The sequence below is a fragment of the Vulpes vulpes genome, unplaced genomic scaffold (genome assembly GCF_048418805.1).
Source record: "Vulpes vulpes isolate BD-2025 unplaced genomic scaffold, VulVul3 Bu000000631, whole genome shotgun sequence".
Taxonomy (NCBI): domain Eukaryota; kingdom Metazoa; phylum Chordata; class Mammalia; order Carnivora; family Canidae; genus Vulpes; species Vulpes vulpes.
In genome coordinates this window covers 18,124-90,212 of record NW_027325738.1, presented here as the reverse complement: position 1 = coordinate 90,212, position 72,089 = coordinate 18,124, and the positions used below count along the sequence as shown (strand labels likewise).

Sequence of the window (72,089 nt, the reverse complement as noted above, 5' to 3'; positions counted from 1 at the left end):
ACTTTCTCTGTAAAGAGACAGAAAGTAAGTATTTTTGGCTTTGCAGAGCGTAAGTCTCTGTTACAATGACTCAGCTCTGCCACTGTAACATAAAAGCAGCCTTGGACAATACAAAAAACGGGGCACGGCTGTGTTCCAATAAAATATTATTTACAAAAACAGGTACATGGATGGATTTAGCCCGAGGGTCATCGTTTGCCAACTTTGGAATTAAATGAATTAATGAATATGCAGATTGCCTTGGAACCACTTGGTTTTGACTCAAACTCTCTTTTCTGGGAAAGCAGACTTTCTCTGCACACAAATTCTTCATAATTTCCTGAAGTAAAGCCCAGACCAAAAGATGCTCCAAGTGGAGATAGGACAAGATCTGTTTCTTTTCTCATTGAGCATAATATGAATGTTATTGTTTGCATGCGGTGTCACTTGATAATACCGGCAGCTCTCATAGGTTATTAAAGATGGAATTTACTATTATGTATATTGAAAATAAGAAAAACTTCCTGATGTTCTAGATCATGATACATTGAAGCAAATACCCCATGATTTCTCAATGTTCCCATGAAAACTGAAAGCAAAGATAATAGAATAAATGGGGTGAGTTCAAGCCTGGTTCAACTATGTGTACCACAGTCATGATTAAGGCTTCTCTGAGGTCCTTTGGGGGTGGAAGTGACTGCGAATAACTGGATATTTGGAGAAGTTGGGCATCCTACAGAAGGTTCAAATATTGGTTCAAATACTAACTTTGACCCTTGTTAGCAGTGGGTCAAATTACTTAACTCCACAAATTACTTAACTCCTTAGGCCCTCAATTTCAATATCTATAAAATTAGCATAATAATACCCATATTCCCAGATATTCTTAGGGATCACAGGAGACAAGGCCTTGAGGACAGTTTAGGAAACATTACTGAGCATCTGTGTGAGCTGGGGATGGTGCTGGGTGAGTCCCATGTCTTGTCTCTTGTGCTCCTTCATGGCGCTTACCACTGTTCGATACTGTCTTGTACATTTATGTTTGTTTCTTATTGCCTACCCCTGTTCCCCTCTAAAATGTAAAATCTATGAGGGCAGGGACCACCCCACTTTCTGAACAAAGATGGAGCAGACTTCAGGCTCCGGGTCTTTGTCAGGCAGCACCATCCAGCTAGAATTTAATGACATTTGGTTGCATTTACATTTCTTTTTCCCACTTAGAAGAAATGATACTGAATTTCTATTTATGGGTCTAATAAAGGTGCCCTTTGAAATTAATTTTTTGATAAATAATTCCAAATATGTGCATGAATTCATTTAGGCTTATTTTTTTAAGTTAGTTAATTTAAAGAAAAGTATTGGGTAAATGATAGTAAAAATGTAATGCTGATATGACCAAAAAGATATATATCTATTTCTCAAATAGCTTAAGTTGAGGGCTTGCTGGAGCATAGGATCCTCAGGTTTTTTCCTAGGATCTTCATGCTATGATCTGGTGCTTTTGTTTTTTTTTTGTTTGTTTGTTTTTTTTTTTTGTTTTTTTTTTATCTGGTGCTTTTGTAAGGATTGACCTTATCATGACAAAATGAGTTATAGATACACTTTTGCCTTGGGAGACCAGGTTTTGAGCAGAAGGAAAAGCAGCCTGTGAGTAGCTCCATGGGCATATCCTCCCTACCCCAGAGGGAAAGCCTCCAAGCTCTTGTTTTCTTACTTTCCCATTGTCTAATTTTGTTCAGCAAGTTTCTGGTTAGACACCAAACATCTTGGAGCCAGACACTATGCAAATCAAAACAAAACCATAAAAGTGAGTCTTGAGGAAGAATGCAAGTGGAAACGAGAAGCAAGTCTGTCAAGATTTCTTCACTTTACAAGTATCAGATCCCAGGCATGGGGACATCGGAAGGCAGGATTGCATCCTAACTCGAGGTGACCCAAGGTTTCTTCATGTCTCCTCCTTCTCCTGCTTCCCTTTCCCAAGCCATTTTCCCTTTCTTTTTTGCTTAAAGGAAGAAATTCAATGCATACACTGATGAAATCCTTGGGTCTTATTCAGTTCATTTTCAATTACACCAGAGTGGGGTGGCTGGGGTAAGAAGACATGTTAGCTTCCTCAGCACTTTCTTGTTTTCAGGGAATCTCCTGAGTCATGATGGAAGCCGTCCTGCCAGCCATGAGAGGATGTCCTCATGAGAGGATGGTCTCCTATATCAGTACTTCTCGAACTTTAATGAGAATATAAATCACTTGAGGATCTTCTGATTCAGGGGACTAGGGGCACACTGGAGGGCTGGGGTTGCTAACAAGCTCCAGCAAGGCGGACCCGTGGACTGCATAAGAAAGTTATATCATTCCTGGTGGCATGTCACAGCACTTGCTAAGCATCTACCTACACCATGCTCTGGCCTACTGCTGGACTGACATTCATTTTCAGATGAGAACCACTCTCCTAGGTCCTGGGAAAAACATGAAGGTGAATAAGATTTTATTTTTGCCCTCAATAAGCCCACCGAAACATGTCTAAGATCAAAGCCAAAGACACAAAATAGCACTATAATTATTGCGCGAAAAAGCCCTCATAATGAGGGCATGAGACATATACCAAATCCATGATAATCAATTCTTTCTTTCCTTCCTTCTTTCTTTCTCTTTCTCTTGCTCTCTCTCTCTCTCTCACACACACACTCTCTCATGTTCTCATTCTTAGAAATTAAAGTTGAATTTTGCCTTTATAGCACTTACTTGGACCATTTAGATGGAGGGTAGAGGCGAGGTAGCAAACCTTTTAGATAGATCTTGAAGGGCAGGAATGTAAAGCATTGAAAGTTTTTAAAATTTTAAATTACTCTAGAAAACCTCCTTTCTAAGCTCCCCAGAGGAGGACTCTCCTACTGTGCTTTGCTACTGAATTTGATCACATCTTGCGTCCTGTCCTCAATATTCCTCTTGCATATATGTGTGTAAGGCCTAATGTTAAGCCCACTATTATGTGCTGCATTGACATCTAGAGCAAAAAGGAGGGCTTTGAGTGCTTAAGTGCAAGGTCCCTCCTGTCTTTGCTCCTGTGAATAAGGTTCCCTGCCAAAGGTTCCCTCCTTACCCAAGGACCAGTTACAGTTCCCTTTTTGAGTAGTGGGTTCTGTTTCCTCTGAGCTCACAGAATTATTGAAACAAGCCAATTACATCCTCCCATGGGAAATGGGGGTCACCTCACCCTCTTGATACTATAAAGCCTACCTCACAGCCTCTGATGGTTTACACTGTTCCCAAGTGCAACCCCTGTGTGGTCTTGCAAGGTTATGGGTGTCCTCCTACTCCAGGCTGTGAGTATATATGCTTAATTAAACTCCTATCAGTCTCATCTGTCCAGTTTTAGGTGCTTTGTGTTCAACCATTCCCACAACCCTAGGACAGGAATCCTTCTCTCACTAATGAGGTGATTAAGACACAATTAAAACGATATGTGATTTGTCTTTGAGTGGAATTTTAGTTTGATGTGTGTGCTGAATGACATGCAGGTGTAGTTTGCTGCACAGAACATGGATTTCAGACAGCTCTGAGGTTCTCTTTATTACCATCATTACCTTGCAGGCATTCATGCATGGGCTTATGCTAACTCCCAGATGCCTTGGTATTTAAAACCGTTTTGATTGGGTGTTGAATTTCTATTTCAGTAATCCTTTCGCTTATACTAATACTGTTCATTTTCTAACACAACATTGGAAACATTTTAACTACTCATATATATTACAATTTATTCTGAAATCAATTTGGATTGTGTTAAACTCAATACCATAATCATTACTAAAATGCAAACACTGTAGAAGAATGTTCACAGCAGCATTATTTGTAATAGTCCCAAACTGGAATATCCATCAAGACACAATGTCTCAATTCAAATGCCCATCAAGAATAGAATGAATAGTGACATCTGGGTGGCTCAGTGGTTGAGCATCTGCCTTCAGCTCAGGGTGTGGTCCCGGAGTCCCAGGATCGAGTCCCACATTGGGCTCCCCTAGAGGAACCTGCTTCTCCCTCTGCCTGTATCTCTACCTTTCTCTCTGTGTCTCTTATGAATAAATAAATAAGATTTAAAAAAAAATAGAATGAATAAATAAATCTAAGTATATTTATACAGTAGAATACTATTCAGAAATGAATATAAACAAACAAAATAAAGCCAAATGCAACCACTTGGATAAATCTCTCAAAACATAGTATGGAGCTAAAGAAGCCAGACACCAGAGAACACATATGTGTAATTACATTATATAAAACTTAAAAATAGTCAAACTAATCCATGGTATTAGAAGTTATAAAAGTGGCTAACTTTGGGGAAAAGGAGGTAATAATTAGGAGGAGAAAGGAGAGCTTATGGGGATGTATTTAATGTTCAATTTCTTGGGGCACCTGGGTAGCTCAGTTAAGTGTCCAACTCTTGATTTTGACTCAGGTCATGATCTCAAGGTTGTGAGATGGAGCCCATCAACGGGCTCTGTGCTGAGTGTGGAATCTACTTAAGTTTCTCTCCCTCCCCCCCCTCCCACTGCCCCTTCCCTCCACTCATGCTTACTCTCTATCTCTATAAAAAATAAGAAATAAATAATGTTCAATTTCTTCGCCTGGGTCACAGTTTAGTGGATATGTGTACTTTGTAATAATTAATTGTTCTGCACATCACTTTCTCTTTTTTCAATATATATGTATATTTACTGTTTGCAGTAAAAAAAATATTTTCATCCATTTAACACCTATTAGGTGCTTACTATATGCTTAATATGAAGATGAGGTTTCTGTGCTAAGACAGGCAAAGTCTCCTGTAATATATCAAGATGAGAACTGGTCACTTAAAATTAATGCTCTGGGTAGTAACTGATAAAGCCCACGAGAGATGCATATGCAAACTGTCCTCGGAGTTCAGAGGAGGGAAGGATCTTTCCCACCTGAGGGATCAGGGGAGGTTTCATGCACTGCCACTGGGCCATGAAAATTTAGATATGTAGACAATGGCAGAAGACATTGTAGGGGGAGAAAATAATACCAATAGGATGAGTCTAAGGAGAGCAAGGAAGTCAAATGCTTTAAGTTGGTTGGAGTACAGGAATGTGGTAAGAAAAGATGGGAAATGAAAACAGAAAAGTGGTTGGAGTCGAGTCCTGAAAGTCTCTAAGTGGCAGGTTACAGAGATCAGCCTCCATCTGCAGAGGGTGGGGTTTCCCTGAAGGAGAACTGAACTTTAGGGAGGTAAGAGAGCCACAATGTGGCCATCATATCATAGGTGGGGAGGCCAGCATCAAGGAAGCCAGGTGGGGGACCATGGTAATAGTCCAGATCTGAGGTATTATATGCTTTATATGCTTGAACCCATGTGCCTACAATGTGACAGACGGGAGGGGCTCATTATGCAAAGTAGAAAATGAGTCCAATGGACTTAAGGTTTTAATCCCAGCTCTGCCACTTCACTGATGTGTAAGCTTGCTTCACTTGTCTAATTGTTAGTTTATCTGTAAAAAGGGGCAAATACAGGATATTGCTGAGATTTATGAATATAAATGAATATAAAATACCTAGTACAGGTGATCTCTGGGTGGCTCAGCGATACCTAGTACAGGTGATCTCTGGGTGGCTCAGCGGTTTAGTGCCTGCCTTTGGCCCAGGGTGTGATCCTGGAGACCCGGGATCAAGTCCCACATCAGGCTCCCTGCATGGAGCCTGCTTCTCCCTCTGTCTATGTCTCTGCTTCTCTCCGTGTCTCTCATGAATAAATAAATAAAATCTTTTAAAAAATAAAAAATAAATAAAATAAAATGCCTAGTGCACTGCTCATAATAGAAACTTGATAAATAGTTGTTATTATTATTGTTATTATTATTATTATTATTATTATTATTATTACCATCCTAGCCAGACTTCACTCAGTTTTCTTTGGGTTTAGTCTAAATTAGATTCTATTCATGGAGAAGGTGAATATCAACTTCTAAGAAAGTAATCTCCTTCAACCAACTGAAGCCCTTTCAAAATTCTTCCCAAACATAGTTTATAAAAATAAAACAAAATAAACATTTCTCTGTGTGTGTGGTTGTGTGGGTGTGCATTTATGCTTCAGTGCACATTCCTAGCATTAACCAAAAAATGACACCTTTCTAGAAATCAATGGGCATGATCAGCTCTTGAGCTGGACTGATGACTACCCTTCAAGTCCAAATACAGCTTCAAGGTCATGAGTCACACCAACCACTGCTCCTGACGGGTAAAGATGTTTTTTCATGAGGACATTTTTATTTATTTATTTAACATCAGACACCACTCTGTCTGACTCAAAATGTGGTTAGCTTCTGTAACAAAATCCATGTAAATAGGTCTCCCATGAGCCATTGCAAAAATCCTCAGTAACTTCATGCATAATGGAAGCTTATGTAAGTGTGTGTTGCCTTAGGCGGGTGCCTTTGCAGAGCTCCTGGGGGTTTCTGCTGTGATTTTTGTGTTCTCTCTCCTTCAGATGTTTGGGTTCTCTGAGCTGTCATCCCACAGAGATGATTTCAATCCTGGATTGAAAAGCCAATCCAAAAAAAAAAGGCAGAAAGTGAACATTTATTTTTCCCTTCAGAATTAATTTGTCTGACATGAAATTGACAAAACTGTTGTCAAGAAAATAGACTTAGTTTCACCAGAAAATGAAGAGTTGTCTGTGCTTTAAAAGGTATCTTACGAAAATAGAAACTTCGGTCTAAAGGGTTAATTTCCACGACTTCTCTCCCGGTTACTGGATTTTATCTTTTTACATTTAAAATTTGCTATCCATATTTATGATAATTGAACAGACCCAACTGAGTTTTGATGTAGCTTCAATTTGGGCTAGTTTGGTCTATTATGTCTCCTCTGCAGAAGCCATTTATCTGATAACCTTATCAAACCAGAGTACAGAGAATAAGTGTCCCCCATCACTATAAACACAATTCTAACCAGCTTGGATATCTGCATTCCCACATTAGAGAAGATTAGAAGTGAGAGGGAAGCTAGAATTAGACACATTGACAATTATCAGCAATGATGGTTGACAACCTGCCAGAGAGGGAAATAATAAGAAATATCTAAAGCACACACATAAAAACACAAAACCAGCAGTTTCGAGTCATTAAATGTAGGGTCATATCAACAGCCACTGACCCCCAAATTGTGTTGACAAATGTTTCAAGTAGTTATCATACATACATCACGAAGTCGTTGTACATTTAAAAGTGCTTTCCACTCAACATCATTTAAATTGATTCCCATTGCTTACAGGGATAATCTTTAGACATTTAAATTTTGTACTGAGGTGTACAGAATTTATTCTACAGTGAAAGAGCTAAAAGAAATGTTACCTTATATTTATAAAAATGGCAGCGTCAGCTCAATTAGTTTAAAAAATAAAAACTTGCTGTAAGAACTGTTAAAGAATCTTCCCTTCTAGGTCAATTCCCAAAGTACATCCAAATACTGCATTTCTACAACGGCTCAATGGAAGTGTTTATTGGAACATTGCTTCATAAGATATATTTTAGGGAAAAACGTGGCCATGAAGGTTTAAGTCTTATTCACAATGTATATTAGCTATACTAAAGTTTCTGAGTACAGAAACATTCTAATTTTGTCAAACCCTTTCTTTCCTGGACTTATTTGACCAATGAATATTTTTCAATGTGAAAAGTGTTTCTACTTCACAGTATTCGTCTTCTATCCATCTTCTATCAACGGCACTTGTGGAAATATCAGTCTCTAGGAATGGTTCCCACATCAGTTGAGGCATCCAGTGGAAAAGAGATGATACATTCAAAAGAATTTAACTAAAGTGAGTTTAATGAAGGGACTATTCTGAGAGGAGTGGTCAGAAGTAGGAGAGCCAGGCAGCCCGGGTGGCTCAGTGGTTTAGCGTTGCCTTCGGCCCAGGGCCTGATTCTGGAGACCCGGGATTGAGTCCCATGTCCGGCTCCCTGCATGGAACCTGCTTCTCCCTCTGCCTGTGTCTCTGCCTCTCTCTCTGTCTCTGTGTCTCTCATAAATAAATAAAATCTTTAAAAAGAAAAAAAAAAGAAGTAGGAGAGCCAACAAGAATGCAGATGTTAGTGGGGAGAAGCTGTCATCATCCCTCGGCCTGAAGACCCAAGAGGAAGACACAGTCTACCAAAGCATGGCGATGATTGGAGTGGTGGAAGAAGAGCCACCCTGAATGGTTGTGCTCAGTGGTTGCTTCCTGGTGAGTGTTGAACAATCTGTTCTTCCGGGAGAAAGAAAAGCCTGAATATGTAATAGTTGCTGATTTTCAAGGAGTAAATCCTCCCATTATGGCTGATTTCATGCCACCACTGTGAAGTTGTGCACATGGAGTTGGGAAGAGATGAAGTGGCCTACCTTTCTCTAGGACTGGCATCATACATGATAGCAAAATTAAATACAGAAAACTATTTAGGGAGTGATTGGTTGTGCATTTATTTTATTCAATGTATTTACTTGTAATTTTATATACTTTATTTTTAAACACTGGCTATGTTTTGCAACTACCTTCATAAAATAAAAACTTAACAAGCCAGCAACAGCAAACTATTGGTTGTAATAATATAGGAGGGATCCTGGGAAAAAAGATACCATGCCCTCCAATCTCTAACCAGGGAGCCAAGAAAACTCTACACCCATGGCAGCATGCAGTCTTTGTGAGTCAGTCTCCCAAGTTGAAGATCAAGCAGTAAAAGGCAGAGAATGGATCTGAAGGATGGTGGCAGGTGGAGAATAACCCAGAGGAGTTCCTAAATGTATATGTTTGGGACTAGCGGTTAGGCTGGTTGTGTGAGGAGCCCCCTCAAAGTACCTTTACATGTACATGCCAGAGCAAAAGTCAGTGGAACTCTATATATTTTTTCTTTCTTTTTTTTAATTTAAATTCAATTTGCCAACATATAGTATAACACCCAGTGGCCATCCTATCCAGTGCCCTCCTCAGTGTCCTTCACCCAGTTACCCTATCCCCTCACCCCCCTCCCCTTCCGCAACCCTTTGTTTGAAATCTATATATATATATATTTTTTTAATTTTTATTTATTTATGATAGTCACAGAGAGAGAGAGAGAGAGAGGCAGAGACACAGGCAGAGGGAGAAGCAGGCTCCATGCACCGGGAGCCCGACGTGGGATTCGATCCTGGGTCTCCAGGATCGCGCCCTGGGCCAAAGGCAGGCGCCAAACCGCTGCGCCACCCAGGGATCCCCTATATATATTTTTAATGCTCCTTAGGTGATTCTAATATACACCTGGATTTGGAGTAAGGTATTACATGAATGTGACTCTCAGGTATTAATGATGCCACAATGCACTGTTTTTCTCTTTATTTGAGTTCAACTGTTCTTACTATCTGATTTGTTCCCTTGAGAAAACATCTTCCTAGATTATCTCACCACATCAGGGATAGTTTAGGATTCTGGGTGAATCAAGTGGGAGTAATACTACGGCCAGAGACTCAAAGACTGGAGTAAGGACTGAGAAGAGCCACACAGGGGATCAGGGCCCCCCCTAAAGAGTGAGAGTAGAGTACAGTGTTTCCCCTGAGTTGAAGAGGCAGAAAGATCAGAATTTGGGGTGAATGAAGATGCTGGAATCTGCAGGACAGTTGTCTTCAGCCGCTCAGGTTGTCATAACAAATTGCCATAGCCAGGGTGGTTTAAATAACAGGAATTTATTTCTCATAGTTCTCAGAGCTGAGAAGCACAAGATCTAGGAGCCAGTCAATTCACTTCCCCCTCCTCTTTCTTCCTTCCTGGCTTGTAGACAGCTACCGGCTTCACTGTGTCTTCATATGGTGAATAGAGAAAGTGCTCTGGTTTCCTTCTCTCTGTAAGGACACTAATCTCATCCTGGGGGTCCACCCTCATGACCTCATCAAAGCCTAATTACCTCCCAAAGGCCCCACCTCCAATTCCATCATTCTGGGGGGAAAGACTTCAACATATGAATTTTAGGGGGACATAATCATTCAGCCCATAATAGGAGGGCAACAGAAAAGAGACAGCTGTGCACAGAGGTAATCCAGATGTTCTGTGAGTTTTGCCCATGAGTCCTCAACTAGTGTATACATGCATAGGGCAGGGCCAACCAAGCTTCCCCCTTGGAATGAAGTCCAAGCTCTATATTCCATCTTCCCCCTGTCATGGGTCTTCCGCATATTCTTCATGTAGCTGGATTCTTTTTAGCCTTCAAGCTTCATCTTAAAGTCACATTCTCAAACAGGCCTTCCTTGAACATATACTATCTATACATATTCACTGGGTTTCCGTTTTTAATTTTTAAAAACTTGTTTTTATTTCTTAGTTTCCAAAAAACACAGACACACAAAAAACTGCAGAAAGTACATGTATTACTTCATGGTAAAGATCTTCATAAACTACCCACATCAAGAGACAGAACTTTGACAGCCATTTCAGAACACCTTCCATTGACCCCATACCTGGAAAGTTTTCACTCTTCCTAACGTAACTGACTTTTATAAAAATTATTTCCATGCATTTATCTATAGTTGTATCACTTAAGTGTATACCCCTAAGCATTATACTTTTGTCTGCTTTTTAAAATTTATTCGCTATGTCTTTTAATTCTCCTTACCTACAATCTCTTTTTTATTCTAATACTTAAAACTTAAAAAAGGGGAATAATTTGAATGTAACAAAGTACATAGATTTTTTTTAAAAGATTTTATTTACTTGAGCGAGAGCAAGAGAGTGAGATAGTGAGAGAGCACAAACAGGAGGAAGAGAGAGAAGCAGCAGGCTCTCCACTGAGCAGGGAGCCTGATGGGGGGCTCGATCCCAGGACACTGGGATCATGACCTGAGCCAAAGGCAGACGCTTAACTAACTGAGCCACCCATGCGCCCCTACATGAGTTTAAAATGTATAGTTCAATGAATTTTGAAAAATGTATACATCCATGCAGACACCATGCCAATGAAGGTATAGCCTATCTGCATTGCTATTATGTAAATGTATGTGTCCCTCCCTCCCCAAATTCCTATGTTGAGGTGATGGTATTCAGAGGTAGGACTGGTGGAGGTAATGGGGTCATGAGAACAGAGCCACCATGAAATGGATTAGTGCCCTTATAAAAGAGGCCCCAGAGGGCTTGCTTGCCACTTCCACCATGTGAGGACATAGACAGAAGGTGCTGTCTATGAGGAAATGGGCTCTCACCAAACACTGAATTTGCCAGCGTCATGATCTTACATTTCTCAGCCTCCAGAACCATGAGAAATAAATGTTTGTTGCTTATAAGCTACCCAATTTATGACAGTTTTGGTTATAGATGACTTTAGTTTCTTTACATTTTTTTTATTTTTTTCATTCATTCACACTCACCATATTGTTTTCATAATCAGAAACAAGCTGATTGTACAAATAAAGATCCTGTAAGGGAAATTTGTATTTAGCTAGAATCCGCAAAAGTAGAATGAGGGAGCCATTTTAGCCCATTTTTCAATGAGCAAAGATTTCATTTCTAGGCTCCTGACATTACTTTGGTCCAGAGAAGGCTACATAAGGAAGTTGTTAATATTTATGAAAACATTGTAGAATAGTAAAACAAACATGTAATGAAGCCCTATAGATTTATAGAGGTGAGAGCTCCCATATCATAAGTATTAAGTTCCTGCAGCACCCATTGCCTGGCACATAGTAGATTTTTAATTAATATTTGTTGAATGCATGAACAGACATGTGAAGACCATGATGAAATAATATGATATTGTGCAAAGGTTCTATGCACACCAGAGTAATTAAAGAAATGTTGACATGAACACCAACAAGACAATACATCTTAGAAGACACCTTGGTCTTGGAAAATGAGGGAACAGGACCAAAGAAAGGCCCTGGAGAGAGGTGAGAACATGAGCTAAATCTCTGAAGATTAACAGAAAATCCATGAGTTAAACAAGGAAAGAGATAGCCTTCCAAGTAAAAGAAACAACATATGAAAAAGAATACATGTGGGATAAGTATACTACATTCTGAGACATGCAAGGCATTGAGAAGGGCTGGTTTAGAGGGCTGACCCATACGCAGGTAGTTGTCCAATATGCAGTAGTCCAAGCTCGAGAAGTCTGGAAGGAAATAAAAACCACCAAACACAATGTGAAACATCTGAGTTTACTGCTTGCTTGGCAAAGCAGAGACCCAACACTCAGGGGATAAGTTCAGCCCCTCCCCCAATGGGAAGAACTAGATATGGAGTGAATAGAAGGAAGAACACCAGATAAGGCACAGATCTGAGCTCCAGATCTCTTTGGCTCCAAGGTGGACTGTAAATTTTTCACAAACGAGCACGCATGTTGCTGATGCTGTTAAGATGGGTTTTAAATGCTCTAGGATGAGTTGGGTGAGACGCAGGAGGGCATGGGGTTATTTCATAGACCACCTTGCTCAAGTTTGCAGGATTTCTTTAAATAAAAGAAAGCAGGAAGAAGCTCATTAGGGATTCTGTGGCATGCTAAGAAATTTCACCTCTCTTTCACCTCATTACTCACCAGCCTTCTAGTTGGCTTCTCTTGCTTCAGCCCTGCATCCCCACAGCCCTGCATTCTCTACACCTTGTAAACCAAAGTTTGATTGTGTCCACTCAATGGATATTTCTCAAAGACCCATTAAATGCAAGCCACTCTTTGATTCCCCTGTTTAAAGTTCTTGTTACTTATAAAGTCCAAGGTCCTTGCTGGGACATGGAAGGCTGTCTAAGATCTGATACCATTTTCCTTTCCTGTGATGTCCGTCATCACTCTCCCGATTAAATCATCTTCCAAAAGCCAGTCGTGCTTTGAAGTTTGGTTATTTTTAGCTGAGTTGTCCATAAGGCCATATGTCTTTGGGTATGTTTCTTAGCCCCTCAAAGTCTCAGCTTCCCCATCTATCATATAAAGTAATAATGGTGTCTATCTTCTAGGATTGACTTACAGATCAAAAGTAATCTTGCTCATAAATTACTTAGCCCTGAGCTTGACATATAGGTGAGGTTCTGTGAGGACAGATGGAGAAATTCAAATGTCTGCCTGTCCCCCCAACTTTTCCCCAGTAATGTTGAATGGCTTGATGCCACTTCAAAACCTATATTCTTCAAATACTTGTTCAAGATTCATTTGGAGGGTGCCTGGGTGGCTCAGTCAGTTAAGTGTCTGCCTTCAGCTCAGATCATGATCCTGGGGTCCTGGGATCGAGCCCCACCCACATCAGGCTCCCTGCTCTGTGGAGTCTGCTTCTCTATCTCCCTCTGCGCCTTCCTCTGCTTGTCCTCTCTCTCTCTCTCTCTCTCTTTCTGTTAAATAAATAAATAAATAAAATCTTTTTAAAAATATTCATTTTGAGGAGAGTTGACCTGCTCAGAAGATGTCAGGTGCTCCCCTCTTGAATACATCTCTTTCATCAAAAGCTAATCAGGCCCACTCTCCTTAAAAGACAGCTTGTCATCACCAGCATTCAACTTCTCCCTGGAGTCACTCATTGCCTTCCCACTCCGCCCAGTCATCCTAGGTCCCAGTACTATATGAGTTCCTTGGCAAGGGACAAATACAGAGGAATTTACCATCAGCTTGCAGCCAAGTCAGCATTAATGTTCCAGCAAGACAAGCAAGGAGAATGGTTCTTTTTATTACTTTTCCTAGGGCAAATATCCAATGACAGCTTTCTTTTTACCATATTTGGAATATAAGAGGACAAATTCTTCCTAATTTTTAGAGAAACGCATAGAGCAAATAGAATGTGTGTTATAAAAAAACTATTATTTTGATAATAATGTATTTTCAGAACTTCAGTGTTCCTTCTCATTGTAGATATGCAGCTCATGCTGTAGAAGGTCTAGCTGAACCTTGCCAAAGAACACTAGATAGCAGTAATAGGACACTAATGGCAGAGTCAGGAATCTAAAACCCCACCTATGGACTGTTCCTGAGGATCTTCCATAAACAGCTGCCAGGCTGTCTTACACCCCAGGCCTCTACTACTCTGAGTCTCCTGTTTACTCTTCTTCCACATTCTTCCATGTTTCATCTGTATTAGATTCGTAGGGTTGCAGTAACAAACCACCAAAAACTTGCATGCTTGAAAACAACAGAAATCACCTCACCAGTTCTGGAACCTAGAAGTCCAAAATCAAGTTTCCAGCAGAGTTGGCTCCTTCTGGGGACTGGGGGGAGAGTCTGTTCTATGCAGCTCTCCTAGTTTCTGCTGGTTGCCAGAAATCCTTGGTTTTCTTGGACTTGTAGACACATCATTCCCATCTCTGCCTCTGTTGTCACATCCCATTCTCCTTGTACATCTGTGTCCATGTTTCCTTCTTCTTATAAGGACACCAATCATTGCTTTCAAGCCCACCCTAAGTCCAGTATGACTTCATCTTAACTTGATTTCATCTGCAAAGACTCTGTAAGACCATGTTCATAGATACTGGAAGTTAGGACTTGAACATATCTTTGGGGGAGTACAATTCAACTCACAATCACCTCTACTTAGCAGACACCTAGCTATCGGAAAGACTCAGCTTACTCATATCAAAACTATGACCCAAACATAATTTTTTTAAATAGCTGTGTCTCTTGGGTTCTGAAACTGTTTTTTTCCACTCATATCACTAACTTGATGGCCAAATCAGTTACTTCTTTTCCTATTTTCAATGTACTAACTTAAGAGATCTATATAGATTGAAGGGTTTTATAGATTCTGAATAGGCTCATGATCAATCTATATTCAAACTTGAGCCTCAGTAGTTCTTATTTTACCTAATGTGCCAGGGGATACATATTCAATACTGATTATAAAGGCAGCATTTTTTGAAAAATAGAAGAATAAAATATTTTATAAGTACCATATCTGTATACTTTTAGTTCTCAGTATACATATCTTTAATTTTTATATATTATGCCCAAGAATATCAACTGTTATGACAATGGGAAGCAAATAATATATTAATGGATTATATTTCTATCTTTTCTAACTATTTTATTTAGCAAGTAAAATTATTATAATTGTGTTTCCAAAAGTGAATTTTTGTGTCTTCTGTAATTGTACAAAAAGTATCTGGGATTATAATATACTTCCATGTTAAGACAGAAGGCTTTAAGCACTAACATTCTGAGATTTTAATTAAATGATTAGCTTTGGATATATATATATATATATATATATATATATATATATATATATATATTTACTATAATCTACATTTATTTATATGGAAACTCAAAGCTGGTATATTATATACACAAATTCAAAGATAATTATGTATATAATTATATAATTCAAAACTAATTATTTATATATGTATGGAGAGGGGAATGGGCAATTACTGTCAATTACTGTCAAATAGGTACGAAGTTTTAGTTTGGGATGATGAAAAAGTTCTGGAGATGTATAGTAGTGATAGTTGTGCAACAAACTGAATTATTTAATGACATTGAAATGTACACTTAAAATGGTTAAATGTTAAATTTTGTTTAAAAAAAGAAAAGACTTAGCTTAACGGTACCTCACAGAAAATACCTCTGGTCCAATCTTCCCAAGTAGAATTGACCACTCCCTTGTGTGTTCCCTCTGATGCTCTGTACAATTTTCTGCCACCTATATCCTACAGCTTTATTTGTTCGCTCAAAATATTCAATCATCAAAAAATGTTCAAGCATCAATATTAAGAGCTTCTCGCTTCCTTTCTCCCCCTTTTTGTCCTACTCCCAAAGATATGTATATTTGTGTTGGGAGCTATTTTGTGCTGGTCAAAGTAATGGGCACAGCTGACAGAATCTAAAGGAGGCAGCTAACTTGATTTACATGAGAAATGGAATGAACCACTCTCAGAGGAAGATAATACATCCAGAAGTCAAAAGGAAGATGGAAAGATTTGAAAGCCCCTTGAGATCCAACACACACATCATATCTTTTTGATTCACCAGTGAATACCACAGTCCCTGGATCATGGTACGTACTTATTGAATAATGACTAATTTTGTGATCTTTGGGAGCCACTGAAAGATTTTAGGGGTATGAAAGTGGAGACACAAGAAATTTTGTGCTTTAGAAAGATCGCTGTCGCAGAAGTCTGGAATTTATGGAGATACATCCTAAAGATCTAGAACTTCTAGAACTCAGGTTCCTTATATCTTTCACAAATGGTGACATCAGGGAAAAACCAGTGAAATCTGAACAAACAGTAGAGCTTAGTTAACAGTATTGTACCAACGTTGGTTCCTCAGTTGTGACAAAGGAGTCATAGTAGTGTAGGATGCTAACAACAAAGGAGCTGGGTAAGGGGTATAGAGGACCCTCGGTATCATCTTCACATTCTGAAATCTACAGTAATAAAAGTTTATTTTTAAAAAGTTTGGGGGAAAAAAAAGTTTGGGAAAATCAATGTTATTTACTCTGTATAAACAAAATCCCACTTTCTTGCCTTATTAAATGCTCTAAACACACTTGACACATTCTTTAACATTTGAAGAACTTATCTCAAACTCATGATCATCAGTCTGAATATCCAGGCCACTTACAGGGTTATTTAGCTACAGTGTGAAGCAGAAGCCTTGAAATTCTTGAATTTCAAAAACCAGTAAAAGTTCAGATAAAATCTAAGAATCTCTGAGTATTGTATATTATTCATTTTGTCAAATGAGAACAATAGCTTTATGGGAAAACTGCCATTCTATTGCTGCCAGTACATTATAAAAGAATGATCATTTTCACAACCCAAAATAAGAGTAAAGAAAGCCCTCTTACTTTTTTTTTTTTTTTTTTGGAAAGTCTTTTTTGCTTTAGGATTTCCTACATCTTGCCACACACGATAATATGGATGAAATTTGAGGACATTACGGTAAGTGAAAATAAGCCAGTCACAGAGGATCATGTACTACATGACTCCACTCATATGATATATTTAGAATAGCCATACCCATATAAACAGAAAGTAGAATGGTAGTTGTTAGAGTCTGGGGAGACAGAGAATGGGAATTCACTGTTCAATGAATCTAAACTATCAGTTATGCAAGATGATTAAGTTCTAGATCTTTGCTATACAACATTGTACCTATAGTTAACAATATCGTATGGCACACTTAAAATTTTTAAGAAGGTAGCTCTCATGTTAAGTGTTCTTACCACAGTAAAAAAAGAAAATGAAAAAAGAAAAGCCCTTTTATTTGAATATTTACCTTTATGAAAAGCTTCTGCATGATTCTTATTTTTCTCACTTTGCTGCAGCTTGGCCAAAACTGTTTCCTAGATATAGATCAGCATTTGGGAATCGAGGGCATAAAGAATGTGGCTAAATGTGTACTGGCCCCAGGAAATCATTGGAAGGGCTCTCTGTTTTGTTCTGTTTTCTATTCAACAAATTGCTGATGTAAGTTTATTTCCTCATGATTTAGCTCTTTGTCCTTTTTTTTTTTTTTTCCTAAAGAGATTTTTGGAGCCAGTAGAGGTGTATTTGCTATTTAGAACCTTAAAATCAGAGTTTACTGCTGGTTTTTCCCATGTGGTGGTTGTAAAACCTTGATCCAGTTGCTTAATCTCTTTAACATTTTTTTCTCCCATAGCAAAGCGGGGATCATAATGCTGTGGGAAGCAACCTCTTAAGGGTCCCTGATCATCCATTTCCTGGTATTCATGCCCTCGTGTGATCCATTCCCCTTGAGTATGGGCTAGAACCATGTTTACTTCTAACAGACTGAGGTGAAAGATGAGATGTCACTTCTTAGCTTAGGTGACAAAGAAACTATGGCTTCCAAATTGAGGGCATTTTCTACTTTCTTGCTTAATCACTATAAGGGGAATTAGCTGTTGCAAAATGCTTTGTGGGGAGGCCATCATGGCAATACACTGAGGCTTATCTCAGCTAGGCTAGGTACTGAAGCCTCCCAAGGGTCATGTGAATGAGCTTGGAATCGGATCCACTCCTTCCTTCAGATGAGACCACAGGCCAGACCAGCCTTAGAACTGGAGCCTCCTGAGAGACCTTGACCCAGAGGTACCCAGCTAAGCCATACCCAGGGTACGGACCCACAGGAATTGTAAGATCCTGAGTATTGTTGTTTTAAGCTGCTAAATCTTAGTGTAATTTGTATATGGCAGTAGATACTAATACAAATGCCTACCTCGTAAAAATTGTTGCAAAGAATAATTGGGAAAATGTGCTTAATTAGATTATATATGCTAATGAGCTAAAACGCATAAAACAGGAAGCACAAAATCCCTAGCTCCCAAAAGACAGCCTTGAAATGTTAGTTCCCTCCTCCGTTCTCCTCTAAAATGAGAACAATCATACCTGCTCTATTGTGAAATGTTTTGAAAGCTGTAACGCACTATAGAATTATAATACATGTAATATTGTAAGCTATTATTGTAATAGGGAAGAAAACATTGTTACTTTAAAAGCTGTTTGCAGTTTACCTTGGCCCAGAAGGAAGGCAAAATTCTTCTTATGAAGAAACTAGCTCTTTTGTCAAGGAGGGAAAAAATCTAACTCAGCAGGTATGATTATGAAAAAGAAAGGAATCCAGTGGGAGCTGGAATTCAAAACAGGAGGTGAACGCTGGTGGTGCAAGACCTCTGAGAAACTCTGGTAATCATGGAGAAGGTGTGGTTTGGTGACATGGGGCTACCTACTATTTAATGTATATATTCAAAGAAACCAAGTTCCTAGAAAGGTAGAAAGCCTGGAAGCACATGGACAGGAAATACATAGATCACACAATATGTACAGGACTGAAATTTGTCCCCAGAATAAAGCTTTGAATTATTTGAGGACAGACTCTAAAATGAAAGGGTAAATTATTATGTAAACACTCAAGGAACATGCTCTTTCCTGAAACATGGAGTACAATAGGTTTGTTATAAAAAATGTTTACTAGCTTTCTTTTTATTTGTTCTGATTTATCTTGATTACTCTTATTGATCATTAATTAATCAATCTTACGAATCTCATCAATTTAAGGGATACAAAGGAGGTGTGTTATTTACTAATCAAGGACCTGAGTCCACGGTAAGTAAAAATTTCCCAAACTTGTATTATTTTTAATAAACCTTTGTGATTCCTTGGGTGTTTTTCTTTTTCTTCTTTTGATGTGATTTTTTTAAAAAAAAGAAAAGAAACAGAATACTAAGAATCCGGGCAGTTCAGAGAATGAGACATTCATATACCCAGCTTTGGTGTTTGCCTACAGACAGGGCTGTGTCTCTCTTTTATTTATATGTTTCACAAGCCTCCGGACAGAGTCTACGCTGCTTGGGGGCTGCATTGAAGTTCTTTCATGATCTGCCTTCTGAGCATCTCTCCAACTTCACTTCCCACCCAGTCCTTACCTGTCTTGCAACATACTCTGACACCAAACTGCCCACGTTCCAGAACTCACCCTGCTTTTTCAGACTTCTCTGCCTACAATCCACCACCTCCATCATTTGGAAGAACCCAACTCAAAGGTCACCTACACCAGGAAGCATCTTCCATCCCCCACTAGTCCCTTCCCTCAGCCCCTTCTGTCCTGGGCATCTGTTTCCAAAACTAACTGCATGTATGGCTGACAGTGTGGGCTGCCTGGAGCCATCACTCACTAGTTGTGTAACCTTGGCCAAGTTTTTCACTCTTCTATCTCCCAGATTCTTCATTTGTACAATGAGGGCAGGAATAGCACTTGTAATAATAGGTTTATCGTATGGATTAAATGGTTGATACTTACAAAGCATTTAAAACAGTGCTTGGCGTATAGTAAGTGCTCAATAAATGTTATTGTAATTATGAATTTGCTCTTCTTTGTTTGCTTATGTGATTCTGAGTGCCTTTGCCTTAAAGACACCACAACGCCTAGCATATGATAGAGCTAATGAAAATTGTGTGTGTGCATAATTTTTTAAATCAGAATCTTCTGTGGCTATGGATTCCTTAGTGAATTCTTTAATAATCCCCAGATGTTACAAATATGAGCCAAATTTAATTTTTTAGATCCCATGAGCAGCTACTGATAATGATAATAAAATCCTATTTTTGTTTAAAAACAAGCTCCAAAACACAATGCTCCCAGTCCATGGTACTCTATATTTTCCTTCATGGAAACAAAACATCAAATTTAATTTGCATTTGCATCAAGAAGTTTTTAAAAAAGGATTTTCATTAAGAGCAGAATATGGCATTTAGGGAGGATAATTAAATGCATCTGAAACCCAGGAGATAAAAAGAGATGAAGAATTTTGTAATAAAAACAGCCTAGCTGGATCCCTTCCCCCTCCTTCTAGGTTCAAAAATTACTGTCCTTGGAAGACAGAGTGGGCTTTTCATTTAGAGCATCACTGAAGGCTTAGTATGGCTTTTGTCTTTGGGAGCCTCCATCTCCTCTTGATGCGTGAGGTTGACATTGTCACAGAATTGGCCTTGACTCCTAGGAATAAAGACAGGCTTAGGAATATTTCATTTCCAACCCCAATTTTCCCTCCCTTCCTTCTCCTCACTTCTCTGTTACAGAAACATTCTAGGTTTCCTTTCTTTTCTTCTTCCTTCCTTCTTCCCTCCCTTCCTTCCTTCCTTCCTTCCTTCCTTCCTTCCTTCCTTCCTTCCTTCCTTCCTTCCTTCTTATATATTTCCCTTCCTCCTTCTCTTTCTTTCTCCCACACCTCTTTTTTCCAGATTGTGTTTCAGAAAGAAAATGTTCCTAGAATATCATCGAACCAGCTAATGGAATGACAGCAATGATTAGTGGAGGCGTGAAGCCCGCCAACATCCCTAGGACAAAATGCCAGCCTCCCCCGTGTCTCTGGTGAACTTCCTCCTTGTTAGCACCTGCCCCCTCCCACCTCAACTCAATACTATCTCTTCACTGGATCCTTTTCCTCTGTTGCCAAACAAGCTTGTAGCCCCCCCAATAATTTTTTTAAAAATGTTTTGCTTGCCTCTTCTGCCTCTTTAAACTACTATGGAATTTTTTTCCTTTCAAAGCCACATTTCTTGAATATGTCACATACTATTTTTGTCTTCCTCACTACCTGTTTAGTCCACAACTCGCTACAATTCACTACTCTGTAAAACAGCTGTCTAGACAGCTGTTCTTAAATTTGGAAGATAATTCAAAATCTCTTTGGCAATCTGGTGGAAGTTATAGACTACTTCATCAAAACAAAATAAATTTTTTTGGTAATTTTTTACAACAAAAATTTCCACATAACTTTAAAGATTAATAAACTTCCTGAAGCTTATCCAGGGAACCCTGTAAGGACCAAAAGATTACAATCCTTTGCTCCAACAAGTCACATCTTCATTTCCATTTTTGAAAGGTTTAGGGGAGGAGCAAGCACTTTGGATTCATACCAAGAACTTGGATTCAAATCCTTCTACTTATGAACTGAATGACCTTGGCCAAATTGCATTGTGTCTCTGCCCATCAATTCCCTCGCCTGTAAAGTGAAGATGGTAATATCCATCTCAGAACTTATGGTGGACATTCCATGTGTTACAACATTTGGGAAACACCTAAGATCGCATTTCACATCTGTGAGGCACTTGGTGGATGAAACTCTTCATTCTTCTTTCCATAGCCTTATACATCTCTCTTTCAAGCATTTGGACTCTTCCTTCTTTGCTTAATTTATTGGCTCTATTTTATCCTGCTGTCCTATCAGCTTAGATGCTTCCTAGGATTCAACCTTGACTGGCCTTGTCCATCCTTCCTCAGAGGATGTTTCTGTTCCCACCTCTTCCCTGACTGAATCTCTGCTCCCTGTGTTCCTATCTCCAGCCTTACTGAAATGGCATATTTCCACCATCACCTGAAGCCTAGCATCAGAAGCCAAACTCACCTCTTCCCTCCAAAATATATTCTTCAATTTCGACTTTCCAATATTTCTCTATCAGTCTCCCAGTCGCCCAGACCTCTGGGACACTTGGCATGATCTCTGCTTCTTCCTTCTTCCTTACTTCATATACAACCAGACACTAAAGTCCTTCAAAGCCATCTCTTTCCTTTCTGCTGCCACTGTCACCTCACAGTAGAGCTTTGCCACCAGCTTCTCTGGTTGTCCCTCCGTTCAGTCCATACTAAATAACACTTACTGCTCTACCTCACCCCTGTTTTGTATCAGCTCCACACTGCCTATTGCTCTGAACTCAACATTTGGGTCCAGGAGTAAAATGAAATCAACCACAAATTTTAGTAACAACTAAAATTTGTTCATGTTCAAATACTTTTTAGAAATAGATTTATTCTGTGGAGGGAAAAAAATCCCAGCTTGTTCTTAACATAAAACCAATTAAAGAGGACAATAAAAATAAGTCTACTTAACAACAACCAATGATGCCAAGACAATGAAAATGAAAATTCTGGTTCTTTGAAAAATTTGAATCACAGAAGTATATTGTGGTTTGCAGACATTGAGAAGAATGCCATGTAGTATTGGCATTATTCACCAAGGAAGGACTACACTGGTACTAAACACATAGCCCAGTACCCTAAACAACTCTCTAGATTAGAACACATGTCATGAGATATTGGAAGTAAATCTGATTTGGGGTTGTCGGCTAGTGGTACTGCCCTACACAAAGGGAGCCTTGAGCAGAAATCTCTATGCATTCAAAGAGACACCAAAGAATGAGGGAAGTGTAGGTAAAGAATCAATATGTAAATCTAAGCATGTGTTCATGCATTTCTTAAAATCTGAGGAGTATTGGAGTATTGTTTTTCATATTGTTTTTCTCACAGATCTGACTCAGGTCATACAACCCCCATGTGTTCTTTCCTGGCCACTCCAAACCTCTCTGAATTCATAGTACCTACTATCTAACCCAGAAATCTCCAACTTCCTCTGTTCATAGGCTCTTAAGTGTCTCCCTTTTTTCTTCATGGTGTCCATTGACCAAAAGACATACCTAATAGTCTTCATCATTTAGTCGTTATGTCCAAACAACTCAATAAATCACATTCTGGCAACTTAGCAGCTGTTTGGATGAAATAGTGCCTGTGAATTAAAAGAAAACAGCTATTTACAATTTTATTCTAATATAATTATAATTACTTACTAATGGATGTATGTGCCTATAGGGCACTGCACAACTTCTCAAATTTAGAAATCAGATTAGACACCACCACCCTCCTTGCCTATTCCACATAGTTTTTTGTACAGTACTTGCATATTTATCACAATAACTGCCAAGAATCCAGCTTTGCAAAGATGTAAGATTAAAGCAATGTAGCATGACCTAATGTCAAAACTATGAACTAATAGTAGCTCACATGGCAGATGATGAGCATTACTGTTTTGTTTTGTTTTTTTATAAAAAAATATCCCATAGTGCCCCTGTAAATTTACTGTGGTACCCTGGGGTGCCTCATCATACAGTTTTGGGATCTCAGACCTAATCTCTGGCTGCCCAAAATTTGGTCATAAGCCATCAGTGTTGGCATCAGCAAAGAACTCATTCCCAACCCCCCGCCCAGATTACTGAATCAGAATATGCATTAAAAAAAAAAAAAAAGATGGGACTCCTGCGTGGCTCAGCGGTTGAGCATCCGCCTTCAGCCCAGGGCCTAATCCTGGAGACCTGCGAACAAGTCCCACGTCGGGCTCCCTGCATGGAGCCTGCTTCTCTCTCTGCCTGTGTCTCTGCCTCTCTCTCTCTCTCTTTCTCTCTCTCTCTCTCTCTGTCTCATAAATAAATAAATGAAATCTTTAAAAAAAAAAAAAAGAAAAAAAGAAAAAAGAATGCGCACTTCAACAAGACGCCTAAGAGATTTGTATGCAGTAAAAGCTTGAGAAGCACAGTTATAAACCATTATTTGTCACCAGATCTTATCCTATGGTTGTGGGATGTCTTCTATTTTGCATATTTTTTAGTTCTTGCACTATTATTTAATCTTTTCTGCACAACCTTCCCAAGCGGACAGTTAGTTGAATGGAGGACAGAGATATCATTATGTTTTTATGCTTTGTGGTTCCCCCAGTGTCCAGCACAGTACGTTGTATGGAGGAAGAGGCTCAAATATCTGCTGAATGACTGGATTCAATCTCTAGGTTTCCCAGACATCCTGGGTAGAGTCCACTTGTGTAGGAAAATTGTTGATAAAGCCAGATCCAATGATACTAATAACATTCTTAGTAGGTTTATTTATTTATTTATTTATTTATTTATTTATTATTATTTTCATTCTTAGTAGGTTTAAAAAGAACATGGCATTTTAAAGATCTTGGGCCTCATATGTTAGTTCTTCAAAAATGGACACATCCCATTATTTGAGTCATGGTGAGGAGAGAATTATATCTTACTATTCAGCTTGATAAGGAATATAGTTATGTTGTAGAGATATGTAGCCCAACACTACAGTGACATGACTATATAAAAATGAAGACTGACTGAGTAAAAGTAGTCAAAAGTTAGGTAGGCTACATTTCCTAAAAACATAATGCACTAAGTATTCCAAAATAATGCTGCCATTTATTAATTGCACTCGTGAATCATTTGAATGCCAAGATCTGCATGTGTGCAAAATGCCATGGAAATTGGATTTAATTCTGTTTGAAACAGCTGTCTCTACTACAGCCAGTCTGAATGTAGCAAGTTCTTGGGAACAAATTTGAGAGAGAAAGAAAGCAGAAAGGAGTCTGCTTTGTCAGAAGGTTCAGGTTTGTCTCAATGCCACGAGGTACTCTCTACTTATTTAACCATTAGAGATATTTCTCCCATCGGACAATCCTTTGCTTCAGTGAGATGAAGCATCATGGTAGCAGAGGCAAGGTCAGTCTGTGATTTCTCTGCAGCCACTCAAGTTGATCTCATACCCGTGAACCACTTTTCTCACCCTAATCAACCGCCTCCTACATGTAGGATGGGAGAGAGGGGAACTCAGATGGGAGCATGGAAGAATGGAATCTTCTAGACAAATAGATAAAAAAAATCATAAACATCCACTCCTTAGCAAGTACTCTTGGCTTAAACTCTGTGACATGTCCCAACTCTCTTTGTCCCATGACCTCCACCACTACCATCATCTCTCAGCTGGATTGCTGCAGCATATCTAGTGCCTTTGCTTCATTCTTACCCATTAATACAGCCCACCTCCACTCAGCACCTTGAGTCATCTCTCAAAACAAAACAAGGCAAAAATGCATCACATACTCACTTGACTAAAACTGTTCAATGGGTCAAATTGCTCATGACTACTAGAATAAAACCTAAACCCCTCCTACAGCCAGCCATACCTTACAGAACCTGGCCACTGGCCACTATTCAGACTTCATTGCATTTCACTTTCCTTGCCATTCACTATGCTCCAGCCACACTGATCACACTTATCCTAGAATAGTCCACTATTTGGGACCTTGCTCTAGCTACTCTTATTGCTTAAAATGCTCTTACCTGAGACCTTGGGGGGAATAACTCTTTCTCATCATTCAGGACTCTGAAAAGAAGCAACCTCATCAGAGAAGTTTTCTTCATACCCGTCCCGTAGAAATAGTTGATCCCAACAACATACATCTCCCTATATATCATTACCCTATTTCATTTTCTTAAATACTTATCCCATCTGAATGGGATCTCCTATTGTTTATTAATTAATATGTCTGCTTTACAAATTATGCTGTCATAAAAATGAATGCTCAAATGGGATCAGGATCTTATCTGTTTTGTTCACTCCCACATTCCTTCAGAAGAACCTGACATAATAGGCACATGCTTGTAAAGTCTTTAGAAATGATTTATTCCTCCTCTCTTGTTTCTAAGAATAATTGAGATCCAGAAAAACCATTGGCTTGTTCTGCATCATATGGGAAGTTAGTGCAAAGCCAAAACTCGGACTCAGTCTTGGAGTTTCTGGGCCACCTCTACTTCTGTTACACCCCCTGGCTGTTCATTCAAAGATAACATAACCTCATCCAAGTAGTTTTAAACAATTGTTCAAAAGAAGTTCAGGTAACTCTGAGTCAGGAATGCCCCATCTTTGGATATGAAAAATGGTCTGTGAAGTTCATCATGCAAACCCTTCTCTGCCAAGACCTCTTTACTTTGCCATACTTCCTTGGGGTATTAACATACAAGTTGGTTTAGACTTCAAGGTGGAAGGCTTTTCTCTTTTTGTTTTTTAGTTTCTTCTTCCATTATTAAAATAAATCTGTTGACGAAATTAACATATCAGATGGAACAACACAACTAGAAATAACTTAGATCTCTGAAGATAATTTATTCATTAGATTAGAACTTTTAAATACAGGCAAAAGAGAAAATAACTATTATTAAAATGTTCCAACCAAATTGCTGCTTATCTTACACTATGCTAATTAGTAACAGCACCCAAAATTCACTCTTCCACAACTATCAGAGAAAATTGGAGATTGGAGAAAAGCTGTGGGAGGGGGGTGAAAGGCAGGGGGTGGGGTGCTACTAGTTATTAGAAAGGCTGAATAATAGCCATTAAGGTTTGAGTTCAAATTCCATCCTTAGGATTTGTGCCCAGATTCTTAATACTTCTTTTCTCTGCCTACCACGCTGAGGACAAATCTTTCATATGTGGATTTAGATTTCAAACAGGATTAAATCCCCTTCTATCTATTTTCTGCACAGCAGACAGAATGATCCTAACAAAGCTCAAGTTCTATTAGGTCATGTTTCCACTTACGACCCTTCCATGACTCCTGTTGCTCTTAGGAGAAAAATGCAAACTCTTTAATGTGAACTACTGGTCCCATTATAGTCGTACACCTGCTATACAAATTTTATCTTTCCCCTCTATTCTCTACCTCAGCCATATTGAATTATAGTCAGTGTTTTGCCTGAGAGCCTTTATAGATGCCTGACCCCTTTGCTGGGATGTACACTTTTCTTTTAAATTTTGGAAGTATTACACAATAGTATATTCTAGGGACTGAATTGTGTCCTCTTCAAATCTATTTATTGAAATTCTAATCCCACAATGTGACTGTATGTGGAAATGAGGCCTTTAGGAGATAATTAAGGTTAAGTGAAGTCATAAGCATATGGTCCTAATCTGATAGGATTAGTGTCCTTCTAAGAAGAGAAACTTGATAACTCACTCTCTTTTCTTCTCTTTCTCTATTTTTCCATATGTGCACAAATAAGTGATCATTGAACATACAGCAAGATAGATGGTGTCTACCTACAAGCTAAGGGAAGCAGCCCCCAAATTAAACCTACCTTGCTGGCATCTTGATCCTGGACTTCTGGTCTCTAGAACTGTGAAAAAAAAGATTTCTGTTGTTTAAGCCTCTCAGTTTGTGTTATGTTTGTTGTTTGCAGCCTGAGTTGACTAATATCTATAGTATTAAAATACAGTGATGTAAAAAAAAAAAAATAGCAACAACAACAATAAGGTACTTTGTGTGTTCCAGGCATTGTGTTAGTCATTTTATATGGATTACCTCACATAATCTTCAAGACAATTCATTGCATAGCTTGTAGCTATTACTGGCTTCATTTTATAGATGAAATAACTGAAGTTCAGAGAGATCATATCTTTCTTTTACAAATGATAGACCTGAAGTCAATAAAGGTTAAGTAACATACACAAGTCACACAGCAGACTTGAGGTGTATCACGGAGCAAGGATTATGACTTGGCTTTATCTGACTTCATGCCCTTTGCATCTAATTGCTACATGACTCAGTGTCTGCCTTAATGAGGATTAAAGCCGTAATGTCCCATGAGGGACTGCTGAATGATTTTGGAATATTTTGCATAGACATATATGTGGTAACTGCCTCAAGTATCTAAAGGATTATAAAAGGACTAGATTTCTTTTCCAAAAACTTAAGCAAGAGCACCTGAATCCATGGCAGGAAGAGTCATAAAATTGCTTTCAGCCCACTGTACCAGAGAATTTTCTAACAGTCCATATACAGAATGGGCTGTCTGGAGACCTGGGTCTCTTTTCATGAGTGGGATCAAGAAGGAACCAGCAATTAATTCAAAGGCAGTATGGAGGTGACCAGACAGCAGATGGTGGTTGAAAACAGATGAACTCTGAGCTTCCATCCAGCTCCAGGAATAAATGGCACTTGGTTTGGACTCTTCATGACCTTATTGTTGGTACAACCATTTGAGTTGGCAAAACACATGGTCCTAAACCAGCCAGACCTGTTTGGTGAAGATACGGTTGCATTTTTCTGCTACTATTATAGCCAGCCTTCCTCTTACTGAATGCCTGAGGGGAGGTACAATGAAGATCCTATTCTTATCTGGGGATGAGTAATTCCACTTGTGGTAAAGGCCCTCCCAGGTCCCCATTCTTACATTCCCCCTTTCCCTCACTTTCTAAAGCCTGACTGCGATGGTGAGATACAACAAGGCTCAGGAGAGGAAAGTTACACTCCCTAGTTTCCATCTCTAATAAGCAAAAGCACAATGACATTATTTTATAAAAGGAAGTGTTATATTTTATTAAAAAAAAGTTTTAGTTTAAAAACTATTGGGGAAGGGGCACCTGGGTGGCACAGGGGTTGAGCATTGGACTTCAGCTCAGGTCATGATCTCAGGGTCCTGGGATCAAGTCCCACATCGGGCTCCCTGCATGGAGCCTGCTTCTCCCTCTGCCTGTGTCTCTGCCTTTCTCTCGTTTCTCATGTATAAATGAATAGAATCTTTAAAAAAAAAATTATTGGGGAAGAGCAAAGGGAAATAAATATTTTTGGCTTCCTATAGTTCAGTTTGCCAAGTTGGCAGCAGATTTATTCTTTTTCTGCAATTGTTTTACTTTTTCACTGTTTTCCCCACACTTAGTCATACAAACCATCAAGTTCTTATTCTCCCAAGAAGTAACACTGGATGCTTTCTTTTCACTTTAGATTGATCAGTTCAGCTACTTTATATTTCACCTTAAAACAATAAATAAAGGTCTTGAGTGCCTACTCTGAGCCAAGATCTATGCCAGACTTTATGATACATCAGTGAGCAAACCGTGGATTCCACCCTGGAGGAAAGCCTTATGGGACTCTTTGGGTTGCAAAGACAAAAAAGATAATTCATTGACTCACATATTCAAACTCAGAAATGGCTGAAACAACAGGAATCAGAGCCTTGAGCACTTTCAAGATGTTCTCTTCCCATCTATTATCTCAGCTCATTTTCCGTTTTGGCAACTCTTCCTATGAAGTTGATACAAAAACAATCAGAACTCCAAGAACTCAAGGTTCCACCTTCCCGAATTCACTGGCCAAGAGAAGTCTCCTCCACACAGTTGTAGACTTTAAAATCCTGGGAAAGAACTTCACTGGTCCAGCATGGGTCACATGCTGCCAGTCACTGTGGCCACAGGGGCAGGGCCAGCTTCATTTTTTTTTTTTAAACATCAGCTTTACTAAGGTATAATTGATATACAAAGAACTGCATGTATTTAATGTGTACAGTTTGATGACTTTGGACGTCACCTACCATTTGTATCTCGTATTAGAGTAGAAGGATATGCCAGGGGAGAGAGAGGAATACTTTCTCAAAAAGATGGAGGCACTGGGGATCCCTGAATGGCTCAGTGGTTTGGCGCCTGCCTTTGGCCTAGGGCGCAGTCCTGGAGTCCCGGGATCGAGTCCCACGTAGGGCTCCCGGCATGGAGCCTGCTTCTCCCTCTGCCTGAGTCTCTGCCTCTCTCTCTCTCTTACTCTAAGTGTATCATGAATAAATAAATCTTAAAAAAAAAAAAAAAAAAAAAGATGGAGGCGCTATTCCCTGAATAAAGATTGGCTACTAAGTGGATGAAAGACCAAAACATACTTTAAGGAGCTTACTAGCTGATAGGAAAGGCAGTCATGCAAGCAAGTAATAACAATGCAATGTTATACATGCTTTAATGGAAGTACGTTCAAGAGTAAGGTGGAGGATCATCAAAGCATGAGAAAGCAATTAATTCTGCCCGGTGGTTTAGGTAAAACTATAACAAGAGGTGACAAGTTCATGGACAAATGAAAAGAGATATGAAAATAGGCTGAAATCAGGTTGTGCTAGGCCTCGTGTACTAAGTTGAGTTTAGACAAACTTCAGTGGGTTACAGGATGGGACTTGAGAATTTTATTCATGGGAGCTGTGTCAAACTGCCCTCACACTGAGACACAAAGGCCCTCCACTGGAACACTACACTTTATGAGCACAGCTCAAGCCCTCTTTTAGACGCACCAATCTTTTCAAGGCAAGGAGTTCACAGTTCACATCCAATGGGATGTGTCCACCCAGAGCCTGTACTCACTCCTACTTCTATATCACAGTCTGGGTGTTCAGGAACTGAAATTCTCTGCTCAAAGTATCCCAAGCCTGCTTTTAGGATTTGGAAGTTGTGCAGGCTTCCATAGATCCATTCTCTAGGCCTTAAAGGTAGTTGTTAGGAATGTGAGAAAGAGCTTAAACATGGAAGCTGGGCTGTTTACAGGTATGTCCGTGAGGCCCTTCATAGTAGGATAGAGCCTTGGGGTAGAAAAGGAGGGGTTTGGGGAATGGGTTGAAAAACCCATTTTAATTCTTGTTTGAGGTCCTGCAAATGTCAGAGGTGGGCCTGAGTTATACACTATCAGGTTAGCCAGAAAACTGTGGGGAATTTTAATGGAAAAGAGTGGAAGCAGAGAGGAGCAAATGATTGAGAGATATTTCTGAAGTAGGCCTTACAGGATTCAATAACCACAGTTAGTGTGAGGCATAAGAACAAAAAAGAATGAATAAAAGCTCCAGTTTGCAGCTTGGGTGATTGTAATGTCATAACAAAATGGACAATAAAGGAAGAGAAACAGGAGTAGAGAATAGATAATATTATGATAAAAATTATTTTCTTGTGTTTTCACTATAAATGTGAATTACTAATGTCCCTTTGGAGAGATAGTAATAATCAATATCCCCTTTGGGGAAGGAAATGATAAAAATCAATAAAATAGAGAAGAGAAAAATAGAGACAATCAATTGAAACCAAAAGCTGATTGAAAAGATCAACAAAATTGGCAAGCTTTTAGCTTAGATTTACCAAGAGAGAAGAAAGAAGACTCAAATAACTAGAATCATAAATGAAAGAGGGAATGTTACTACCAACCTTATAAAATAAAAAGGATTATAAAGGAATACTATGAGCAATTGTATACCAGTAATTAGATAACTCAGATGATATGGACAAATTCCTAGAAAGACACAAAGTCCTGAAGCTGACCTAAGAAGAAATAGACAATCTGAATAGACTGATAACAAGTAAAGAGATTCAATTAATAATCAAAAACTACCCACAAAGGAAATCCCAGGCCCAGATGGCTTCACTGCTGAATTCTCCAAACATTAAAGAATATCGAGTACCAATTCTTTATAAACCTTCACAAAATAAAAAAGGAGAGAACTCTTCTGTTATGGTTTTTTTAATGTGTCAAATTGACTGTGCCACAGGGTGCCCAGATAAACATTATTTCTGTGTGTGTATGTGAGGATGTTTCAGGATGAGATTAGCATTTAAATTGATGGACTCAGTAAAGAGATGGCTCTCCCCAATGTGGGTGGGCATCATTCAACCCTTTGGAGTAGAGAAAAAGGCAGAGAAAGAAGGAATTCATTCCTTCTACTTCCTGCCTATCTACCTCATTATTGATAGAATAAAAAACAAAATCCACATGATTCTTTTAATAAACACAAAATTTGACAAAATCCAACACTTGTTCATTATATAACACACACACACACACACACACACACACACACACACACATCTAGGAATAGCAAGGAGCTTCCTCAACCTGGCAAAGGGCATCTACAAAAAATCCACAGCTAACATGATACTTAATGATGAAAGATGCTTTCCCCTAAGGTTAGGACTGGACATTTTTCCTCTATGATTAGGAAAAGACAAGGGTGTCCACCCTCACCACCTCTATTCAGTGTGTCCTGGAGGTTCTAGCCTGGGCAATTAAGTAAGAAAAATAAATGATGGCATGATCCTGTGTAAAGGAAATCTTAAATAATTCAATAAAACGATCAGAACTAATAAATGAATTCAATAAGCTTGCAGAATGCAAGATGAATATACAAAATTAAATTATATTTTTATATGCTTTTAACTAACAATCCAGAAATGAGATTAAGAAAACAATATAACTAACAACAGCATCCAAAAAAATAAAATAATTAAGAATAAATTTGACAAAACTATTGCAAAATTAACACTCTGAAAACTACAAAGTATTATTGAAAGAAAAAAAAGATCTAAATAAATGGAAAAGCATCCAATATTCATGAATTGGAAAATTTAACATTGTTAAGATGTCAATGCTCCACAAACTGATCTACAGATCTAACATAATCCCCATCAGAACTCTAGCTGACTTCTTTTTGGAAATCAATAAGCTGATTCTAAAATTCACATGGAATTGCAAGGGATCAAGAATAGCCAAACAATTTTGAAAAAGAACAAAGACAGAAGACTCAAATTTCCCAATTTCAAAACCTACCGCTAAGTCGTGGTAATCAATACAAATTGTAGTAGTAGTACTAGCACAAAGATGTACATATAGACCATGGAAGGGAACTACAAGTCCAAAAATGAACCATTGTCACAGTCAACTCATTTTGGACAATGGTCCCAAAACCATCTAATGGGAAAAGAATAATTTTTTTAAAGGAAAAGCTGAATATCTACATGCAAAAAAAATGAAGTTGGATCCTTACCTCACATGAGGCATAAAATTAAAATGCAACAAAGCCTCAAATAATAGACTAAAACTTTTAGAAGAAAATATTAGGGTAAGTCTTCATGACCTCAGATTTGGCAATGGGTTCTTAGATATGACACTGAAAACACAAGCAATAAAAGAAAAAACACAGATAAATTAGACCTCATCAAAATTTTAAAATTTTGTGCTTCAAAGAATATTATCAAGAAAATGAAAAGACAACCCACAGAATGGGAAAAAAAAATTTGGAAATCAAATACCTGATGAGGGACATGTATCTATATATAAAGAGCTCACACAACTCAATAGGAACAAGACAGATAACCCAAATTAAAAATGGGAAAATGAAAAAAAAAAAGGAAAATGAACTGAATAAATATTTCTCCAAATAAGATGGATATACAAATAGCCAAAAGCATATGCAGATGCTTGGCATCATTAGTCATCAGGGAAATGCAAATCAAGCCTGCAATGAGATACGACTTCACACCATTAGGATTGCTAGAATTAAAGTCAGATAAGAACGAGTGTTGATGAAAATGTGGAGAAACCAGAACCCTCATACACTGCTAGTGGGAATGTAAAATGGTGCAGCCACTTTGGGAAACAGTTGTAAACTTCCCCAAATGGTTAAACATAGATTTAACACAATATCCAGCAATTCCTTTTTTTTTTTTTTAAAGATTTTATTTATTTATTCATGAGAGACACAGAGACAGAGAGAAACAGAAACACAGGCAGAGGGAGAAGCAGGCTCCATGCAGGGAGCCTGACGTGGGACTCGATCCTGGGTCTCCAGGATCACACCCTAGGCCGAAGGCGGCGCTAAACCGCTGAGCCACCCAGGCTGCCCAAGACCCAGCAATTCCACTTGTAGGCATACACATAAGAGAAATGAAAACCTATGTCCCTATAAATTTGTACACAAATATTTGTAGTCAAAAGGCGAAAACACCCCAAACGTCCAACGAATAAATAAATAAACAAAATGTGTTTTGCCATCTACACAATGGAATATTATTCACATATTCATAAGAAGGAATGGAGCACTGACACATGCTACAATAAAGATGAACCCCAAAAACTTTATGCCAGGTGAAAGAAGCTTGACACAACAGACCACATATTACGTGATTTCATCTGGATGAAACGACCAAGTCTAAAAGGACAGAAAGTAGATTAGCAGTTGCTTAGGGCTAGAGGGGATGGAAGGACAGGGAGGTCATTGCTGAAGTGTATAGGATTTCTTTAAAGGTGACAGAACGCTCTAAAATTAACTGTGCTGCGGGTTGCTCCTATCAGTGCATATACTAAAAACCATTCTACTATGTTCTTTAAATGGGTGAAATGTCTGATATGCGGATTAAATCTCAACAGAGCTTTAAAATGTTTTTAAAGGCAGTTTGAGGGAAAGGAAAACAAGCAAAGATGCCAAAGTTGTAAGTTACTCTGCAACCGAGTACACAAATGATATTTAGGTATCAAACTTCACAACTTCTCAAAATTTTAAAAATGAAAGGAGTTCTCTCCAGTCCAACTGCCTAGAGGGAGGTAACCCCCATTCCCTGGCCTCATGTTTCCACGTGGGGACTTCTTGCAGTGTAACATTCCTGGCCTGTCTGAACCCCCTCTCCCAACAGGAGCAATTTACCTGATTGGTGAATTTGAAAATGGAACTGAGCATCCTGTGTCTCGTGTAGCTGGGCCTGCCCACAGAGAGGCATTTAGCAAGCTTCTTGTGCCAGACTTTGCCCCTGCTCTTGTGGCTGGGAGCTGAGTTCTTTCAGTTCAGGGGAGAAGATGTAGAGAAACTAGGTGATGGCACAATGGGGTGGTTTTATTTATTTTTTTATTTTATTATTTTTTTTAATAGGATAGTTTTAAAGCATGTCTGCAAGTTCTTCAACATTCTTCCCATCAAGAGGTGGAGTGTATATCCCCATCTGTTGAACTAGCTGGGATTTCGTGATTGCCTTAATAAGTAGAAAGTTGTAGAAGGGGAGCAGTGTAATTTCGAATTAAAAAAGCCATGTGGCTCTTGTTGGTTTCTCTTAGGACACTCACGTTGGGACGCTTCAGCCACCATGAAAGAAGTCCAGGTACCCGGAGGTGACCATGTGGTGAGAGTGTATGGGAACAGGGGAGAGATGCTGTTCCAGCCTAGGTGCTAGACCTGCGAATGAATGCTCCTGCTCCCTGCCACCACCTGACTCCGACCACATGAGGTACCCTCCTGAAAGTCACTGGGTGGAGTCCAGCCAGTTCCCACATCATGAGCAAATTAGTGGTTAGTATTATTCTAAGTCACTCATTAGGGGTGATTTATTAAATTTCAAAAAAGAAATCTGGAATACACCCATTTTCTATGCCAGTAGAGAATTAAATTTACTAATAATGAAACTTGATCTCCCTTTACCTGACCCCTCTTTCTTATTTCTCAGTAAAAGTTGATTCCAAACTCAGAAGGGAAAATTTGTATTTAGGGGGCTCCTAAACCCTACAACTTTATCTGCCTAATATAAGAATTTCTCTGCCCTTCTCTGTGGCCCTGGATGGGCCTCAGGCCCCTCTGCTTGATTCTCTCTAGTGACTTGAAATGTCCCTGTAAACATTCAACTTAGAATGGCTCTTCCATAAAACATTTTTTTAAAGATTTTATTTATTCATGAGAGACACAGAGAGAGAGGGAGAACATATGAGAGACACAGGCAGAGGGAGAAGCAGGCTCCATGCAGGGAGCCGGACGTGGGACTTGATCCCGGGACTCCAGAATCACGCCCTGGGCCGAAGGCAGGCACTTAACTGCTGAGCTACCCTGGGATCCCCTAAAACATTCTTTCTTCAGTTGATCGAAAACCCCTTAAAGCGGCGCTGAACAAACTATCTTCTACATTCACACCTTTCAAGCCTTTCACGGCAGACATCACCTATTTCTTTAGTTGGTTACCTCTACTTCCTTCAACTTTTCCTCGTCAAACTTGAGTGTACATCAGCTGGAGGACTTCTTACCACATAGGTTCTTAGGCCCCCTCCTCAGGGTTTCCTCTGATTCAGGAGGCCTGGGGTAGGGTGGGCGAATTTGCTTATTTAACAAGCTCCCAAGTGCTGCTGGGGCTGACATCCAGGGCCTGCTCTCTGAGAACCACTGAGCTTGAGAAACCAAATGTCTAGGGTGGTGAAAGAGTCCTCATGCTGGCTGTGCTATGTTCCGATAAAATATAAAGGTCCCCAGTAAAAACCAGGGTCCTTGCCTGTGTCACACAGTTGCCAGGTTCTATAGCCTGACTCCGCAAACAGTCTGGGGTTATGGAGACAGGAAATATGGCTTGAAGAGATTTGTCTGTGGACTTCATCTGAGTGTTAATATCCTCTTTCCAAGTGGCATGAGAATCAAACAGAATAGGATGGCTGAAGACCGTAGCAGAATCCACTAACCCATTTCCTGTTTGTTCCCTTGGCATACTCCTGTGCTTTCTAGGAGCTCTGATAATGCAGAAGTAAAAGCAAGAGGGTGACAGGTACTGCATGCTTTTTGTGTACGTATGGAAGAGGCCACATCCCTGAAAGAGGAGAAGATCCCTCTTCGTGGCTGGGACCATTATTCAGAGCCTCAGCTGCATTTGCAGAAAAGGGTAAGGAGAGCCTTACCTCACAGGTTGCCGTGAGGATTAAGTGAAATTAATATATGCAAAGCTCCTAGAAACAGACTTGGCATGCATTAATTATTATTGCTGCTACTATTATCTCCTCCGTTTTAAAGATGAGGATTGAGACTTAGGAAGTTTGAGGAATATACCCCAAAACCTCACAGCTGGAAACTCGGCAATCCTGCCCCTTAGTCAAACAGAGGGATTGCAATGAGGATGCCCGAATAAAATGTGCAAATCACACCCCTGACACCATGGCCTCCACCTGTGAAAGGCATGGCTCGTGGGTCACAGCACACAGCTCTGCAGAGCCCAGGCGAGGCTTCCGAGGCCTCCTGCAGCCCATGCCGGGGCTTGGCAAGGGCTGCCTGGAAAGAAGCCCAGAGACAGACCTGCTTGACCACACCTGCAGTGGGAACACTGAAGCTGGGGATGCTTCTAGAACGTTATAAAATGAAAGGTCCAAACCCGATAGTAGAAACCTGGAATGGAAGGCTTACGCTACCTACAGATAAGGGAGGAATCCTATAACGTTCCCTCTGGCTCCTTCTGGCTCCTTCTGGCTCCTTCTGGCTCCTTCTGGTTCCTTCTGGCTTCTGTTTCCCTGACTCACTATGGCGATAAAGTCAAAGAAAGGAAAAGCCCTTACTGCCCTTCTACCTTTGGTACAGGCCAATCATTTCTTCGTAATTTTTTTTTTTTAATAATAACTTTGTATTTCAAAAGGCACGCTTCGGTGACTCAATTTTGTCTAAGGCAAACCTCACATAAAATGCTTCCTGATCAGCAGCAGGAGCTCCATTAAAACCAAATAAAAAGGGAAACGTTTTAAGGATCAAAGCAGATGAAACATTACAGAAATGCCACCATCATATTCAAAGGTCCAGTAATTCCGCAGAGCGGATCCCCGATTCTTTGCAATGGTGTTAGAGAAATTAATTGTTTAATCATGATGAAGACGTTGGCTATAAGTAATATTAATTAATATTGCCCTGGGCCTATATTTTATTCTTCTCCCACACTGAGAAGGGGATTATTATGCATCGTGAAAGATGCTCTTCAAAGAGACGTTTTAGCATTCTCCCCACCGCTGCCCCGGCACCAGGCACACAGGCACTGTCTCTCACCCTTATTCCCTGACTTCCCAAGCTCTCAATCGGGTCAAGGCACGCACATGCTCCTCACTGCGTGCCGGGCACCGTTCCAAGCACTTCACACACATTAACTCATTTAATCCTCACCACGATCCAATAATAAGCTTTTACCTGAGAACCAACCTGGGCCCAGGAAGGTCAAACGACTTGTCTGAGGTCACACAACTAGAAAGTGGCACCATCCCATTCCGAGCAGGTGTGATGATGTGGCCTGGAGGGTGTATCATGTGAAGTTGCGTGGTGAAGCTCTGGCTGTCTGCAGAGGGCCTTCCCCCTGGGAGTGAGTTGTACCCAATTGCACACATTATCTCAGATCATCCCTCAGGGACCCTACAAGGAAGGTTCTAGTACTTCTTTCCATTTTACAGTTAATAAGAATCAAGAGGAAAGAGGCTAAGCAACTTGTTATAGCTGCACTGTTAATAGGTACATGAGGGGAATCAGGCCTGGCAGTGGACGCCAGAGCACCCCTATGAGGTAGGCTGTATTGGAGAAACTTCTAGCTCTATTCCTGCTGTGTGTACTTCATCTCGGACATGATTCCCTGTTTCTGGCTTTCCACTGCTACCACTGCTGGTTGGTTATGTGGATCATAAACAGTTTCATTCAAGTATTCCAACATTCACCTCCTGAGTGCACTGCGCAGCTGCTCCCAAGGCGAGTCCAGACACACAAGGAAGTCTGCCTCCCTCTCCGACACCGGGATCAAGGTCCTCACCCAACAGTCAGGCTTTGGTCATGCTCACCACCAGGCACTCTTTGGACCCCATACATCATCAGACCTGCCCAACTAGGACTGGTGTGCCAAGGGACAGACAACTTCCTCGTTGGTTGGTTCTTAACCTAAGAATTTGCATTACCCTGGCGATTAAATTGTCTTGCCTACACACCAGGAACACTCATCTATGACCGAGTCTGGACCAGAGAATGAAACGAAGTTTAATTTTAAGTAAGGAGTAGAGGGAGAAGGCGATAAAACGAAGTGCAACAGAATTATTAGTTTCTCAGCTCTTCAACGTAGTTAGCATTTGGTGGACATAAATGTTCTCTGGAGGTGTTGGAAACCAAAATACTTGAATTCCAGGGGTTTGTGTTAAGGGCTGTCTTAGAGACAGTCTCTCTCTGTCTCTCTGTCTGTCTGTCTCTCCTTGTCTCTCTCTATGAAGCAGCATACCCCCGTTCATTTCCTGATGTGGAGCTCCCAGGAGTTGGAAACAAAATGTTTTCGATGGATGCCCTTTATCTTTGGAATCCCTTCCTTCCTGGACTGGCAGAGACTAAATCTCTTGGCCTTCCACAAAGCCTGTTCCAAGGTTTGTCTTTTTAATTGAGCTTCCGCTTAAAAATGCTTAAGACTATTTGCTTACTACTGACAACACAATGAAACTTGGTCATCAAACAGTGCTAGGCCCTCATTTTTTTTTTCTGACTCTAACAAAAAGATCCAACTCAATGCTCACTTAACTAGTAACTATCCCCCCTGTTGCAATTTTCGATTAAGGATTCTGTTCTCAGCCCCTAGTAAAAGGCTTTATGGTGTGATTTGCTTTGGACTTAATTTTGACTCTCAGAGGAGTGTTTAACCCCTGGTAAGAAGAATGCACAAAGAGAAAGCCTGCAAGAGTGGATTCCAAAGGCCAGGCTAAGTCGAATATGGGCATCAGATGTGAGTTCCAATCTCCAGAGCCTCCAAAACAAATGATAAGGCATAAATTAATTTTACAATATTTTTATGTGAATGAGTTTAAAGTTTTAGGAAGTTTTCCCTAAGTTTATCTTGCACTAAAGAATTAAAATACCATTTCATATGTCCAGGTTTGAGCAAACAAACTGACCTAAGATCATTAAATTTTTAGAAAAAAAGATTATATAAACACAGATTTTCCAAAAGCAACATGTTTGGTAACTAATGAAGTTTATTTTCTCCACTGAAATTCATTTTATTGTGTGTCCCATTGTCCTAGTAAAACTTGAGTGAGAAAGTCAAAATACATGGTGTAATAGGAGGAATATGATATTTTGCTGATCTGGCTGGCTTTCCTTAACTCTTGATTTGCACATTTCCAGAAGGAAATGTTAGCCAGTGTTGGTCACTGCCTATAAAACTAGCCATCCCTTTTCCGAAATCCAATTCTTAAGCAGGACTGGACTTTGTGTTCCCACCATTGGTCATCAGACCGCTATTTCCCGGCACCTGTCAAAACCCAGAGGTGGTTTTTTAAGCCACTAAGGTCACTTGTGGTGATCCCGGGCAGTAGGCAGGAAGACCGTGATGTTTGTCAGTCAGAGTATGCTCTCATCTTGGCTTCTGTGCTCCTGCTTCCTGCCCACTTGCCCTTGAAGGGGTTCCGGTGGAACCATGAGCTAGTGAATACAGCTTCTACAACTCAGATGCTAGCCAGACTCCAGTTCTTGGATTCTCAATGACCTCCGGGCCTCTAGCTGGCTGATTTCCCCGGTCCTCCCTCCCATCCAGGTGTCTGAAATGACAAGTTACTATTTACTTAGCTCCCTTTCCTACTTTCAAGAGAAACCAGTGGGTAAAATTGTGCCAGGTGGTGCTGTTGATAAACAAGTTCTAATATAAGATTTCCTCCTGGAACTCCGGCTCCTTTTCTTCTGGATGATGACTGAGGTGGGAGGAAACTTGGCTCTGCCTTCTAGAGATTTTTCCTTTGATAGCTCATCTCCATGCCTCATAGAGTGACAGGAGAAAGAGAATGGTAAGCTGGCTTTGCAGGAGTCCCTGAGGTGGTTTCATTCACCCTAACCTCACCCAATTTACTGAATCCCTGAGGCCAGGCCACCTCCGCCCCTGAATGGCTGGTCTTAGGATGGTGCCCATATGACTCAGATTCCACCAGCAGTGTTCCTTCATCCACCACAGCCCTATAAATTCTATCTCTTAGATCTTTTGCACATCCCATCAGGATATTTCTTATCTCTGTTCTTGGACATAGGAAGTACTCAACAGATATTTTTGAAAGTTGAATGAACTCTACTTACTGCTTTCCAGCTTTACTAATAGCCCTTTATTCCAGAATTAATGCATCAATCCAGTAACTGGCCATCTTGTTTCTGAGTTCCATGAGAGATAGTAGAGTACACAGGAACTCTACTAGTAGAGTAGATACTCTACTAGTAGAGTAGATAGTAGAGTACACAGGAACCTGAAAAATAAATATCAAAAATATTTAAAATGTGAGGTTGACAAATGTATAAGGTGCCATGGGGGGCACTGCATTGTAAATAAAGACAGTGAAGATATATTTTGCAAGTAAGTGGACATACAGCTTAATTTATTAAAGCATTTGAAGCCAAAAGGTTTAGCAGTTAAGCAATAAATGTGAAAGTCATGTAAATTTTTTCATGAGAGACATCTGCAGGCAGATGTAGGAGGTCTGACTCTGGTTATCTACCACAATGACTGGGGGCTGAGGGAGCTACTTGTCTTTGGTTCTTGGAAACCAGGGCTATTGCCCATTCTAAAACCCACAGGGCAATCTTGCATCAAAAATAACTGCACCCCTCGAAATGTCAATAATGGGCCCCCACTGAGAAACACTGATGATTTTTAATGTTCCTTCAATCGGTCTGGACTCCTAAACTTAAGTGGACTGTAGAGATCTTTAGAGACTCAGAAAAGAACTTGTGAGGGTAAGTAAATATTTGGATTATACAATTTCATAGAAAAAAGTTCAACAAAATGGGTTCACTTCCCTGGAAGACAAAAAAGGTGACCTGAGAAGTGAGTCTATGATGATGATACAGGATTGAGGAGTGGGGGGCAGCTCTGACCAGAAAATTCTCTATCTTCATGAGAGAAGGATGCATTGTCATGCTGGGAGGTCAGGAATTACTTCGGCTTTCTTGGCAACAAGGTTTCTAAGAAAGGAGAATCTATATCAGGTTCCAAAAGGAAAGTGGATACCCAGGTTGGAAGGGTTTGAAGACAAACAGGTTCTCATTGATTTCGGACAGTTCAAGTGGGATCTGGCTTATAGAAGAGGGAAGAACATTTAGGTAACTTCTGAAGTCCTTTCTAGTGCTTCTGTTTCTATGGATACACTTATTAGGTTACTACACGCTACGATTTGCTACCAAATTGACAGACTGGAGAGATGAAGGTGGAGGCACAACTTCCCAACCACCCTCTCCCCCAGTACATCCTGTGCGCCTCACCCTTCAAAGTGAGTGAATCATGAGGCCCGACAATGAAGGGTGCAGTGGGAAAACTGGAATCTAGCCCAGCACTGCAGTGAAATCCACTTTGATTTCTCAGTAGAAATAAAAGAAATAAAAAGAAAACCCACAGAAAAGGGCCATTAGGGGAGAAAACATTTGTCACTGTGGACAGAATAAAAGTCCAACCAAATGAAATAAACGCCTGTGGAAAAAGCCATGTCATTCTAGGGAAAGTACGATGTTCCTTCTCCCTTGCTCTTCATTTAGTTTTCGTCCACTCAATGTACTGAGCTTTACCCTCTCCCCGTTTATTTTCCATCGATGAAAGATGCATGGATTGAATTCAGCCTTTGGATAGGTCTTTGTCGGGAAGACCTTTGTACTTCCAAAATAAAAGTGTTTAGCTTGGTACTATCTCAATGGCAAAACATGTACTTCCAGAATAAGATGCTTGCTGGGCTAGCATGCTTTTTTATTGAGTAAGAAACAATATTGTTAGCAATTTTTCAAGCTGTTAATATACACATATTAAACAGCAACAACAACAACCCTGTTCTATCATTATAAATCATAGGGTGAGTACCCCTTGGTGGAAAGAAATGAAAACATTCTGGCCACTGAGGCTTTCTCATTTAAAAGCTGTCATAGTAATAATACTAGTTGATATTGACAAATGCAGTTTTGATTTTTTTAATGTTTCAAAATATAATTTATCCACAGGCGTCTAATTGATAATACTTAACAAAATCTGATATATATTCTAGACACTCAATATAAATTTACTGAATATTCAGTTAGAATTTATGAACACAAAAATAAAGTGTGCCTTAAGCCAATGTGGGGGATATTTCATTTTTAATATCCTTGTAACATCCTACAGGGTATACAGTAGTAAGTATGAGAAGTAGCATATCTATCTACCAATGAAATAAAAGGCTTATAATCTATGCAAAATCTATTCCAGAATAAGACTATTATCCACTTTAAAAATACCTCTCAAAATTAATAATATCGTCACTAAGAGAAATTTTAAAAAGTAGCACGAACCTTAAGACCTCCAGCGGATCAGAAGACAAGTATGGTCTCTGGAGGATCTGGTTGAAACAATATATTCACAAAAGTCTTTTAAATCGAAGCTGTTCACAAAGGGAGTCCCGAGGAAGACGGTGTGGCTCTGACATGCCAGTCGCTTCTGGAAGGAAAGGAAAGCACGCTATTAGGAAGTATCCAAGTACCATTACTGCCGGTCTCAGCCATCATGGGGTCTCTAGTAGCACCTACTGCTATTATTAATATAATGGCATTAGTTTCTGCTACCTTATACTCTCAAAATCTTATTCATAAATGGCAGGGTGGGACAGTAATCTCTCAGGCTTGTATCTAAAAGCCTTTGAAGAATAAAAGAGTATTTTACTAACTCTACTTTTCCCATCATCTAAGCAGGGTGGGACTGAAGACTTGTGCATGGAGAATGAGCAGAGAGGCAGCGATGCTGGATTCACGGAGTGCCTGTCAGCACAGCAAGAGGCTGTGCAAGGGGCTGTGTGTGTGTGTGTGTGTGTGTGTATACATATATACGCATATACATACAGGCTTTTTAATCTGAACCACAGGACTGCAATTGGAGTGTCCTGGCTCCATTTCACAGGTGAGAAAACTCAAGTACAGACTCCTGAGGTCAGGCTTAGAACCCGGTCTGTCATAGCCCGAAGGCTTCAGGGCTGGCTCTTTCCCTCACTTCACTCTGTGGCCTATGTGATTTAGGAAAAATATTTCTAAAGAAATGTTTCTAAAGACAGGAGAACAGACAATGCTGCGATTTCTTAAATTAATTCAAGTATCGTTAAATTCAGATGTTTTCTTTCCTGATTTGCTTTAGTTTTATATATAGTAATATCTTAATTCAGTCACAGAAATACAGACCCCTGGTGCTAGGCAGGGGCGGTTTGTCTCTCATCTCTGCTCTTTCTGCAAAGGCAGGAGGCTCGCTGGAAACTCCGTAGGCCCCTTGTTGAGATGGTTATGCAGGCTGGTGTGTTGTGTTACGTCAAGGAGAGAAGCCTCCTTCTCTGGTGCTTCAGCCTAACTCACTGTTACTGCCCTGAGTCAGTGAAAGAGGATACTGCTTTTCCCTAAGGGTGCTCCTGCTATGGTTGGAGCTGGAAGCCACACTTTCTGTGGCACCTGAGAGCTACTGCTGTATCTCCTTGTGGCCACGTCCACCTGAAGGTAATGGGGCAAGGCTCACAGGGCACCATCTAGGTTTCCATGCTCACTGTTAGTCAGCTAAGTACACATTTCCCAGATGCTCCAGTGCCAACACGGCCTCCCCCCCTTACAGGGTGTCTCAGGGTCACTGCCCACCAATTAACCACTTCAAAATCTCCCTCAAAGGTCCAGCTTTTAATGCCACTTATTTCTGAGTACTGGGACTCTTAGTCCCTATCCACATTGCATTTGGGAAGTTCCTCAGAAAAGCTGGAGAATGATGGAGTAAGAAGGTCATGTGTAACTGTAAAAAAAAAAAAAATTATTTTATTTTTGGCAACAAAAGCTGGAGTCATGAATAAAGAAACAGGGGAAAATGATTGATAGCATTTTCAGAGTTCTGTAGGGCTGGAGCCTGGGATTATTACATGGGGGAAAAAAGAAACAGAGCCGAACTGAGCCGAACAAAGCCAGTTTATCTTTGCATAAAAGAAGGAAGAAGAGTTTGACAAAGAACAGGGGAAAAAATATTTGGACCATAGGATCTAACCTAAATGACAGGGATAAAAATAAATAGAAACTCGTAAAACCTCATAGAGTAGCATTCTGTTTTCTTCCTATCACTCAGAAGCAAAGTTTCAGGTTCTATGCCTAAACATGTAGACCCTGTTTCCCATAAAATCTAAATGGCAATTTTCAAGTACTCACTCAGCCACTATTGGCTGCTCATTTATTTATAAGTCAATCAATAAGTCAGAAAACTCTAGGAATACGGAAATAAGCAAGGTAGTCCTCCCTCAAGTGTGTTAACTTTCTTGGAAGAGGATATAAGTAGGATGTCAAAATTATAAGAAGGGCATACTAATAAGTGCTTGAAATAATGGGGTCCGGATCCTAAGGATGCTCTTGTTTCATGACTTACCAGTGATATGACCTGGGGCAAGGATTTTGACTCTTTACCCTCAGCTTTCTCATCCACAAAATGCAGAAATGATATACTTCCCATGCAGGTTTTTGTGACCATTAACTAAGGCAACCTATATAAAGGGTTTAGCGGGTTGAGTGGCGCACAGTAAGAACCCATTAAATGTTAAGGACTTGGAATATTATTAGTGTATAGCAGACCATGATGATGTCAGCAAGAAGTGCTCCAAAGCTTAGTGAGTTGGGATCCTCTCTGTAGGGGATGAAGGGAATCAAGAAGGCTGCAGTGGGAAAGGTAGCATTCAAGATCAACCATAACTAAACACGCACAAATGATTAGGCTTTTATAGAAACCCTCTGAAGATAATGGAAAAGCTAGAAAATGAACTACTTTAGGAAAAAAAAAAAACAGGTCCATGAAATTCGACTTTATTTCCCAGGATTTGGTGTGAAAGTAGATATCTACCATAACAACACAGCCAGGGAATGATACAAAGAAGAAAATCTATGTGTTGCTGCTAAGAAAGATACAGTATCTCGCTGAATCCTGTTTTATTCAACTGTAATCCAAAATGACACCATGGCTTTTAATGGAACTTGGCAAGCTCTAGATACACTAGTTTTAAACTTAGCTTCAAATTTAAATCACAGGGCTTGTGACTCAAATCTCCAATGTGACCTTTACAGGCTATTGTTCAAGAAAACATGTCTGTCACTGTGCAGACAAACTATACACCCTTTTATTCTGGGAAGTATAATGAAAAGATGTACTATATTGTTATTAAGCACAGAGCCACAGAACGATTGGGACTTTGGTTCTCTAGAAGCAGTGAAAACAAAGACTTTATTTGATTTTGCATCATTCATTTAGAAATGTTGTCTTCTTTTCATGAACATCCCTATGTCCCCCCATATTCTGGACTTTAATTCAAAAGAAGCTTAGCAGGAATCTCATCATTTATAGATTTAAACCATGGTCCCTCTGAAATCTCTTTTCAAGGGCTTACTGAGCCATGCTATTTTGTCCTTGCCAGATATATACGGTATCGTACTAAACAGAAGAGCTAAAAGCATACAGTGGCTTGAAATCTCTCACATCCTCCCTGTTTCCCGGCCCAGGGAGGGCTGCACAAGGAGAACGAATCTGCAAAACCTCTGGTAGCATCGTTCCCTTCTCACCACTCTTTATTCCTTCCACTGAGTTAGGAAATCCTACCAATGATTCTCCCCACTCATCCAACTTATGACATTATGTACTCTAGTAAGCTTCTAGCCGGTTTTCCTTCTTGTGGCTCATCCTGAAAATAGTCCAGAGATCGGTCATCTTCTCTGACTGGTCTATGGTGGTGATAATCCAATATTTGGAAGCAAAATAAATGAATGACTGCATAAATGAAAGAAAATGCAATCCTAATTATGTATATTCACCACCGCAGAACCTACATAATGGCTCCCTATCTTCTCAAGGATCGGATCTAAGTTCCTCATTAAGAACAGTGTTCTCACCATCTCTTCTCACATTAAAACAGACTCTTTCTGATCTGAACCTTGGAATCAAATAGAAATGGCTTGTTCATTGTATTACAGTGAATCTCAACTAGAGGTGTATGACAATCACCTGAATTGGAATCAGTGGAGGAAAGGTGTCACCATAGGCATGTAAAAAAATGCTCCCCAGGTGACTCAGATGTATATGACTTCTTAAGAACCACTGCTGTGCCTTCCCCTCTTCTGTGTATCAAGCCACCTTCACAGCATACTAGAAGCCTCACCATCTTCATTGAATCTTCCTAGGCCTCAACAATATTTCATACGTCTTCTAGATTCTCACTGTAGAGTTAAAATATTTTAAGCTGGAAAGGATCTTCCATTGATTCTCTTGCTTGAGTCTATACAAGTACCACACCCTTGTGTAATCCCTTCTTCTTCCTCACCTTGAGTGTGGGCTACATTTACTGACTTCTAATGAATAGAATATGGCAAAAGTGATGGGAACTGACGTCTCTCTTGTCCTATGACTCTGATGATAGTCACTGTTTAATTGTGAATTGCCCAATGGGGTGGCCTATCTGGCAAGGAACTGGGGGAAATTTCCAGCCTAAGGCCTTCAGTCCAACATGGGAGGAACTGAATCCTGCCAACCACTGAGTGAGTTCAGAAATCAATCTTTTCCCAACTGAGCAGGGTGGTTATATATCCTGAGCCAGCTGGGATGACTGTGAGTCTCACCCAATACCTGGACTGAAGATTTGTAAAAAATCCTGAGCTAGGGGACTCCTGTAAGCCATGCCCAGATTTCCAATCATGATGGTTAATATTATGTGTCAACCTAGGTAGGCCACAGTATCCAGATGTTTAGTCAAATATCCATTTGGATGTTGCTATGAAGGTATTTTTGAGATGAAATTAATGTTTAAATCAGTAGATGTTGAATAAAGCAGATTACCCTCCATAGTTGAAGATTACTCTCCAATCATCTGAAGACCTTAAAAGAAAATAGACTGAGGTATCCCAAGAAAGAGGGAATTCTGACCGTAGACTGCCTTTGGACTTGAGTTGAAACATACTCTTTGCTAGACCTCCAGCCTGCTGGGCTGCTCTTCAGATTTTGGACCTGCCAGCTTCCATAATAGCATGAGCTAAGTCCTTGTAATCTCTCTCTCTCTCTCTCTCTCTCTCTCTCGATAAATGGAACTATAGATGTATGTGTGCATATGTATGTGTATACATGTATATATATAAGCATATACATCTCTCTCTCTCACACACACACACATACTATCAGTTCTGTTTCTCTGAGGAACTTGCTAAGTTTCAGGAGAACCTGATAACAACAATACATAACTAATATGGGACTCCTCCCCCTCTCTAGTACTTACCACACTGAGTTATAACTACTTTTTAAATTCCTCTGTAATCAGATCCATCAATATCTGACAAGGGAAGGACCACATCTATCATGCTTGCCACCAAATTTATAGCTCCCAGTATTATGTCTGATATATGGCAGGTACTCAATAGACATTTGTTAAATAAACTAATGAGTAAGGGATAAAGCTTCAGCAGCAGTGTCTTTATGTAACTACACACTGCCCCCAAAGCCCACAAAACAACCAACCTTCCCCCCCCAAAAAAAAACAATGAAGCAATACCCCAACTAACTTCTTATCTATAGTTAGAGGTACCTTCAAAAAAAAGTACGAGTAAATATGAAAATTGTTAGACTGTAAGAGGATATGTATATCCCATCAATGCTGTGCAAAGAAGAAGACATGAGGCAAATCACACATGTTTGGAGACTGGAGTAGAGATTTTATGGAGTTGGAGAATAAGACCAGAGTCTGAACTCCAGAGTAGCACACCTGAAATTTTCTAGCGTGGCACAGAGCCATTGGCAGGGTTTTGTATCAGATGGAGGTTGACGTGGACTGTGTGTTCCTAAAGATGAATGTGGCATCAGTGTTCAGAATAAGGGGGGATAAGGGCAGGACTACCTCTAAGACTGAACTAGAGAGGAAGCAATGAAAATACTGAGGAAGTGCTAGACAGGAGGAAAAAAGTAGGGAATAGAAGAAATTCCATCAATTAGATGGAGTTCATAATAAGAGAAATAGTCAAAACTTATAAGAATATTTTGAGCCTGGGCCTGGGGTAAATTGTAAGAATGCTGATAAAATGCGGACATTGAAGATGGGGCCCGGCATGTGTCTGCCTGCCTGAGAAGTGAAAAGCAATAATGTACTCTGCTCTGAGGTGCGTGGAGTTTGAGAAATGTGACATTCCTTCTTATGTTTATGAATACTGAAAACCCAAGGTTTGATTAATCTTTCCCCAAAGATCAGTTCCGAACTTCCAAATTTCAAAGACTAGGTCTTTATTTTTTTGCCAACTGGGATATATATTTATATACACTAAAAGGCACAGATCTTCAGTATACAGTTCAGTGAGTTTTGTCAAAGATACACTTCCAAGTAACCTACATGCCAGTTAAGATGAAGACCAATTCCATCACCCTAGAAAGTTCTTTTCCAGTTAAGTCCTCCCAAAAGAGTAGTTCTGATTTGTGTCACTATACATAGTTCGGTCTATATGTGAACTACATGTATGTAGGATCATATAGTATATATTCTTTTTCGTCCAGCTTCCTTTGCTTAACATAATGATTATGATTTATTCTTGTTTTTAAATCTATTAGCTAATCCATAAGAATCGCTCCAGTGTATAAATGTGTAGTATTCCATTGCATGAAAACACCATAATTTGTTCAATCCATTCTTCTATGGATGGACATTTCAGGTTGATCCAGTTTTGGCCATTATACACAAAACTATTATGAACATTCTTATTCAAGGCTTTTTGTGGATACATCTTTTCATTTTCTCATGCAAATAATGAGGCGTGAGATCTCCCAGGCATAAGGCAGGTTCATGTTTAAGTTTCAAAGGAATCACTAGTTTTCCAAAAATGCCTGTATTATTTTACCCCTCACCAGCACTGTACGAGAGTGTCTGCATTCCCATGTCCTCACTAGCATTTGGTGTCATCAGTGCTTTTATTTTTATCTATTCTAGTGGGCATAAAGTAGTACTTAAATTTCCATTTCCCTTATGACTAATAATGCCATTATTACATCTTCAAATGTGTTTTGTGTGTTGTAATATCTTCCGTGAAGGTTTTGTTCAAGTCATTTGCCCTTTAGGGGAAGGATGTTGTTTCTCTTTTTTTAAATTAAGTTGCAAGTTTCTTTATATAGTCTGGATTCAATTCCTTTGTCATATATACGTATTGTAAATTATTTTTCCAGTCTGTGGCTTCTCTACGAACAATGTTTGTTCATGAGCTTCACTTTGGTGAAGTCCACTTTACTATTTTCTACAGTGTTAGTGCTTTTGGTATCCTAAGATATAGTTGCCATCTTTCTAAAACATACTCCTACATTTTTTTTTCTAGAAGCTTTATAGTTTTTTTAATGTAAAAGTCTATGATATATCCTGAATTAATTTCTATGTGAGGAAAGTACTAAGTTTCATTGTGTCTCACTACAGTTAATAAATTGCTCCAACACCATTTGTTGATAAGTCTTTCCCTTATTCCACTAAATTGGTTTGGTGGTTTTGTTGAAAGTCAATTAACTGTATAATTGCTTCATTCCTGACAGTTGATTCTGTTCCACTGATCCACTTATCTAACTTTATCTAATGCCATATTTTCTTAATTATTGATGCTTTATATAAGTCTTATAATCAGGGAGTGAGAGTCCCCCAACATTGCCATTCTTTTCTAAAAAAAATGTTTGACTCAGAAAAAAAAGAAAGAAAAAAATGTTTTGATTCTTTTAAGTCTTTGTATTTCCATATAAATTTTAGAACTTGTCATTTTCTACCAAAAAACAAGAACAACAACAAAACCTTTTGGGATTATGTTACATCTGTACATTATTTTGGGGTAAAAACAGTTTAAGAATGTTGAGTCTTCCATTCTAGAACCTGATACATACCTCTCTGCTATTTACATCTTCCTTAATTTTTATCAGAAATGTTTTCTAATTTTCAGTGTATAGGTCCTGTACTTATTTATTTAAATATATTACTATTTTGCGATTCTGATGCTATTATAATTGACATTGTGTTAAATTCCACTTTCCACTTCTTGGTGCATAGAAATAGAATTGATATTTTACATTGACTTTGTATCCTGAAGCCTTGCTAAATTCCATACATTTTTGCTAAGTTCAAATAGGTTTTCCTGGGTTCCTTAGGATTTCCTAGATACATAGTCATGCTATTTGCAAAAAGATACAGTTTAATTACTTCTTCCTTTCCAATCTGTGAGCTTCAAAAATTTCTTTTACTGTTGATTCTACTGCACTGGCTAGGACTCCATCCAGTGCAGTGTGAAATAGAATTAGTGAGAGCAGACACGCATACATTCTTCCTGATTCAGGAGGAAAGCATTCATTATTTCAACATTGTTAATTGCAAATTTTTCATAGACATCCTTTATCAGATTATGGAAGATCCTTTTTATTTGTGGTTTTACTGAGAGTTTTTACTATGATTTGGTGCTGAGTTTTGTCAAATGCTGTTTCTGGATCTATTGACATAATCATATGATTTTTACCCTCTATGTGGACTGATTTTTTTAATGTTAATGCATACTTGGAATAAACTCAATTTGGTCCTGAAAAACATTTTTAAAATATATGACTGCATCCTATTCCTAAATTATAGGTAAAATATTTTTGTGTCTCTAGTCATAAGGGATCTCAATGTGTAATTTTCTTTTACAGTGTTCCTTATCAGGACTTAGTATTTAAGCTATGCAGGTCATGGGAAATGATTTGTGAAGTGTTGTCTCTAACTCTATTTTCTGTATTTGCTTCACATTTGTATTATTTCATTTTAAATATTTGAAGGAATTCACTAGTGACACCATCTGGATCTGAATTTTTCTTTGTGAGCTGACTTTTAATTATAAATTCACTTTACTTAACAAATATAGAGCTATGCTTGCTTTCTAGTTCTTCTTATATCAATGTTACTAGATTTTATCTTACTAAACAAGAAATTTATCCATTTCATCTAAGTTGATTTTGTCTCTCACTCCTTCTCACACCATATAATATATAATAACAATTCCTGAACTTAATGTCTTTTCCTTTCCATTTCACTTGACTAAACTATACGTATCTCTCCCTAGTGTTTTTATTGACATATTTACCTAAATGTTATTTTTTCTTTTCTGTAAGCTTCTCTAGCTCTTCCTGATTTAATATTGTTCTCCTTTATTTTTTTCATTACCTTTCATTAGTTTATTTTATCTCTGAAAATAGATAGAATCCTTGAAGGCAGAAATTACTTCTTCAACTTAATTGTTCTCCATTGCGCCAAACATACTCGTTTAACATTAAATAAATGTTACAAGATTATTGATATGTCCATTCTGTTGGTTACTCTAAATATCTATTATGGATAAGCTTGGAGCATGTTATAATGCCAGGAAGCATGTATGTGTTAAAAATAACCATACTAATAAAAACTATTATTCAGCACGTCAAAAGGCAGAGAAGCCAACTTGAAAGAGCTCCCAATGGCCAATTTCAGAAACAAAATAATGATAATCTCAGACTATGTAACCCAAAACTAAAATAAATATCCATGAGTCCATGATAATACAAAAAACAACCGAATAAACAAACAAATGGGAAAAAGGAGACAAATCTTCTACAGAATTAAAAAAGAAAATGTAGAAGGAAGGAGGGAAACAGAAAATAATCAGAATGCAGTAGTAATTCCTACAGACAAGATTTAATAATGAGGACTAAAATCAGTGAGCATAAACTTAAATAACATGATAAATAGCCTCTAAGAAGCCCCCATAAAATATTAAAACTACTGGCATAGTTTTAATATATGTCCAAAATGCTTTGATACTCTTCTATCCAGGAGATGGAACTTAATTTTGTTCCACTTGACTGTATGCTAGACTTAGTGACTTGCTCTAAATGAATATAATATTGAAAAAGAAAATAGTAACTGTGAAGGAATCAGGCAGATATTACCTCAAAAAAGCGATCAAGGTTCATACATCAAACTCATGTTGATATCATGTACCTTTGATATAATGAGAAGGATATTTCATCTCTGTGGTATTGTTCCCTAGAATTCAAAACCCTAGTTTAATCATGATAACACATCAGGGAAAGAAAATGAGGAAAATTCTACAAAGTGTCTGTCTAGTACTCTTCAAAACTGTCAAAGTCATGAAAGATAGGGAAAAATTGTACAACTGTCACAGATTGGAAGAAACTATGGGGACATGATCCCTGTGGTAGCTTAGATGTGATCCTGGAACAGAAAAAAAGGACAGAAATGAAAAACTAGTGAAGTCCAGATAAAGTATGGAGTATAGGGGCACCTGGGTAGCTCAGTCCATTAAGTGTTCCACTCTTGATTTCAGTTCAGGTTATGATCTCAGGGTCATGGGATTGAGTCCCGGGTCAAGCTTCCTGGTCAGTAGGGAGTTTGCTTGGCCCCTCTCCTTTTCCCCTCCCCTTACTTGTGTTCCCTCTCTCAAATAAATAAGTAAATCTTAAAAAAATAAAGTATGTAGTATAATCAATTGTACAGTACCAATGTTAACTCCTTAGTACCAAAGTTAGGTAATCATGGCATAGGTACCATTAGGAGGATCTGTATGAAGAATATACAGAAACTCTCTGTATTATCTTTCTAATTCTTTGGTAAAACTAAAATTATTTCAAAGTGAAAAGGTTTTTTTAATTTTTAAAAAATATCTATTGTATCAGACCACACATTTATGTTTGGATTCACAGGAAGTCTGTGCTCCTTGTGTTTATATCAATAAATGAATTTATGATCCCTTTTGTGAAATCCAGTCTAGACTGGATTTAAAACTACACATAAACAATTTTAAGAGATGGGCTAAACAAGAGTAATTTATTAGTAACATCATCAGTAATAGCCATAACAACTATATCCAAGAAGACACAGGATACCATTAGAGAAGTAAATAATAAAGTCAATATCTAAAACCATCCTCTCCAAAAGTCAGCAATGTAATACTGACTCTCTCAGGAAACAAATAAATAAAAGAAACTTATAGATTCCTGTGGTGAGGTAGTACCAAATTACTTTACATTTTAATTTCTCAAGCAACTTTATAAATAATGAAATTTATACTGGTTCTAGAGGTTTCCAGCTCAAGATGACAAACCAATCATGCAATTCATCCTATGCCTTCCTAGGTTCCTACTAATATTAAAGTCAAGAAGCCAGATGACCATAAATCTGTAAAACCAAAAACAATAGGAATGGGTAAAACAATTCATCAAAATTCTAGATATGATGAAATCGAACAGAGGACTAATAAAGTAATAACTTAGATACATGTAGGAAGACAGGGTGATCAAAATAATCCAGAAAGTTGGAGAGTACTGCAGAAAAATAATACAGAGAAATAATCAGATTTCCAATAAAGTCTTAAAAAAAAAGCAGGATGCTAGACTATAATCTCTCAGGACATGGACTTCCCAAATTTTCATTCTTAAATACAGCTGGATAATAACTATTGACAGACATCTGAAAAAAAGTTGGAAAGACGAAAGAAAATATATACAATAAACACACATACAAACAAAATGACTTTTGAGGAAACCTGAATAATTTGGGGAATAGAACTTTAAAATCTCTAAAAAGCAAGAACAAAGACTCTTCAAAAAATAAGGAACAAAAGATAAGGAAGAGTACTAGAAAGTTAAAGTATAATAGCCAAAAATTTTTAAAAATCACCATAAAGTAAGAAAATCATTTTGAATAAGCCTACCATTTTTAAAAATGAGAAATGGAAAACACGAGAGAAAAAAGACATACAAAGATCTAACTAGAAGCCCCAACTACTAAGAATTCCAAAGAGATTTTCAAGGAAGAAAAACATAGGAGATAAAATAATTAAATAAATAGTTTAAAAGAAACTCTCACAACTAAAGGTCACAAGTTTTCAGAATGAAAGAGCCCATCAAGAAGGCATATCAAGGAAAGAACTATAAACAATACATACTAGTTAGAGATCCTAAATACAAGTGTCTAAAAATGGAGGTAGGAAAAGTAACTTTCAAAGGACAAGAATCAAATTTCTTATCACTAGTACTAAATGGATACAAGGTTGCTGAAAAATAGAGCAATGTTGCTCAAGTTCCAAAAAAACCTATTTAACATATAATTCTTTATCTAGTCAAAACATTACTGTCATTTTCAGACATGTAGAAATTCAGAATATTTACCTCCTACATGCCCTTTTGAGGAAGCATCCTAGGAAGGCTTCAGCAGCATATAGGATTAAAGTGAGAAAGAGGAAGGCATAGATCCAGGAAAGATCAGTGCCCAATAAGATGCCCAGGTAGCAACTGCTCCACCATAGGTCAGAGGAAGGTATCCAGGAAAAGGGGAAACACCAAGGATTTCATTCCACCTTCAGAGAAGCTGAAAGCATTTAATGATAACATAAAGGCAGATTATACAAAGAAAAACAAAAGCAATTAGAAACTGTAGGAAAACAAAAAGCTATAAAATATAAGGCAATGTAATCATAGTATACTATTTAGATCAGCAGTTGAGTGATACTTACATATTCATAATAATTTTTTATTGTTTTACAAGCTTTAGAATCAACCTACGGACAAAACACTAAAATCTTAATATGGTTAAAATAGAATATAAATGTAGAATTAACGGCACAAATGAGAGAAACTAGAAGGTATTAAAGGGAAAAGAAGTTATGGAGGGCAATATTCTCATCTTACTATGTAAGAAATCGTTAGATACTGTCTAAAATTAATGAGACAGAAATATAGAAATAGGTATATTATTTTAAGGTATATAGGTAATAAGAGAACTAAAAAAAGGGAGTATATTGAGAATAGGGAGGTAATGGTACAAATAAGCTGGATTCTTATCCACCATGGTAGTAAGTCAACAGATCTTTTTGCACCCTAAGACTCAATTTCCAAAGTGGGGAAGGGTGGTTCTTCCCACACCAACAAACAAGTTTCAGATACCAGCAGAGTGTCTAATAATTGGACTCCATTATGATACCATATACCTGGAGATAGCAACAGATTCTACAGGCAAACCATCCTACAAGACTGCCTTCCCCTGACCCACTTCAGATGACAATTGCAAGCTTGGGTCGTTACCTATGCTTCAGACCCACAGACGTGAGGTTCCCACGACCACCTCCATGGACTTCAGATACCTGTCACAAGTCCAGATTGTTATCTGCACTGTTGACCAATTGGCTATAAATCAGAGTTCCTAAGGCCTCCTCTTTGGGTTTGATTAGTTTGCTACAACTTCTCACAGAATTCAGTGAAACATTATACTTACTAGATTATCAGTTTATTATAAGAGGATATAACTCAGCAACAGCCAGATGGAAGAGATGAGAAGGCAAAGTACTGGTATGGAGATTCCAAGCTGAGAGCAGTACTCTCCCCAATCTCCATGTATTCACCAACAAGGAAGCTCTTGGAACCCTGTTCTTTGGGTTTTTATGAGGGCTTCATTACACAGGCAGGAGTGATTAAATCATTAGTCCTTGGCAATAGATTCAACCTCCAGTCTCTGCCCCCTCTCAGGAAATCAAGGGGTAAAAATGAAAGTTCCAATCTTCTATTTATGGTTGGTTCCCCTGGCAACCAGCCTCCATTCCTAGGTGCTTCCAAAATTCACCACATCAACACAAATCTGATTGTGGTAGAAAGGGACTTATTAAGAACAACAAGACACTCATTTTGCCTTCATGGATCTGAAGCAGATTTCAGAAACTTAGGAAAAGATCAAATATTATAACCAAAGACAATCTACTGCTCTTCTTGCTCAGGAAATTCCAAGAGCTTTGGGAACTGTGAGTCAGGAACTGTGGACAAATGCATAAATCACAATATTATAACAGATAATACCTAAATTTTATAAATCAGGAAATGGTAGTTATAAACACACACACACACACACACACACACACTTGATTTAGCCAATATTACAAACATATTTAGACCTTTAAAGGCACTAACAAAAGTATAAACACGGAAAGAGTTAAAAGAATTACAAGCTTTCATCTGGGCAATAACTCTGGAGGTGGAATCCAGAACTATAGTTTTTCATTATAAGCCTACTGCATTTTTCAATTTTTAAAAGCATATATATGTGTTTTATTGATGAAAGTAAATGTGAAATATTTATTTGGAAATCATCCAACTAGACTATGCTACATAGTGCAGCCCTCAGCATTTAAATAAGCTCTTGGTATTTCAGAAATTAAAATACAACATTTTTAAGCCTCAAATAGAACTGTCTGCTACAAATTCTACTCTGTGGCAGACAATATCATAGAAACAATTTAGAACTTGTGACAGTATAGCCTACTTCAGGTTGTCAGGTGTTAAAGATATTAAAAACTGAAGTTAAAATACTTGTGAGAAATATATGAAGTAAATGCCTACCCTTTATGGCTCTCTCTGATGGTATCTAACACATGTTACAGACAGGGGCACATTGGTCTTATTAGCTCACTAATACAACGACAGAAGATTGCTTAAATTGGAACCATCCTGTAATACCCTGAACCTGTCATTTATTCCCTCTGTGATTTCCAGTGAGCAAGGTGACAAACTGCCCATCAGAATGAGGATCTGTGAGCCACATCCCCAACTTTCATTTCTAGGACACAATACCTCCACCATCAAACATGATATAGCTCAAATGACTTTAGGCATACTATGACACCACAGAATTTATGTCACCTGAAATTAGGGATGTACTTGATATGACACGAATTTGAATTTTCTGGATATAACAACTACTCTGTGATATAGATTTGAAAAAAAAGTCAAAGTGAAGTCAGAAATTTTAAGAAGAGACAAATGTCAAAATAAGAAAGATTGTAGAGTCTGTGGATGGTATTCTCATTCATCTTTAAATTTCCTTTGCTCCATGTTTAAACATTTCAAATAAAGAGTTTTTCCAATGTCATTCGATATAGGCAAACATCTGAAATTCAACAGCAGACTTTAAATATTTCCCGTCTTATAGGAGCTTTAAAAATGAATGCTGGCTTGCTTTTCCTAAAGGAAAAAATATATGGGCTTTTATCCCCCTTCTTGAATGAGAGTTTTCTGGCCGTTGCTAAGTTTCCAGATGTAAGTTCTCGGAGTTAGACAATCCATATCTAAATACTCCTTTTTAGCAAAAAATTAAGTCCCAGAAAAGTTCCCAAGTAGTAATAGACTTCAGATCTCTGTTGGAAGTCATCATGGAAAGAATTTATCTATACATATATGTAGATATAATTAGAAGAGGGAAGTCTTTGTCATAGAATAGCAACTAAAAAGTAAATAATCTATAAATGTTTTAAGATCGCTTTACTGTGGATGAAATCAGAGCTTAAGCAGACTTCAGATCATGCCATGAAGTTCATGTGAGCTTTCACAAGCCTTCCAGAAACAAGAAAGGACAAGATTTTGCTGCCCTACCAGCCTGTACTGTTGTTTCTGACGCATTCACATGTGATGGTGGCTGTTACTATTATAATTACTACGCAATTCTTTTAAGTTCTATGAGAACAAGGATGTTGTCTCATTCACTACTGTATTCCATAATCTAGAAGAGTGTCTTCCATAAATTTTTAAATGAATAACAACTTATAATTTTATTGTAAAGAGCAAAGGAACAAGTACAGGTGAAAGTGCTTTGCAAAGTCTAAAACATTGAGACATCAGTTATCATTGTTGTTATTCAGCATCATCTAGCCCCCCACGGGAACAGCTCCTATGCGTGCTCTGACAGTCATCCCTGCGTTTTGGATCCTAACTACTGGGCTACGTAATTAGACTCACCTACAGGTGAGACTCAGAATACCACAGTCTTCAGAGGATAAATGCAAATACTCACTTATTGGCTGAATGACCTTGAGCAAGTTATTTAAACTCTATGCTTAGTTTGTGCATCTGTAAACTAGGTGGTGTAACAGGGCCTACCAAATAGGGCTGTTGTGAGAATTAAGTGGGTTACCATATGTAATTCACTGAAAACAAAGCCTGGTATACAGAAAGTGCTAGGTACTGCCACTAGTGCTGAGGCTACTACACCCATTACTAGAGGGATTCAGAAAACATAGAAGGAAATTCAGTAATGGCCGTACTGTGATTTAAAAACAAACAAACAAACAAAAAACAAACAAAACAAAACAAAACAAAATAACTAATGCCATACAAGTTAAAGACCAGATTTTTATTTTAATTCCTGAATTCCTCTGAAGTTTCAGGATAATGCTCTATTCTTCTACATATTTAGCTCCTTAAAGAGCCCTACAGAGCATCAGCTCAGTAAGTTGTATGTTTGGGGAAAATATGGATATTAGCTGAGGCATTTAATCACAGAGGCAGCTCCAAGGTCTCTATTCACTCTTTGTGAGTTTTTCAAAGCACACTGCTAAATGTGTTTTCACTTTCATGAAGGCCTCTTAATGTGACTTGGACATGATGAGCTTCTTTAAATGTGAAATAGTTTTACTTTTGATTGAGATTTGCTTTAGGAACATTCTCGGTGTTGGTAAGCTAACGTCTTTCCGGAGAGCAGCTTCATTCAGAAGAGCTTAGTTTATTATTATTGTACACATGACAGAGCTTGTGCAGTTATATTTATATTGACTCTTTGCTCCATTAGTATTGAAATCCACATGTCAGCTTACCTCAATGTAAATATATCAGATCGACCTGAATTTTTCTTGAGCATTTAAAAGGAAAGGCCCCAAACAAAACAACACACTATTTCTGAACCGTACTCTGTGCTGTAAGACCTTTCCATTATAACTTCTAAATTAGGTCAAGGGGTTCTTCTGGGGGAAAAAATAAGTAGTTTTCCAAACAAATTCTAAAATTCCCAAAATAAAGCATAAAGCAATATGCCATTTCACTGATTCTTGTTTGTTCTTTTATAGCGCTTTGGGAAATGTTAGACCATTGGTGTGCATCATTTCACCTCCTTGTAAAGGAAAACTGTCAGCAGCAGCTGTTGCTTCAGACTTTAATAATCTTCCAGGTTTGTTCTAAGAGATCCAAGAGGACATCATCCGAAATTTTCTTTCTATAGGTGATCATGCCAATGCCCTACTATAAAGTTTAGTAGTATGTGTCTCTTTGCATTATGTATTTATGTATGTATATATAATATACAAAAAGTTTATTTATTTATTTTTTGTTTTCCAAAAATCAGGTTGAACTTTTCTATTACTAGTAGGTCTACAATTGGCTGCTCAGATTTAAACCATTACAAACAGTTACACAAAAGTCCTCCCTGAGTAACAGAGCCCAGGAAGCTACTTCTAACTTGCTTCCTTCTGACTGTACTAATTACACAACACTACGAGGTTCTTCTACCATTTTACATATTTTCATCCCAAATTCAAACCTATTTCATCCTGAGAACAAAAGCTGGCAAGAAGCACTCAAGTGATGAGTGAACAAAATGCAATAAAAAAGCAACATACTGACATGGAAATGTCATGTGAACTGCTGAATGGCACACAGCTCCAAAGTTTACCAAAATATTTTGAAATGCTTTGCCAATGAACATATAATTGACGGAAAGACTTGCCAGCACTGTTCTAGAGATGTCTAACATACTATATAATAAAGAAAATCATTTACAAAAAATTAAATGTTAGAATACATTTTTAAAGATCTTCCAAAACCAATGTGTTTTTCCCCCATTTTTGGCCAAGAAAATAACTAAGATGTTATCAAGCTTTCATGTTTTCATGTTCATATTCTACTTGCTGCCTATCACTTGCATTTCTGCATGACAGTCAAACAAATCAATCAACTGTATTTATTTTTGAGAACCTAAGAAGTACAATTTTCCTGGCTCAAATTGCTGTTGGTGACATCCTGATTCACGAGGCCAGCATCTGTCCTTCTTTATGAGCATATATTCTTCCATCAACCATCCATCCAACCGTCCATCCATCCATCCATCCACCCACCCATGCACCCATCTAACCATCATCTATCATTTTTCCAACAAGTATTAGGTATCTAAACTGTGTCAAGCATTGTGCTGGTTGCCAGAGAAATAATGTCAAACAAGAGGGACCATCAGGGATTATAGAACAGCTGGGAAGATTCACTTTGTGCTATGTGCTAGGATAAAGAAAGAACAGCCTGCTAGATGGGGAGCAGAGAGAAAGGTCATAAAGGCTTTCTGAAAGAAATAGCATTTGTCCTGAGACTTTAAGAATAAGTGGTACTGGGTCAGAAAAAAAAAATGAAAAGAGTAGGGGGCCAGAAGGAACAGCACAATTAAATGACCCAGAAGAAAAAAAATGCAAAATATTCAAAAAACCCGTTGAAGGAAAGGCTGGTATACAGAGAACAAGGAAAGAAGTGACAAGAAGTAAGACGGGGGAGATGGGCACAGGTTGGAACTATTCCTGTTTTTCTGAGATTCATCCTTTGCCCTCAATCCCTCTGACAATTTATTGTTTTAATGAATACTAGATAGGATGACTCTAAGGATACACCCTGAAGTAGCAGGAAACAATGCAAGTGTTACCCCAGTATTCTTAACACGAACTTCTCCTTGCAACCCAGTGAACTGTCTATAGCCAAACACGAGCAACTCTCCACCTACTCCACCAGGGAATTCTGGAGAGCTTTGTAAGTAACAGGTCAAGCATTATGGCTATGTCTCCATCTGTTGTTTATCTCTTTTTGAAACATCATCATCTCTTTTTGAAACATTAAAATGAGGAAAACTAACACAAAACTAATGAATACTTTGAATGTCAATAAATAAAAAAGGAGAAGCATCACCAGTACTCCTTTACCTTCAAGTAAAAGTTCTTCCTTGGTTGTTGATCACAGTTTGAAAAACTAGTTTTCAAAGAAAAAATAAAGATCTCAATGCTACAATTTACTATTAGTTTATTATACAAACAATGAAACGCTTTCATAGAAAACATCAAAATCTTCAACTATGAAATTCATATATTAATGCAATGCTTGTTTATATTCAGACATATTTATACACACATTTGTATGTGCATTTCCTAACAGGCAGTGAAGGGAGCAGTAACAATTAGCTTTTATCCTGTGGGTTAAGGAGAGCAACAATATCTACTTCATATTCACCTCTGAGGAACAAAGAGGCAATTTTGGATTTTAGGCCTTTTTCTTGTTGGATTCTTTTAAAATTAAAGTAGAATAAAATGTGACTCAAACCAATTTTACATATCCTAATTTCCAATTGAGGGTTTGTTTTTAGTACTAAATGCTTCGTTTCATAACAGTAAGTCCCAATGGGTAGCTGCTAAATTCCCAAACCAGAAGCAACTATATTGCAGGAAAATGTTTATATCTAGTAACAGATTTATTTTTATTTTAATAAATGATAACATGTCTCTCCCATCCTTTTGTTTTTTTCAATCCTCTTTCCTTTTTATTTTGGAAAGTGAACTTGTAGCTATAGCCAAAGGCATCGGTTTAGAGTGAATATTCACTTAAACAGCTGGCGCTTAGGAGCCTCTTCAGCTGGTCGGTCAATGTGTCTTGAGCTCTCCCCACCCAAGTTCTGGATTCTGGCCCAATTGATCGGAGCAGCCTCTTCTAATTAACCCTTCCACAACCCAGTTGTCTAAAAATGACATCGCAAAATCTACCAGCAGGCCTGTTTTGGCTTAATATGCAGAACTTTCTTACAACCACAGCCGTCTAATAACTGGGACAGTTTGCTTCATAAAGTAGGAACTCCCTTAACCTAGGTCTGCTGAGCACCGGGCTATTAGCTGGATAATCAATCAGGATGCTATAGAAGAGACAGTGGTTTCTATAGAGGGATGTGGCCAGAGGCCCAGCTTCAACCACACCCCACTCCCCCAGTCCTAAAACAGCCTCGACGTCAGGATAGAGGTTTCCTATTTGCCCAGTTTCTGGGTTGAGACCCTGTGGGTTCCAGTAACAAAATGACTTTCAGATACACATTTAATTTACTCTTCGCAGCAGTGCAATGATATTATTCACAGACAAAGAAATAGATGCTCAGAGCATTGATTTACTTGTCCAAAGTCACACAACCAGGAGTGAAAAGAGCCGAAACTAGAACACAGGGGGGTGTTAGTCCCTGTGGGTCACGTGCTCCAGAAGGGTCACGTGCTTGGGAAATGTCTCAAAAAGATTCTGGGACGGGCTGCCTGAAAATCACTACGGAAAATTTTAAGAAATGCATATTCCTGAATCCTAGCCAAAAGCTTTAAATTAGATTCTTGGAAGGGGGACCAAGAATCTGCATTTCAATAAGCTTTCTAGGTATTTCTTATTCACAGGAGAGTCAGAAACTGCTAATCTAACTCTTCTATCTCAAACTTTGGAGACTTAGCTTTTCATCAGGGACACTCCTGGGATTTTTTCCTTTTTATTCATCATTTGAATATCTTCTATGAACAAACCACAACCATGACCCTCCTGCTCTTGCACTTTTTATTTAACAAATACTTATATTGTTTTTACTACATGCCAGGCCCTATTGATTGGTGTTGAAATTCTCCCTACAGCCTTATGTGCTAGATAATATTATAATACTCATGCTATAAATGAGGAAATTTATGCACAGAGAGGCTAGAGTTTCTTGCCTCAAGAGTCCCAAGATGTGATCCTAGGCTGTCTGGCTTGAGGCCATGTGTCAACCAGTACACTATGCTTCCAACAAAGACCTGCAGCTTCCAACAAAGATTTAGAATTGTCATGGGAAGTGCTGGAAGCACACTGCTTCCCAGCCCCTCGGATTAGAGCTTTATGGAACAGCTTAGACTTCCTCCAAGATGTCCTCCTGCTCCATATCTGTGTCCTTCACATGCTCTGCTTTCTCTGCTAACATGCCCAACACCCCTTCTGCACGTAGCTAATTCTTCCTCATCTGACAAAGCTAGATGCTACTGCTGAATGTCCAGGATGAGTTAGATTCCCATCTTCATCACTCCCAGATCCCGGTGCTCTCTGGCCTCATGGCTCTAATTACACTGAGCTGTACCCACAGGTCTGTTCCCGTCTTCCACAGGAGACTGTGAAGCCCCTGAGGGCATACACTGGGACGTATTTATTTTCTGCTCCAGGTGTCTAGTGATGAGAAGGTGCTCTATAGATGCCTGTGGCATAAACGAATGGTTGTATACAAAGCAAGGAATGATTATTCGCTTTATAATAAAATTTACCAAAGGTTTCCAAACCCCTGTGTTCATTTACATATCATTAATTTCTGGACAGAAAGCCTGGAGGGCAGAAAGTTAAAGCCATTGCCAACTGGAAAGCAATCCAAATTTCAGATAAAATGTCTCTGAAATTATAATTTAAGTCAGTGGGAAATCTTCTATTGATCTATGAAAATGTGAATTAGACACAGGTTTTCAGGGACACTCCTGTTGCATAAAGGGAGGTGTACACATTAAAAGCATGTTGGCTTTGGTGCTGTAAATGTGTAAGCAGATGGGGGAAGTGAAGCTTGGCTTGTGAATTCAGTCCTTTCCTCTCCAGCTGGCAGAAGCAAGAAATTTTGAGAGCTCTGCTCTCCTGACTACTGAAGAAGGATCAAGTTTCCCTGCTCTGCAATGACCATTGAAGCCATCTGGGGAAAACAAAATTCTTTCACACCAGAAGAACATAAGGAACAATGCAAATGCAATACTTTGGTCCTTCAGTTCCTGCTTCTAGAAAAGTCAAGCTGGTGTGTTATCTAACTTGTTTCTCTAAGTGGCCCAGTAAATCAAACAGGATAGTTGCAAAATGTTCTACTGTCTTAGGATAAGAATTTCTTACATGCCCAGAAAGCCACAGTCATAATTAAATTCCTCAAACAAGCAAAGCAGCCCCAAACATAGAATATTAGCTTCCCCATCTTGTGCAGCTTACATTTTTGAGATTATGTACATGCTAAACAGACTCCCTGACATTTTTCTTCCTTTAAAAGAGATTTAGACTTTTTCCCTCACATCAAAGAAAGTATATCAAAAAAATACAAAACGGAATTTGTGATTAGCAGAAACAGACCATATTAATTTTTCCTTCTAAACAATACCCTAAGAGGAAAGCAGGCTAAACCCATTATGCTAATTCAGTGATGGAGTGCTCAGATTACATCACAAAAATAAACAATGTGCTTCAGATAAAACAGACTACACTGCATCTCGTAATTGTATGTCCTGGTAAAAAAAAAATAGGTTTCTTTTGGCCTGGTGATTTAAGGAAAATGCCCTACAAGCTTCATATGAAATATGAAGTTCTGTGAGACTCATAACTTATGAAATCAAGTCCAGTCAGTGTTTCTGACCAAAACTTCAGGAATGAGTGCCTCCTGGTCCATGAATGCAGCATTATTTCCCTTCAAAACTGATCCTGTGGGACAAGGCAAAAGCCTCCTGCGTGATCAGAGAGAGGAGCCCCAAACAAAACCAATGGAAACAATGCATTCCTCACCAAGGAGAACTCATTAATCCTATGAATAAGTTTTGCTTTTCTTTAAATGCCTATCCCTTCACTCAGTTTGTTCTCAGGAATGCACTGTGAGAACTGATCTATGCCAATCTGATCGTTCCTCCACATGAAGTTCCTTCTGGTAGGTGAGACTCCTCTCCCACAAGCTTGGTGCCCAGTTGTGCCACACACCCCAACACACATTCTGCACATATTGGTGAGCAGGCGTGAAAACAGTTATGCAAACAGCTCCATGAGAAGTTCCTCTCTGCTCTTTTCAGCCTTCCAGCAGCATTTTGGATGAAAAGTTCAGTGCAGGCAGATATCATGATGTTCTAATCCAACATTCTGCTATCTCTTTTGTTAGCTTAGGACTCTTGCATACAGGACGGCCCAGAACTATAAACCTATGGTCATCTTCAAAAGGGTTCCCCACACTTACTTAACTAAATCTTAACATCTTGCTCATGCGAGGGTACAGAATCCACAAATCTTGAACTCTATTCATTTCCACCATTGTCGGGAATAATAATCCTAAATCTCCCTTGTTGATCAGAAACAAAGATCACTGAAACATTTATTGTAACCATCTCATGAATCTTTCAAATACTAGCTAAACACCCTGAACTAAATATTCTCAATTACTTGTTCCAGATATTAGTTTGCCATCTTTGAGATGCAGATTAATTCACATGCAATACACATACCCTACAGTGTCTACACTGAAGAATTTAAAAGTAAATTACAGAAACCATAATCAAGTGAAATCTCCATTCATTTTAATATCCTTTTTATTCAATTTAAGATTGACATTAGTGATTCTAGGCAGTACATGACAAAACTCTCCCTTCCTGAAGTCAAAACTCCTTTCTAAATCTTACTTCCTTTCCACTGAATAAAAATGACTGGGATCCTAAAGAGAACTTGGGTGGAGAACACAAAAAGCCTGGGTATTAGTTCCATGTATGCAGATAACCATGTGATTCCTTTTAGTTAGGAACGTTGGTGCTAAAATTTCCCTAAAATGTATTGTTAGAGCAACTGAGATGTATATTAATTCATACCAAGACAAGTGCAACAGAATAAATGAAATTAAATAACATTACTTAACATGTGTTTCTCCCAATCTAACCATCTACCCTACATATCTGCCTCTGACCCATTAGCCTAAAATACTGCATTAATCATATGACAGTTTAAAAAATCTTATGTGCCTACTGAAAATGAATAGATTCTCTGGCCTAAGAACAAAACTTCAACCAATCTCTATAGCCCAAGTAGCCACCATTTTGACCATTTTTTCCTATTTCCTGCCTCTGTCCTTGCCTCAGCTCCAGCTATTCCCAACACCTGAAATGCCTTTCCACACACTCTCCAGGATTTACCTCTAACTAGCTCTGAGACTGCCATAAATTCATCTCAGTTTCCCCATCATACTTGGCAGAAAGTCTACATTAGACACTTGGCTGGCAGTCAGACAAACTGGGCCTGAGATAGCAAAGGCCAGGAGACCCCAGATCACAAAGCAGATCCTTGGAGCAAGCCTTAGGGAGAGAAGGTAGTCAGCAAGAAGAAGCAGAACCAAGCACAAGGAAGTCCAAGGAATCCCTCATCCCATATCATCTAGTGTGTGCCATATCCCACCCACTTGGCAGTCCCAGATGCGTACCCAATGCCCTCGTCTTCTGTACAAGCCACCGTTTCTCTCTATGCCCTTGACTTAGACAAGAGGAATGGGTCCAAACTTCCAGTGGGTTCAGTGTTCCTCCTAGGCCTCAATGATATGCACGATATCACCATCCCTGAACATTTACACTCCCTTTTTGAGCATCGACTAATATGTCTGTCTCCCCACTGGGCTATGAGTTTCCTGAATGAGCAGGGACCTCATTCATCTTAGTGTTCTCAGAACCTTGCAGAGCATTTAGCCCATAGTAAATGTTTTTTTTAAAGTTCATCAAATATTTTAACAAATAAGTGAGCTCCAGTTTAGAAACATGACAGCGCCTACTGACAGACTGCTCCCCTGGCTTGGCAATCTGATTTCATCACAATGACCTTGCACAACACCCATCCTTTTACTAATTCCCCCATAGTAGGTCAGAAGCAAGTCCTAGAGCTACTTCCCCAGCAACCTTTGCTGAAAGGTTCTTCACTGGTATTGTCTCTGCTTATTCTTTATATTCCCTTAGGTATAATGATCATCAGCACACACACACAGTATCTTGAAGTTCCATTATCTTAGTAGTGAATTACTTAAAGTAAAAGACAGTTTATTTTAAAGAATTTCATAACTATATTTTATTTAAATTCTGTAAAGTTCTCTGCTATCACTGCCATGGTCTGAATGTTTGTGCCCCTCCAAAATTTGTAAGTTTGAACCTACTGCCCAATGTGATGGTATTAAGAGGTGGGGCCTCTGCAAGGTGACCAGGTCATGAAAGGCAAAGCCCTCATGAATGAGATTAATGTGCTTATAAAAGAAAGATCCATTGCCCCTTTGCCACATGAGTTTACAATGAAATGACAACAGAAAATGGGCCCTTGCTAGACACAGAATCTGCAAGTCCCTTGATATTGGGCTGCCCAGCCTCCAGAACTGTGAGAAATACATTTCCGTTCTTTATCAGCCAGCCAGTGTTATGTATTTGTGAGACAGATAGCAGCCTGCACAGACTAAAATAATTACTAGCAAATACTGACTTAATCTCCTATGTGCAAGAAACTAGGCAAGAAACTAGCTGGTGGGGTCTAAAAATGGTATGACATCATCTTTCTTTTCACAGGGCTTGTAGGTCAAGGAAGTGATAGCAAGCAGGATGCTCTGTGGTCAGGAAGAGGCCAGGGGCAGGCTCTGTGTCAGGATCCACGGAATCATGGCAGCAGGTTCACCCTGGGCACCAACTGTCACTGTTTAAAGGCAATTCTTTCATTTCCCCTTTAGACATTGGGATAAAAAAAACAAAATGAAACAAACAGAACAAAACAAGAATTTTATAAACTAAAGACAGGTAATAAATATTTTAAGCTGCTGAAAACTTTCCTGTGTGGCATTTTTGTGGTTAAAAAAAAGGAAAGAAAGAAAGAAAGAAAGAAAGAAAGAAAGAAAGAAAGAAAGAAAGAACTGATCTGGTGAAAGAAGAATGGCAAGAATCACCACAGATGAGCCCCAAATGGCCAACTGCTTTAGCAAACACCTTAGAAGATGAACGATGACAATGGGCCACATATAAAGGTGAAGGCCACAGCTGTATAACGTGGTGGAGCTTCATGCTTTCTCAAAGAAAATCTCTGACCATGTGTAACTGCATATACTCATTCTTTAGAGACTCAGTTTTAAAGATCTAGTATAAGAATTCTAAACTACCACAATTTTTTGCATAGACACATTATAATATATTAGCATAGTATCCAGACTTTAATCAAAATTAAGTGACTTTCTCCAACACAGAAACTTACATTTTTCCCCCTCATTATCTGTAGAAGGTTTTCACATCATTTCTAAATCAAACAGAAGATCTTTCCTATTTAAAAAAAATGTCATATTAATTCAAGGAATTGAAATATAAGGGCTGCACCTACTCACTACACCTTAGAAAGAATGCAGCCATTTCCCTTCTTTCATTTATAATCATACTAGGTGAGAGAAAGGGAGGAGAGAGCAACATACTGGTTACCTTATTTAATTTCTACAACCCTGTAATAGGTTTGACTATCTTCATTTTAACAGATGAAGGAAGTGAGGCTAGAAGAGTAATATTGTCCAAGGTCACAGAACTAATATGCAGTGTAATTAGGGCACCACCTCACCTTGGGTCCCAAACCTCTCAGGTCCTTGGCTTACAAGAGAACAGGAGCCAAGCACTTTGACACGCTTAGTGGATGATGTAGGAAAGGAAACGGGGAGGAAGGCAGTGTGTACAGGGATTAGCAATAAGGCGATAATTATACCTATCAGATGCTATTTTTAAAAACAGAATTTGATGTCAAATATCTCGCAGTAGAAAAACATGATTGCTCAGATGATTTGGCTCTCTGCAATCACCCAGGCTGGCAGATGTGGAGAAAAGGTGGGTCTCCTACAGAAGAGCTTACTCATTCACTCTGTGGCTCCTCACTGACCCCCAACTATAGGAATAGTAGCTCACTGATTAGAATGGGAAGGAGGGAAGGAAACTCTTGTGTATAAACTTCTAGGAATTTGGTAATATACGTACGCTTTGCCAGAGAAGATTTCCTTAACATAGGGACACATGAAAACAATTCACTATCTTCCAAACAAACCCCAGAAGAGCATGCCCTGGCCCACTCTTTCCTTTGGAGCAATGTGGAAAAGTAAACATAATTTGAGTTTTGCCTAGACCTTTTATAGGAAGTGCACTGACTGGTACAGGTAAACTGCCTGGAAACAGGCCTTTTTTCTGTAAGAGAACAATTAAATTCCATATTTTATAGGTACATTATGAAAGACACCAATCGATAAACTCTAGTGTTTTAGTGACATGACCAATTGAATAATAAAACATTTAGCATCGATTTTAGGACAATGAGATTTCCACTCTTAGAAGACACACCTGGGTACAACCCAATGAGATGATGCATGCCATGTGGAACTGTACAGGTTTTGTAGAGAGAAGCAATCAGGATTGTCCAAATGCTGCCACCAGAGGCTCATCTCAGTTAGCTTTATAACTGATTTGGGGCCAGTGCTCCCGCTCCCACCGGGAGTTTTGCCCAACTTCTCTTCCCCAGGAGACCTGTGACTACCCTCAAACACATACAAAGGGCTGTAAGGGTTCCCTAAGTCCTCCCCCGCTTGCACACAAGTTAAGTGCTTTGGTTCCAAAATAGTGCTTTGTCCTCAAGGCCCACAAAGCTCTCTTATGTGCCCACCCCCCTGAAAAGGAAGGACAGGGAGCAGGGCTTCCTGCACTAGAAGATGCTTTGCCCTAAAAAACCATTGCTTGGGGGTGCCTGGATGGCTCATTTGGTTTTAAGCATCCACCTTTGGCTCAGGTCATGGTCCCAGAGCCCTGGGATTGAGCCCCCAAGTGGGGCTTCCTACTCAGCGGGGTGTTTGCTTCTCCCTCTCCCAATGCCCCTCCCTCACTCATGTGCTTGCTTTTTTGCATAAATAAAATCTTAAAAAAAAAACAAAACCCTGCTTGGAGCAAACATGAATAGAAGTTTGAGTATAAAGACTAAAGATACAAACTTTTCACTGCCACATTTATACTGCATTGTAATGATTCATTTGTAGGCCTAACTCCTGGATCAGGTGAGGAGCTCCCAGAGTCTGGGATGGTGTCCTCAAGGCCTTGCCCACCGTTTGGCAGATGGCGTAGGCTCACTGCTTGTTGAATGGGAGAAAAACATAAATGTTGCGAAGGCAGGAAAGCTGCCCCGAATGAAAAGTTGAGTTTTAAAGCTAATATGACATTGAAGTATTCATGAGAGCATAAAAGACTGATTTGTATAGAATCATGAATAGTATCAAATCCTAAGTATCTGAAGATTTATGGACCAGAGGATTTGAGCACAATCGTGGATGCCAAAATAGGTCCACCTTAAAACAAAAAAAAAAAACAGATTTTTAAAAAATCTGTTTAAAAAAAAAAAAACAGATTTTATTTATTTATTTATAAGAGGCAGACACACAGATAGAGGGAGAGATAGGCTCCCTGTGGGGAGCCCGATGCAGGACTCCATCCCAGAACCTGGGATCACGACCTGACCCAAAGGCAGATGCTCAACCACTAAGTCACCCAGGTGCCCCAAAATAGGTTCACCTTCTGGTAAGACAGAGATTGATGCTTATTGACATACATCTCTCAGCCACATCCAGTTCCTGACGTACGAGGAAAAACTCTAAAAATAGGGAAATTGAAAAAAAAATGAGTCTTGCATTAACTATATCCAGATAATTCAATATTTTCACTACTAAACCACAGAGATCTAGATTACTAGGGAATAGCAATTGCTTTGAATTAAATATCACTCTGGGTAAGCCAGTGTTGGCTTAATGAGTTTTCTGTATACTAGGCTTAATAAAAAATTGTATTAGTGGTTTCATACAAATATGGTAGAGCTGATGAATTACTCATAACGAAGGAAAATAACCCCTAATCCTTTTTAATAATTCCTTTATTTCAAAATAGAAATTCATCCTTAAGCACACAGAATCCTTGATGATGATACAGGGCCAGAAAAATGAAGTGATTTGCTAGAGTCACATAGCTAATTAGTGATGGAGGTAAGATTAGAATGTAGGTCTCACAACACTGTGTCTGGAACACTTTTTGCCACATTAGTTGTTTTCAATTAGTACTCTGCAGAGCCTGCTAGGCATCCCGGACAGGGCACGGGGGGCTTGGAGGGCACAGTTCCACTGTTTGCCTCATGCTTTCTGTTCCGGTAGACACATTGGGCTTTAGAGTGCAGAGGTATCCAGATTTGGGGATTTTGTGCTATAAAAAAACTACATATGACTACCATCATGTCATAAAAGAAGGGATGTTTTATTTAAACATTAAGAAAATTTTAAAGAGGAGGTATTTTAAGAATAAGGACTTTTGGAAGGACAGCATCTCAATAAATGGAAATTTTTGATAAAACATAGAGCCATCCCACATTTTTCCCATTCCACTAAGGATCACAGAAGAAAAAGCCAATATGGAAAGTCACTTTTTTGTGGACCTAAATTTGGGAAGCAGTGGTTTTACAGAAAGGATGTAGAATTTGGGTCTCGAACACATCACAGTTAACGGGGCATTCTTAGGTGAGTCATTTTGATCTCTGTCTATCTTTTATCCACAAAGTTCAGCAATTCCTGACCCACCCACTGCTAGGGTTATTCCTTCACACACACAAAAATTGAGCTTGGTTATTCTCAAAACGTGGCCTCAGGACTCCCTGCATCGGAATCACACGAGGTATGTTACAAAGCCCAACTCCCTTGACCCTACCCTGGATGCAGTTCTCAGGGATGAGGTCGAGTTCTCAGGGATGCTGGGTTCGTTCTTTTCAAATGATGGTTGACAAAATCTGCTCTCATCTCCATGGAGGTTGGTGGTAAGATTACAAGGATAGAATTCCTTTGAGAATCTGCAGCAGCAGTGGAAAAGAGGAGAATAAGAAAAGGGGAACGAGAGCCGGAAAGGATGAGAATAGAGAGAATATTTGAAGAAGGCAAATCATTTATTTTCACATTCTGTGCTCTCATTCGACAGACAAGGATTGTGAACAGAACCGGGGACTTTTTAACCCCCTTCTTAGCAGCTAAGCTATTGTCAAGCAGTATCG

At 38.9% G+C, this 72,089-nt stretch overlaps 1 long non-coding RNA gene across 1 annotated transcript; it reads right to left on the bottom strand.

Moving 5' to 3' along the window:
- Positions 1-20,036: 20,036 nt before the first annotated feature.
- LOC140596723 (uncharacterized) lies at positions 20,037-42,813 on the bottom strand. The gene is made up of 7 exons (XR_011998625.1): positions 42,668-42,813; positions 40,442-40,605; positions 28,987-29,097; positions 27,152-27,190; positions 25,358-25,400; positions 22,874-22,962; positions 20,037-20,396 (listed from the first exon to the last, which is right to left on the bottom strand). It is a non-coding gene; the product is annotated as an uncharacterized lncRNA (long non-coding RNA).
- Positions 42,814-72,089: the final 29,276 nt, after the last annotated feature.